Source organism: Cynocephalus volans, chromosome 1, assembly GCF_027409185.1.
Source record: "Cynocephalus volans isolate mCynVol1 chromosome 1, mCynVol1.pri, whole genome shotgun sequence".
Taxonomy (NCBI): Eukaryota; Metazoa; Chordata; class Mammalia; order Dermoptera; family Cynocephalidae; genus Cynocephalus; species Cynocephalus volans.
This window is the reverse complement of record NC_084460.1, coordinates 282,409,328-282,467,664: the sequence shown is the minus strand read 5'-3', so window position 1 is coordinate 282,467,664 and position 58,337 is coordinate 282,409,328. Positions and strand designations below refer to the sequence as shown.

At 42.1% G+C, this 58,337-nt stretch overlaps 1 protein-coding gene across 3 annotated transcripts; it reads right to left on the bottom strand.

The window, feature by feature from the left end:
* Positions 1-18,185: 18,185 nt before the first annotated feature.
* On the bottom strand, positions 18,186-57,748 carry TTLL4 (tubulin tyrosine ligase like 4). Of its 3 annotated transcripts, none has more exons than XM_063096590.1 (19): positions 57,646-57,748; positions 34,571-36,155; positions 33,597-33,706; positions 33,171-33,234; positions 28,610-28,734; positions 28,038-28,148; positions 27,591-27,667; positions 26,715-26,906; positions 26,530-26,612; positions 26,167-26,295; positions 25,687-25,809; positions 25,291-25,389; positions 24,831-24,965; positions 24,264-24,401; positions 22,802-22,904; positions 21,937-22,147; positions 21,722-21,792; positions 21,223-21,308; positions 18,186-20,662 (listed from the first exon to the last, which is right to left on the bottom strand). In XM_063096590.1, exons 2-19 carry the CDS (start codon positions 36,055-36,057, stop codon positions 20,500-20,502), a joined length of 3,507 nt encoding a protein of 1,168 aa, XP_062952660.1. In that variant the 5' UTR covers positions 36,058-36,155; positions 57,646-57,748; the 3' UTR covers positions 18,186-20,499. The 3 variants fall into 3 exon arrangements, with proteins under 3 accessions (XP_062952660.1, XP_062952665.1, XP_062952675.1); XM_063096595.1 differs by having other exon boundaries at positions 21,722-21,786; XM_063096605.1 differs by lacking the exon at positions 24,264-24,401.
* Between the last annotated feature and the right edge of the window lie 589 nt (positions 57,749-58,337).

The window sequence follows — 58,337 nt, the reverse complement described above, 5'->3', positions numbered from 1 at the left end:
CGGCCATCCGTATATGGGATCCGAACCCGGGGCCTTGGTGTTATCAGCACCGTACTCTCCCGAGTGAGCCACGGGCCGGCCCAGAATTATTTTTAATAAAATGAAAAAAATAAAATAGTATAGAAAACTTATTACAAGAAGAAAAAGTGTTGTCTAATGAATTCTTTGTTTCATGCATATTCAAAGTATAGTTTTCAAAAAGTTAAAAACATGACTCATACAAATATAAAATAAACACAGAGTAAAAGATTATTCAACCCATAAATGAAAGAACAAACTATCAGGATGGTAAAACTGGTTCTAAGAGCATTTGAAGAATTGGTTATAGGCAGCAAGAGGGGAAAAAAAGGCATATTAAGTTCAAACAATTAGACTGACAGCTGATGTGGCTAGGTGTGGATTTCTTTTTATTTACCCTAGGGTTCATAGTTTCTTGAATCTGTGACAGAATGTCTTTCATCAGTTTTGGGAGTTTTTTTTTTTAGCCCTTGTCTGTTCAAACATTGCTTCTCTCTGTTCTTTCTCCTCCCCTAGGACTTCAAATTATACATGTGTTACATCATCTCACTGTATCCTTCCTGTCTCTTATTCTGTCTTCTGTATTTTCTCTTCTCTCTTCTAGTTTAGTAATTCTCTATTCAACGGTGTCTAATCTGCTGTTAAATCTATCCATGAATTCTTAATTTGTATTATTGTATTTTTCAGTTTTCGATTTTGATTAGTTTTTCAAATCTATGAACTTTTTAATAGTTTCTAGTTTTATGCCAAAATTTCTAATTCATCTTTTTTTTTTTTTTTTTTTTTTAAAGAAGACCGGTAAGGGGATCTTAACCCCTGACTTGGTGTTGTCAGAACCACACTCTCCCGAGTGAGCTAACTGGCCATCCCTATATAGGAATCCGAACCTGTGGCCTTGGTGTTATCAGCACCACACTCTCCCAAGTGAGCCATGGGCTGGCCCCATCTAATTCATCTTTTATATCCCCTTTCACTTTGTAAGCATACTAGTTTTAAGGTTTATGACCAATAACTGCAATATCTGGAATCCATGTGGGACAATTTCTGTTGTCCATTGTTTCTGATAGTTATGGTACATGTTGCCACACTTCTTCCTGGGACTGGTTATTTTTCAATTGTATGCCAAAAAATGTATTAAGTTTCTGGTAGAACTAATTTGAAATTTAGGAAGATTTACTTTTGTTTCTGAGAGTTCCCTGAAGGCACTAGCAATCCAGGATCCCCTTAATCCAATTTCAAGAGAGATTTTTCGAAGCTGAGCTGCAGTTCTTTAGAGGGCTAATCTATAATTTATCTCTAGAATTCTGTCTTCTTCTGGTTCTTATCTTGTAATTTTTCATTGTCTCGATTGTTTTCTGATGCTGATGTCTTCAAATAAGTGTTTTTCAAAATTTATTCAGCTTTTCAAGTCATCCCTAGAAAGAGAGTTGATTCTAGTATCGACTAAAGTGAAAATCCAATTTCTGCTTTTATATTTATTGGCTCTTTCTTTTTTCCCCCTCTGGGTTCATTTTCTTGGTATTTTATATTTTTTTAAACTTTTTAAAAAAATGATTGCTTAATGAAGCTTTTTTATTTCCCAATAAATGCATTTAATGCTATGCATTTTCATGTGATACTATTTTGGTCATATCCAACAAGATTCAATACATTGTTTGTCTCATTATTATTCATTTCCAAACAGTTTGTGATTTTTTTTTTTTTTTTTTTCCTAAAGAAGACCGGTAAGGGGATCTTAACCCTTGACTTGGTGTTGTCAGCACCACGCTCTCCCAAGTGAGCTAACCAGCCATCCCTATATAGGTATCCAAACACTTGGCCTTGGTGTTATCAGCACCACATTCTCCCACGTGAGCCACAGGCTGGCCCTTTATTTGATTTTTAGACGGGGCTCTTTAGCTAAAAACTTATGGGACAAAAGTCCTTAGCTAGCTGGCAAGAGCCCAGAGCTAGTGGGGCAAAAGTGCATCTAATGAATTCTAATCAAGTATATGTTTATTCTCAGTTAATTTTTAGATAGGGGTTTTAGGTAATGCATGTATGGGACAAAAGTCCTCGGCTAGGAGGCAAAAGCCTACAGCTACATCTAATCAACTCTAATCACTGTTTAGATAAGGGATTGTATACACTGATTGTTAACTGGTTGTTAACATATTGATTTTATTAAAAGATGTTGAAAGAATTGCTGTAGGGAAAAATGTGAAAAAATGTTTGCTAAGGGCAAGCTGTTTGTTGGTGTAAACTTTAGAGACAATTATCTTAGATTTAATCATAAGAATATAATTTTTGCTTAAACCATTTAAGGAGAGGTTATATTTTAGATTAGATAATGATCACAGTTTGATCAACTTAGCTTTTCACAAATTGTACTTTGGAATGTCACGTTGTTAATTTAAATGATGTTACTAATTTCTATTGTTTAAGCTACACTTAGCTGTAGATAACTTTTGGCACATTGCCCATGTCTTTGTGTCCTTTTGAAATGATTGAATCAACTAATTTTTCTTGTGAAACTTCCTTGTCTTTACAATAAAAACAGAAGCTAACTTTGAATCAGGGCTGTACCCAGTTTTCTCTTTCTAACAGAGGAGTTGCTGAGGTGCAGTCCCTTCGGGCTTTTCATTGCATTCATGTTGCTTTGAGTCATCTTTTTTGCATCTCTGTTACACAGAGAGAAGTGTAACATATTTTGCTTTCCTTTTTAATCTGGGAGTCATGTAGAAAGGTGTTTTTATTTACATGTAAATAGTTGGGGTTTTTTGTTGTTTTGAAAGGGGTCATTCCTTTATTACCTTATCATGTTACTGCATTGTAGTGAGAGTGTATAGATTCTACTTTGTAGAATTATTGAAATGTTTTTGATGGTCTAGTTCTTGTTTATTTTTCTGAATGTTCCATGTGTATTTTTGAAAAATATGTAGCCTCTGTTTATTAATTTATTAGTTTTGCTTTTAAATTCTCTATAGCCTTACTCATTTTTGTCTACTTGATTTGTTAACTTCTGAGAGAGGTACATTGATGTATCCCCAAAATATTATGGATTTGTGGGTTTTTCAAATTTTCTTATATTTCCAACAGCTTTTGTTTTATATTTTAAGGGTCTGCTGTTAGATACATAAAGTTTCCTGACTATTATATATTCTTGATGAATAGCACCTTTTATAAATTTGAAATATTTAATTGCCCTGAATTTAGTTTGTTTGGTTTTAATATTTTACTCCTACTTTGTTTTTCATATATTTGTTTGATATATCTTTATTCATCCCTCTAGACACAAAGAAATGAAAGACATTCCATGTTAATGTGTTGGAAGAATTAGCATCATGAAAATGACCATACTACCAAAAGCAATCTACAGATTCAATGCAATCCTTATCAAAATACCTATGACATTCTCCACAGAAACAGAAAAACCAATTCTAAAATTTGTATGGAACCACAAAAGACCCCAAAGAGCCTAAGCAGTCCTGAGCAAAAAAACCAAAACAGCATGGTACTGGCATAAAAACAGACACACAGACCAATAGAACAGAATAGAGAACCTAGAAATAAAGCCATGTATTTACAACCAAATGATTTTTGATAAAGGCACCAAGAATATTCATTGGAGAAAGAAGAGTCTCTTCAATAAATGATGCTGGGAAAAGTAGATATCCATATACAGAAGAATGAAACTAGACCCCTATCTCTCACCATCTACAAAAATGAACTCAAAATGAATTAAAAAGTTAAACATAAAACCTGAAACCATGAAACTACTAGAAAAACATAAGGGAAATGCTTCAGGACATCAAGCTGGATAAAGACCATATGAAGAGGTCCTCAAAAGCACAGGCAAGAAGACCAAAAATAAGCAAATGGGATTATATCAAAAGAAAAAGCTTCTGCACAGCAAAGTAAACAATCAATGGAGTGAAGAGAGAACCTGCAGAATGGGAGAAAAAAATATTTACAAACTATGGATCTGACAAGGGATTAATATCCAGAAGGAACTCAACTCAATAGCAAAGAAACAATCCTATCAAAAGATGGGCAAATGAGCTCAATTAACATTTCTCAAAAGATGACATATAAATGGCCAATAGGTATATGAAAAATGTTCCCTCACTAATCATCAGAGAAATGAGAATCAAAACCACAATGAGGTATCATTTCACTCCAGTTAGAATGGCTATTATCAAAAAGACAGAAAATATTTCAGATCCCCATAATGGCCAGCTGCCAAAAAAGAAAAAAAAAAAAAAAAAAAAGACAGAAAATAACAAATGCTGGTGAGCATGTGGAGAAAGGGGAACTCTTATCTTTATTGATCCCTCTATTTTCAATCATTCTTAGTTATTTTGGCTTCAAAGTATCTTTCATAAAACCGTACCATGAAGCTGGATTTTTTTTCTTACCCAACAAGAGAAACTTTAAATTAGCAAATGCTATTTTTACCATTTGAACAAAATTTTTTTAAATGAGTGAAATGAAATAAAATGAAAACAATTGATGGAAAGTTCCTAGAAGAGAAATTATAAATGGCTCTTAAACATACAAAAATGTTCATCTTTACTTATAATAAGACAAAGCAAATCAAAACAACATTAAAAATCCATTCTTCACCTATAAGATTGGCAAACATCAAAAGTTTGATACCACTAAGTAGTTGAGAGCATAGGAAAACAAACTCTTAATCATGGTTCAAGGGAGAGCAAATTAGTACAGAACTTTCAAACTTTGAGATGCAGCTACCTTTTGAACCAGCAGTACTACTTCTAGGGATTTATTGAACACACATACTTGCAAAATCATGAATATAAAAAAATAGTTATTGCAACATTGTTTGTACAGATAAAGAAAATATTGAAAATAACATAAATGCCCAAGAGTAGGAGACTAATGAAATAAATTATGCCTAATCCATGCATTGGAATCATTTGCAGCTTTAAAAAAGGATGATGCAGGGCCGAGCCCGTGGCGCACTTGGTAGAGTGCTGCGCTGGGAGCGCGGCGACTCTCCCGCCGCGGGTTCGGATCCTATATAGGAATGACCAGTGCACTCACTGGCTGAGTGCCGGTCACGAAAAAACGACAAAAAAAAAAAAAAAAAAAAAAAAAAAAGGATGATGCAGCTCTATATATGCTGATATACAACAATTCCCAAGATATATATTTTAAATAAAAAATTCAAGATGCAGAATAATGTTGTGGTAGGCGACCATGTAATTATGCCAGACCTTGCATATGCGTTGAATATTTCTCAAAGGATACACAAGAAACTTGTGATAGTAGCTAGCTGCCTCTGGGACAAAGAGGTCAAGAACATATCTTCACAGCATGCTCTTTTGGACTCTTTGAATTTTGCAATATGCAGATGTAATGTTTGCTTTTATTAAGTGGCTTATTCAAAAGTCATGTGGTGAGGACATTTTCTTTTGAACTTTCTGAAAACTTGTTTCCCAAAACGATGTCTGGCTGTTAATTAACTTGGTCACTTGGGTCCTCACCAGAGCTAGGAAGAAATGGGAAAGAACAGACCCTCTGTCACTCCACCTCTTTAGTGTTTACAAGACCAACCCGCATATGTTCCTCTACCAAAAGGTTAGGACATTTTCAGAGGGGATCACTACAGGGGAGAATCTCACTTCCTCAAGTTGCACAAGAGCAGGTATCTGGTGGCCTAGACCTTCATGACCTTGTTCTTCAGATGCTTCCCCAACAGCTTTTCTACCTGGGTTCTCCAGCACTTTGGATTGTTCCTTGCCCCTCTTTCATCCTCTTCAAGTCTCTAGGTGGAGAAACTCGACCTGCCTTCTTTAGGAAAACCCTACTTCTTCCCCCAAGGAGCCTAGATGCTTTTCTTCAAATAAGATTGTCTTAGTTTGGTAGTCTCACTGCACCCTGAGTTTCAACCAATGGTCCCATGGCGCTGAGGGGATGGGCGCCTGGCTCCTGGAAGACATGAATGAGGAACCTCCAGTTCCTATTTTATTTACAGTATTCCCACCTGTGAGCCTGGTGGCAAGGTTGCTGGTATGGCTTCTCACCTGGCTGACCTATAAAAGTAAGCATCTCACCCTAGATAAATTACTTTTCTTTCCCTTAAAGACTGTGCAGTCTCAACCCACATCAAAGCAAGAATATTTCCTCCCCAAATGAACAGAATTATGAGTATCAATTATTTTGCTAAAGAGCAAGCAAAGCAGCTTGTTTCCTTCCTGATTTGCTTGGGGGTACAGGAGACATGCTGGAATCACAGAAGGTCTACAGTAGCTCTTGTTTTTTTTTTTTTTTTTTGTCGTTTTTTCGTGACCGGCACTCAGCCAGTGAGTGCACCGGTCAGTCCTATATAGGATCCGAACCCGCGGCGGGAGCGTCACCGCGCTGCCAGCGCAGCACTCTACCAAGTGCTCCACGGGCTCGGCCCTACAGTAGCTCTTAATGGCTGCACTCTGATACCCAGGGAATGGCACCTGCCTTAGTTAAACCCTTTCAGGCCAACAATTGTCCTCTGATTGGAGGTGGATGGCAAGGCCAATTCTTCTACACAGGGCTTCCCCATAGGTTGGAAATACCACCTAAACTGTTTCTTCAATTCTAATAGGTATTTGGATCTATTTCTGTACTCTCCATCAGAGGGGTCAAAAACCCAAATAGCTTTGAGTAAAGCAGACCAGGCCAGAGACCACAATAAGGGAGCAGCAGGAATTGGGGTGAACTGAAGGATGCAACCCCAGGGCAGCCATCACCTGGTTCTAGCCAATTGTTGCCACCTAGAACACTGGATTTTCAAAGAGAAGGAAAAAATCAGAATTTGTATGAGAAGACAGTTGACAATCCTTAAAAAAAAATTTGGGGGGTGCTGGCCCTGTGGCTCACTCGGGAGAGTGCGGCGCTTGTAGCGCTGAGGCCGCAGGTTCGGATCCTATATAGGGATGGCCGGTGCGCTCACTGGCTGAGTGTGGTGCAGACCACACTGTGCCAAGGGTTGCGATCCCCTTACTGGTCAAAAAAAAAAATTTTTTTTTAAACAAAAAGGAAATGTATTGATTGGTTTGCTTAACTGATAAGCCCACATATAAATAGTCAAGTTCTTAGTTTCTCTGAACAGAAAGGAAGGGGATTTGCATTAGTCATTCAACAGTTACACTATGCTAGAGTTTAAATACGTTAATTTTTACCCTTATCAGCAAGGAATATGTCACAAAATCTGTTTGGAATTGCATTCCCCCCAATTTAAAAAAATTTTTTTTAATCCTCCTTCCTGCACACTGATTTAAAAAATTTTAATCAGCCCAAACAAAACCTGTGGTGCCAGTTTTCACCCTCTGCTTTATTATGTTCCAATTTTCTCTCTGCCTGTTCCTGTACCAGGGCAACACTGTTTGAAATCCTGCCCTGTTATAGAAAGACTTTCTCCTTACATTAATTCACTTAAAAAACACAGTCTGCCTGAGTAGTTACAGGTCATTATTCTCCTCCAGATGATAAAATGAAGTTCAGAGAGGTAAGAGCAGTAAGTTGCAGAGGCAGATTTTGAACCCAGATCTTCAGGTACTGAGTTTAATGCTCTTTCCACTAGATTTGAGGTGAGAGGGGAAGGAGTAGACAGTATGAATATTTCTACAGCAGAAATGAGAGGTCAAGAGGAGCCCACTATGACCCTGATAACCAGAGACTGGGTGACGGTCCGTAAGAAGGTAGAACCCATTGCCTGAGCCTACATTATGGCATCTGCCTGGAGCAAAACTGTATTCTTCATCAGTATTCAAGCATCTCTGGGGATGGCAGCTCACTGTCATCCCAACCAGGGCTGCCATACCAAAGTCTCTAGAAATGACCTCATGGGTGTGTCCTGGCCTTCTGAGCCTGGCAGACTCTTATTTGGAATTCCATTTTGTGTCAGAAAGTCATTCTTGGTAAATTGAGGGATACCTGCTGCTATAAAGATTTGTCTTGTCTTTGTCTTGTATTCCTGCACCTTATTACTAACCACAGGACTATCAGGTCTAGCAATTTATCTCTTTCCCTCCCTCTTGTTCTCTGTCTGTCTCTCTTACTTTCACATCCTTCAAGGGTTCCTGGTGGAGAAACTTGAGGTCATCTCAGGCCTACCTGCCTAGATATCTCAGAAGTCCTCATACTGGGCATGAGGGAACCTCAGAGACTTCCCTCCCAGGAAGCAGGAAGAGTTCTTTTCTGTTCTCAGATCCTCAAAGTCATTGAGGGAAGAGAGGTGCAGGACACAGATCACTATCTCAGGGAAATACATCAGCCTAGAAGGAGGAGGAGGAGGAATAGAAGAGAAAGGGAAGAAGAGAAAGAACTAACATGTCAGGACCTACTAAGTGCCAGGTACCATTCTAGCACTTTCTTAATATTAACTCATTTGAGTCTTAGATCAACTTTACAGTTAATAATATTATTATCCTAATTTTTTAGAACAGAAAACAAAGGGGCAGAGATTAAAAATAACTGGCCCAAGTCATAAGCTAGTAAGAACTGAGCCAGAAATTGGAACCTGGGAGTCCTGATAATTACGAATGCTCTATTCTGACTTTCTTTCAATAGACCTCAGCTCCACTGCCTCCCCTTCCACTATGATAACTCTGCTCTTCAAAGCAGAGAAAACCGGCTCTCAGCAATCAAATTTTCTTTTCTAAATATTTCATATTTGACTTCCCACATGGCAGCTCAGGACTCCAAGCATGAATGTTCCAATGAATAAAGCCGAACGCACGTGACCTTTTGTAACTCAGCTTCAAAAGTGACACAGCATCACTTCTGCTATATACCCCATTGGTCAGAATAGTCACATGCCCTCCCAGATTCTAATGGAAGAATGGCAAGGTCAGTTGTGGAACTGCATGTATGTTGAAAGAAATTGTTGCAGCCACCTTTGGAAAACACAATCTCCCACATTAGTCATCGTGGAAATGCAATATAAAACCATAATGGAAATGCAATATAAAACCATAATGAGACAGCCCTAGGTTTCCACTAGAATGACTAAAATTACAAAGACAGATTAGTAAATTAGAAACATTAAAGTAATAAATAAATACCCAGGATGTGGAGTATACTATAAAGCAAATATATTTCACAGGGCCTAGTTTCTTGTACTTTCAGGTTTAGTCTAACTTCTTAAATGTACATATAAAATGTTGACCTTGCAAAAAAACAGGAAATTTTCCCCAGGCCATAGTCTCTGTTGTAAGATAGAGAATTGTAACACAGCAAGATTGCTGGTTCAAAGACAGACAAGTTACTGATTGATATGTAAAGATACTGGGAAGCTGTGTGGGAGAAGGAATGTTTGCTAAGATCAAGATTTTGTTGGTGGATCACTTAAATTGCCTTATGAAATGTCATCTGGCTTGTTTTACTGAATGGTACCAGCCTATATTGTTAAACTATAACCCCACCTATGTTCTCTTCCTGTAACTTCCTGGTCTGGAGAATAAATGTGGGAAGAGAACCCCAATTCATGGTTAATTTCCCAAATGGAAGGAATGCCTCGCTCTTGAGGGTTCCAGGAGATTAACCACTTCGGGGCTTCTCACTGATCAGAAGAGATGGGCTTTGAGTAATCCTTTGCAGCTCCATCACTCAGGGTAAGAGGGGTGACAAATCCGTGGGGGGCAAAGCAACACCAGAGGTTGCTCCACATCAGTTGAAACTTTCATATACACTGCTGGTAAAAATGTCAACAGCTACAAGTACTATGGAAATCTAGTCATATTTACAAAAGCTGGTCATATGCCTACTCTATGACATTGCAATTCCACTTCTAAGTCCAAATCTAACAGAAATGTGTACATATGCTTACTAAAAGATGTGCAGTATTATTTAAAATAACTAAAAACCACTCATATAACATCAAGGTTAAGGGTTTGGATCCCCATACTTACCAGTGGCCAAACAAATAAATAAAATAAAAACCCCTCAAATACTTATGACTGCAGAATGAATAAATTATGTTATACTCATACAATGGAATCACACAGTGATGAGATATACACAACTATACACAACATAAGTGAATCTCATAAGCATAATGTTGAGTGAAAAAAAACCCAGACACAAAAGATTACATACTGTATGATGCCATTTACCTAAAGTTTAAAAAGAGATGAAAGTAATGAATGTATGGTGCGCGCTATGGTTTGAATGTGTCTCCTCCAAAATTCAGGTGTTGCCAATGTGATAGTATTAAGAGGTGGGGCCTTTATAAGGTGATTAGACTATGAAGGCTCCTCCCTTGTGAATGGAATTAGGTGCCCTTATAAAAGGGTTTGACTGAGGGAGTTCATCTCTCTTGCCCTTCCATCTTCCACCATGTAAGGACACGGCATTCCTCTCCTCCAGAGGATGCAACCCTCATCAGATGGCCAAACCTCCTGGTGCCTTGATCTTGGACTTCCCAGCCTCCAGAACTGAAAGAAAATAAATTTCTTTTCTTTATAATTACTCGCTCTGTGGTGTTCTTTTTTTTTTTTTTTTTTTTTTATTTTATTTTATTTTATTTTTTGTCTTTTTCGTGACCAGCACTCAGCCAGTGAGCGCACTGGCCATTCCTATATGGGATCCGAACCCGCGGCAGGAGCGTCGCCGCGCTCCCAGCGCAGCACTCTACCAAGTGCGCCACAGGCTCGGCCCAAGGTCTGTGGTGTTCTGTTGTAGCAGTACAAATGGACTAAGAATTAGAGAAAATATTTGCAAATCATATATTTGGTAAGACTTTAATATCCAGAATATATAAAAAACTATTACAACACAGCAACATAAAACCACCAACTCAATTTAAAAATAGGCAAAAAACTCGAAGATATTTTTCCAAAGAAGGTATACAAACCATCAATAAGCACATGAAAAGATGTTCAACATCACTGGTCATTAAGGAAATGCATTCAAAACCACGATGAGATACCACCTCATACCCACTAGGATGGCTTTAATTTTTTTGAAAAATGGAAAATAAGTTTTGGTGAGGATGTGAAGATCTTGCAAGTTTCACACATTGCTGGTGGGAATGATGCAAAACAGCGCAGCTACTATTGAAAACAGTTTGGATTACTGATCATTATGAATTACCCAGTCTCAGGTATTCTGTTGTAACAGCACAAAATGGATTAAGACACCATGTGACCCAGCAATTCCAATCCTAGATGTACACTCAAAAGAATTCAAAACAGGGACTCAGATACTTGTATGCCAATGTTCGTAGCAGTATTGCTCACAATAGCCAAAAGGTGGAAATAACCTAAGCGTCTGTCAATGACAAACGGATAAACAATAATACAATGGAATATCATTCAGCCATAAAAAGGAATGATGTTTTAACACATGCCCCACCATAGATGAACCTTGAAAACATGTTAAATGAAATAAGCCAGATATAAAAGGACAAATATTGTGATTCCACTTATATAAATATCTAGAATAGGCAAATCCATACAGAGAGAAAGTAGATCAGAGGTTACTAGATGATGGGAGGGAAGGCATGGGGAGTTATTGCTTAATGGGTAGAGTTTCTGTTTGGAGTGACAAAAAATTTGGAGGTAGATAGTGGTAATGATTGTGAAACACTGAAAATATGATTAATGCCATTGACTTGTACACTTAAAATGGTCAGAATGGCAAATATTTTGTTTTTGTTTTTTACTACAATAAAAAATACAGTGAAAGAAAGTAAAAGAGAAAGAGAGAAAGAGACCAAGACTAGCCCAGGCCTGAAGTAGGTAGGACTTAGGTGGGAAATGGAGTTAGGCATTATACTGAGAAAAGTTGGATTCTGCGTCCATGCTTCTAACCCTGTACATAATTTGTACACCCAAGATTCCTCACTCTAGAAGTTGGTTTCATGGTAGAGTGTTGGCTGGATCCATGGTGAACCGTACTCACTGGAGCAAATGAAAGGTTAAGAATAAAACCAAGAGACCCACCCCCATTTCCAAGCTCACAATTTTGGGGTGTACAATAATTACTTGAATAATGGTGTTGAAAACTATATTTGAAAACTGGTAGAGGTTTTTATTTAGACATGTACTGTTTATTTCATCATTCCCAGTGAGGAAAAAATGTATAAAAATTAATTCATGGGAAAAACACTACTATTATGAACCATTAAGTTGTCCTTGATAATTCACTGTCACATTTTTCAGCCTCTTCGTTTTCTTTGCTTCTGTCTCAAGGCTTCATATTCCATCCTTCTTCAGCCCAGGTCTTCCCAATGATTTCTGAATTCAGTAACTTCTACAGAGTATAGACAGTCTCTTACGGTTTGACTTAACAATTTTTCAACTTTACAATTGGTTTATCAGGATGTAACCCCATTGTAAGTCAAGGAACATCTATACTAGGAAATAGGGTGGTACATGCATTCATCAATTCATTCAGTAACCCTGAACCAGTCATCTAACTTCTTTAAACCTTGTTTTTCTTATCTGAAAAATAGGGATAATAATATCAATATTGAAGGATATTTTTTAAGAATGAGTGTGTCTATACTGAGAACAGTGCCTGAATCATAGTAGAAACTCAATAAATGATAGCTATAATTTGTTTTGCTCAAGCACCCACTATAGAGAATTGCACTTATATTAATAAAATGTCCATAATACCTCTTCCATTGAATAGTTTCTCTTCTAAAATATATCATAATGAGATTCTTAATGCCAAAGATATTGATCTCTTTAGGATAGATATGGATTACAGAAAGAAGTTCTTTTATCTACAGGGATTTGGCCTTTTCCTTTCTGGTAGAGGCAAGTGGGAGAAGACACAGGCAAAACAAATTCCCAATGCTTAGTTCAGCTATAGTGTCAGGTATGATTATTGAAATACCTTACACTTACTGAGCCCATGGATCCTGATTTTGAGTCAGTTTCTCAGCAAGAGAGATGTGTGTTAAAATGTATTTTCCTCTGCCAGAGTATCCAGATTTGGGGTGTCAATCGAACAGTCTTTCAAATTCTAAGTACAAACTCCAATAGTTATCATGATTATTCGAGAGCTGCACACCAAGACTAATACCATTGCCACAGTATTATTAGTAGCTAATCTGACCCGGGAACTCCACTCCTAGGTGTATACTATGGGTTGAATTGTGTATACTTACCCCTCTCCCTACAAAACCATACACTGAAGTGCTGACCCCCGATATCTCAAAATGTTAATTTTTGTGTGTGAATAAGGTCATTGCAGATGTAATTAGTTAAGATGAGGGCATAGGGTGGCTCCCAATGCAATACGGCTACAGATGCTCCTCAACTTATGATGGGGTTACATCCCAATAAACCCATCCAAGTTGAAAAATCACAAGTCAAACCACTGCAAGTTAGGGACCATCTGTAGTGTCCTTATAAAAAGGGGAAATTGGTACAGAAATATATACACAGGGAGAAAGCTACATGAACATGAAAGCAGAGATCAGGGTGAAGTGTCAACAAGTCAAGGAATGCCAATGATTGCCAGCAAACCACTGGAAGCTTGGAGACAGACATGGAACAGATTCTTCCTCACAGCCTTCAGGAGGAACCAACCCTGCTGACACCTTAATTTCGGACTTCTAGCCTCCAGAACTGTGAGACAATACATTTTTATTGTTCTAAGTCATTCAGTTTGTGGTACTTTGTTATGGCAGCCCTAGCAAACTAATACCCAAAAGAATTGAACACTGATACTCAAACAAACACAGGTACGTGAATGTTCACAACAGCCCTATTCACAATAGCTAAAAGGTGGAAACTGTCCAAATCCCTATGAACGTATGAATGGATAAATAGTGGTATATACATACAATAGAATATTATTCAGCCATAAAAAGGAAGTACTGATAAATGCTACAAAGTGAATGAACCTCAAAAACATGCTAAGTGGGGGGAGAGGGAGGGGGCCAAGGAGGAATTGGTAAAGGGACACGAAAATCAACTACATTGTATGTTGATAAATTAAAAAATTAAAAAAAAATTTTTTTAAAGAATATGCTAAGTGAAAGAAAGCAGACATAAAAGGCCACATATAATTCCATTCATATGAAAATATTCAAAATAGGTAAATCTATAGAATCAGAAAGCAGACTGGCAGTTGCTAGGGGCTGGAGGGAGTAGGGAGAAAATGCTGGATGGGCATGGGGTTACCTTTTAGGTGATGAAAATGTTTTGGAACTAGATAGAGGTGGTAGTTGCACAACACTGTCAGCACCGCACTCGCCTGAGTGAGCCACGGGCCGGTCCGGTAGTTGCACAACATTGTGAATGTAATACGTACCACTGAATTGTTCACTTTAAAAAGGTTAATTTTATGTCAATTTCACCTTAATTTTAAAAAATGCTATCTTGAAAATGCTCAAGTCTTATACATTTGATTAGTTTTAACAAGTGTCTCATCCATGTAACCAGCACCCAAATCATGAACAGAGCACTGCCGTCACCCCAGAAAATTATCTTGTGCCCCTTTTCTTACTATATTTTTAACTCCTGTAGGCAACCATTGTTCTGATTTCAATTTCCATAGGTTAGTTTCCCCTGTTCTTAAACCTTATAAAATTATACAGTATGCACTCTTTTGTGTCTGGCTTCTTTCACTCAACTTAATGCTTTTGAGATTCCTCCATCTATGTTGTTGCATAAATTGGTAGTTCGTTTTTTTTAATGTTGTGGTATTCCATACCACAGTTTATCTGATCTCCCATTGAGAGGCATTTGGGTTGCTCCCATTGTTTTGTTATTATGAATAAAGCTACAGTAAACATTTTTGGTATACACAGACATGTGATCTCATTTTCTGAGGTGGGGTAGAATGCCTAGCAGTGGAATTGCTGAGTCATAAGTAGATATATGTTAACTTTATAAGAAACTGCTAGTGTTCTATAGTGGTTACACCATTTTTATACTCATACCAGTCATGTATGAAACCACCAATTGCTGTACATCCTCGCCAACATTTGGTCTTGTATGGCTTTTTAATCTTAACTATTCTAGTGTCATCTCATTGCAGTTTTAATTTGCATATGCCTCAAGAAATAGTATCTCCTTGTGGTTTTTTTTAAAAAATCAGCTTTATTTACTTACATACAACACTCACCCATTTTAAGTGTACAATCTGATGAGTTTCAACAACTGTATACAGTTGTATATAACTACCACCAGAGTCAAGATATAGAATATTTCCAGCATGCCCCCTTACAGTCAATCCCCTCCCTCATCTACAGTCCCTGGCAACCACTGATGTGATTACTTGACTATAGTTTGCCTTTTCTGCAATGTTATGAAATCATAAACTAGGGCTGGCCAGTTAGGTCAGTTGGTTAGAGCAAGAGTTCAGATCCCCCATACCAGCCAGCTGCCAGGAAAAAAAAAAAATCATAAAGTATGTAGTCTTCTATTTCTGGCTTCTTTCACTTAACATAGTGCTCTTGAGATTCACCCATGTTGTTGCATGGATCACTTTATTCCTTTTTTATACCTAAGTAACATTCCATTGAGCAGATATTTCACGACTTGTCCATTAATAGTTGGTACATGTGAGTTGTTTTCAAGTTTTTGCTACTATGAATAAAGCTGTTATGAACATTTGCACACAGGAGTGGAATTGCTAGATCATATGTTAAGAGTATGTTTCACAAAGAAACTACCAAGCTGTTTTCCAATGTATCATTTTGAATTCCCTCCAGCAATGTATGAGTCCCAGTTGTTCCACATTCTGACACTCAGCATTTTCAGTCTTTTAAATTTGAGCCATTTTAGTGTGTAAGTGGTATCTCATTGTAGTTTTAATTGCACTTCTCTGATGACTGATGATAATCTTTCTCTCATCTTTCAAAGCTAATTATCTCAATTAAAGACTCAGCTTTAATCTCCCATGGATAGAATCAAGTATATTTTACCACAGCTTTGTAATAGTAACATACTATTGTAACAGTATTGTAGTACTATTGCATATATATCACTATTACTTTAAGGAAAAAATGGTTTTGGTAGTAGCTTCTGGCCTATTTTAGAATCTATTTTAAACCTGTACCATATATGTACCAGGCACTGTTAGGTACTTTACATACTTTTTTTCCTATTTAATCCCCATAACTATCTATGAGGTAGGCTTTGGTATTCCCAGTTTACTAATTGAAATTTAGAGAGGTTAAATATCTTTTGGAAATTTTGTTAGCTTTTCCTGTGGCAGTCCTTGGCACTTGATGTGTTTCAATCCATTGTAATAATTAAGGCACAAATGGGTTTTAGAAAACAACTACCTTTGATCCTTCTTGTGTTCTTTCACCTATGTGAGAAATCGCCTAAGAACAGCATAAGGCTGCTTGCAGCTTTCATTTATCCAAAGTTGGTGAAGGGGCAAGTCAAATGAGCCTGGTATGGATCCCTGGTTATCAATGAGCATGCAAACCCTGCTACAAGGTGGGATCTTTTTTTTTTTTTTTTTTTTTTTTGTCGTTTTTTTTTTTTTTTTCGTGACCGGCACTCAGCCAGTGAGTACACCGGTCAGTCCTATATAGGATCCGAACCTGCGGCGGGAGCGTCGCCACGCTGCCAGCGCAGCACTCTACCAAGTGCGCCATGGGCTCGGCCCCCAAGGTGGGATCTTAACGGCTAAGGGCTGCCTGAGAGGCTGTATCAGAATCTCAAATGGCATGAAATGGAGCTCTCTGAGCCACACATCTCTGAAAACCATTAATGTTTCCAAGTCCCAAAGCACCTGGGGGATTCAATCATAGTCAGAGGTGAGCCTTAGTCTTAAAGGACAAATGAAGAGGAAGATAGGAAGGGAGATCCCCTGGCTGCCTTTAGTGATCACCTCATCTTCGGTAACTAATTTGACTGAGGGGGGAAGTGGAAAGGTCTTTGTATCCAGATGGACTGCCAACTACGTTGGCCCTCACCAGTGCTGGACTGTCCTAGAGGCCATCAGGTTATATCCTTCAGCTAGGGTGACGGGAGGGATAGTCGCCCTCAGCCAAATAGCCTGACACCCTAAGAATGTACCTGTAATGACAATTGTCTCCTGATGCAGCTGTTAGGTCCATGCATCTGTTATTTGGTTCCAGCTCCAGTCAAAGTCTTTATACTCTGCACCCTGCTCCTCCCCTTTCCAGCTACCAGGCACCCACTGCTCCCTTGCTCTCTCTTACCAAAACTTCTTTCGGGATAACTGAATAATCTATTCAATTCACATAATTCCACGGCTTACTGTGCTTCCTTTCCCAGGAAATTTGCATTCTTACAGTGAAGTATTTAACTAAAGAAATCCCCAGTACGGCAATAATGTAATAGTAGAACGAATGATCATTTCTGTGTACACTGGGGTGAAGGTGAGAGTGATGAGATATCTAGACCTTGTTCTGGCTTCTTCCCTTTTTTTTTTTTTTTTTTTTTTGTCTTTTTCGTGACCGGCACTCAGCCAGTGAGTGCACCGGCCAGTCCTATGTAGGATCCGAACCCGCGGCGGGAGCGTCGCTGCGCTCCCAGTGCGGCACTCTCCCGAGTGCGCCACGAGATCGGCCCTCTTTTTTTTTTTTTTTAAAAGATGACCGGTAAGGGGATCTTAACCCTTGGCTTGGTGTTGTCAGCACCACGCTCAGCCAGTGAGCTAACCGGCCATCCCTATATGGGATCCGAACCCGGGGCCTTGGTGTTATCAGCACTGCACTCTCCCGAGTGAGCCACGGGCCGGCCCGTGGCTTCTTCCCTTTAAAAATATCTCCGCAGCTGCTCTACTTCCCTCCAGGAACAGGTTTTACATTTCTTGTCTGCCTCTCCATACCCAAAGAGTAGGGCTTGGATGGTGAATCAAGAAAGGAGTAACCATGTGTTAAGTGTCCTCTATGTTCTAAGCACTTTTACAATATTTGGCTTCAATTTTCACAGCCCTGCAATGAATGTAGGTATTATATTCATACTATAAATAAAGGAAGACTTTTAGATAACATGTCCAAGTCACATAGTAAGTGACTACGAACTGGGATTTGAACCCAAGATCAGCCTCTGAGGCCCATGATCTTTTCCTGACACAATGCTACCTCTTCATTAATACTCATTCTAAGGAACTTAGATTCTGATCAATCCTGAGTGGATCTGAATTAAATGGGAATAGTGACCAGCCTTCTCCACCCACCCCCAGCCCCAATCCTTACTCTGCTGCTCCAGAAATAGCCTGTACTTCATTCCTTGTCTCAGGAGCACTCATTTCCCTTCCTCCAAATAGGGACTGGGTAAGTTATCAACTTAGGAAGACAACTGACATGTTCTGACAAATATTTATTCTACCATACTCCCAAATTAAAATTTTCCAAAAAAATCTCATTACCTCCAAAAAACTCCTTATTGGCTGAATACCTCATATTGTGGGTATTCAGTGCTGAAGTACGTATGCTGAATGCTTAATGAGCATGATTTAATTTTCCCTCAGGAGTGAAAGGTAAATGTGACACACAAGCCCCATTCCTTTCTCCCACCCAGCAAAACACATATACCTATCAGATACTCAAATGTGATGAGAATTAAGAAAGTGTATAACCATGTTTTAATCTACTAAGACCACTATATTTTCACTGCTCATTAACCTTCCTAAGTCCTCCTCCCACCATCATGCTGCAACACTGGTCCCCTCTCCAGTTATAGGGCTAGAAACAGACTGGTCGTGCCATATGGAGATTCTCAGAGGGCAGGCCCAAGAAGTGAAGTCAGTTACCAAGGAAGGAGTAAACTAGCTCAAACAGGTCTCCACACCTAAGCCCTGGCATCAGAGGACAAACCACAACAAAGCTGCTCTGCAGGTGGCTAGCTTTCTCTCAGGAAGGCTGTCTACTCCCCTGGTCACATCTGTGCTCAAAGAGTGCATCAAGGGAGTTCACTTTGATTACATCAAAAAAGACTTAACAGGACTGTCAAGGACCTCTCCCATTATGGCCAGACTTTAAAGTCCCTATAATTGAGCAGCAAGTGCTGCCCAGGACTTTACTACCAAGCAAAATGTCAACATGGCCTTAGGACTGGGCCAGCAATCCTACTCTGTGACCTTGAACCCAGTCAGGCCTCTCAGTGATCTTTCCAGGGATTCATCCCAACTCACCACAGAGCTCCAGGGGCTATGAAGCATTGGAGTCTCTATCTCTCCAAAGTTCAGAGGAAATGAGAACAACTAAAGGCCAGGATGAGATGGTGTAGCTGAGCTGCCTGCCTGATGTACAAAGGGGAAAACCTGTGAATCAAAGATGTGGGGCTTCTTAAGTGCACCTCTACAAGAAAAACTAAGTGAAGGGATTGTAGGGGCTGAGGAGGTGAGGAGCAATAAGCAGCAACTGGGAAGTGCTGGGTCAGGAAAGAGCATAATTAAAGTGAAAACAACCCTTCTGAATCCAAACTCTCCCACCTTGTGCTTCCCCAGGGTAACACTTTCCCTAAGTGAGGGAGAAGTAGAGCTTTCTGGTATAGGTGCTTCTGTCTTTGAAATCTCTGTATGTGCAGTGCACTCAGTCAACGTTTGCTGAACGCTCACTGTTTACTGAGTCTAAGGCAGGCAGGTAGATTTACGGAGTACAAGAGTGTAGCCAGAAGTCTGGCTGAAAGCCCATCCTACAATAGTGACTGCTCCTGAAACCCACCAGGCAAGCCACCAAACCCTGCTTGCCACAGAGCAGAACACAAGACTTCTTTTGTGTTTTGGGAAAACCACAGCTCCTTCCACCCTCCCCCTGGGTTGTGTTCTTTGATATATGGACATAGATAACGGCGACTGGGATTATCTGGCCTCTTTTACTGGGGCCATGGGGAATTCACTAAGTCCACAGAACCTCTCAACCTCAGAAAGCCAAAAGCTGAAGAGGTGACATCCATGACAGAGAAGTCTAGAAGGCTAACCAAGTAGTGATGTGAGGTCAGAACACGAAGACCTAGGGCTATTGGCTGGGTGGATACATGATAGAAGAGATGGTCTGCAGGGGGCGAAGCCCCCAAGACTAGGATGACAACCTCTCCTACCTGTCTACTGAGGAAGTCCGCAGATTTCTGAAAGTGGCTCCTCAGGTCAGAGTGGGGGAGGGGTGAGGAGAGACCTGAGGAAATGAGAACCTTCAGAAGAATCCCCTTAATTACAGAATAAAGGACTTAGAACCCAAATATGTTCAGTATGTTTTCTCCTCTTGAGCTACAACTCAACCACTGCACCAAGGCCTACAACAAACCACACATGGCTCTCTGAAGGTAGAAACCAAACCCTGCTTTATAAGGCTGCGTGGCCATGGTTGGTTTCTCTGCTGATTTATGAGGTGCCAGCCAGGCAGACAGGTGACAGGGGTAAACCTTCCTCACCTTCTCCCCAGCACCACAATCCCTCCAGCCCTCCATCTCTGCAATTCAACTACTTCAAAAAATACTCTGATGAGGGACAAGGTGGAGGAGGCAGGGGCTTCAGGCTGGTCAGCAGGTCGGTTCCCATGAGGTAGCTGATGCTGGTGCTCCCCGGCAGGGGCTTGTGGAGAGAGGCTAGTCATGGGCTCACAGAAGTCAGAAAAGAGTCACTGGTTGATTGGGAAGTAGAGGAAGCAGAAAGCCTTGAAGTCCGCCCAGAGTCCTTGATCACAGGTAACGTCTGGGTGGAGAGGCTGGGCTCTTTGCTGGTGTCCTCAGTGTCCTTTGAGAAACTGGGTTTCCTGGGGAAAGAGGAAAGACCAGCCTGAATCTTCTTGGGCTTGCATGTGGTCCTATCTTCAGAGAGTAGCAGGCTTTCCTCAGAAGAGCTGTGTTTTCTGCAAGGAAAAGGTGGGGAAAGAAATGGCTGATACACTGAGTAGCTGAGAATTTAACTTGTGATCTGCCTTCAGAGTCTGGAGCAGGTATTCACGACATTATGGTGTTGTAGACTATAATTATACGGCATATTAACAACCATAAAATATATTTTATTCACTTGAAGTCTTGAGAGCTGAATTAAAAGTGTGAATGTGGGTGAGGGTAGGTGGGCTAAGGAGTTCTTACAGCTAGTGGGTATGGTGAAAGTGGCCATTTCAGCAGATGATTCTGTGCTCCAGCTCAGCTTCACTGGGCATACCAAGAGCCACCGGGAAGATGATATTGTGGCTGCAAAGTCTGATACTTCCACCATCTCCCAGCTGGAGAATGCTGATCTTGTCACGGTGTGGGAAGAGAAAAAGGAAGAAAACTCCTCAAACTCACAGCCAACAGCCCTGCCCGTGCCCCAGGCCACACTCACCCCAGCTTGCTGGTCTCCAATTTGCTGAAGGCATTGCGCATCATGTCACCCTTTGGGACAGTCAGAAGTGATGTTGGGAGAGACCACTAAAAACAAAGGAAGCAATGAGGACAAAAGAGCTAAGCAGAGGTTAGACAGCAGTGCTTGGGGTGTTGGAACTCTTTCCAGCTCTACTTCTGAGTGATCATGGGCTCTCCCCTTCTCTACCCTTCAGGCATGGGCCCATATGGGTAAAAGTCTTGGTTTTTCTCCTGAATCAGACAACAAGTTGAGGCCTACAAAGCACTTTTTGATCCTTGAAAGAAAGGCACCCAGGGAATCCTGGAGGCAATCATTCCCTTGAAAGGAAAGGGTCGTGCAACACAGGCAGGGTCTAGGGGAGAAGTAACAGGGTCTGTACCTACACCCTAGCTCATGCTGCACTCATAAGGCAGAGGAGAGAGAGGCCTGAGAAAGAGCCATCTCTCCCCGCCCCCATCACCACACTGGCATCACTCACCAGCGGAGCAGAATCAGAGACAACGCCTGTGTGGAACCCTTTGTAGCACCAACTCCGAAGCAGATCTATTCCTAGAACAAGAGTAGCAGGGATTGGGACTTAAGAGGGTGGAATTAATAGGCCAATTCTTCTTTCCAGAGAGGCCCACTTCTTGGTCTACTGGGATTTAATCTCTCACTAAACATGGCCTCCCACAGACAGGGAGGGCACATCACCTTTGAGCTTGTTGCCATGGTACTTCTGCTCCCACTGGGTGGTGAGAATGTTGAAATATCGTGGCTGCTCAAAAAAGCGGAGATAGCGAGAAGAGATTCGAGATGGAAAAATTCGTTCAAATTGACCACGGCGAGAAAACTCATCCTCCACCTCAACCAGAATCCGGACGTCATCTGGTGTCAGAATATCCAGCACAGAGGCATAAAAATCCTGTGGCCCAAGGAACAGGGAGAAAGAAGACAGAGAATGTAACCCAGGGGCAGAGGATCAAGAAGCTGGGGGACAGAAAGCACAGCCCTAGGATACTGGAGCTCCGGGACACACATGGGACCACTATGGCAGCCTGGTGGGCCAGCTCTGTACCTCATCTGTTCCTAAGTCTACTGAACTTAGCTGGTAGAGGAAGACACTCTTGGTCAGGATTGGAGGCAGCACTGGAGCTCAGAGGTTAAATGGCTTACTGGATGGAGTCAAGATCAGGATCTAGCAACTTGGATTTGACCCTAGCCTTATGTCTGCCACTCTTACATCTGGCTCCCTTATCTGCTATGAGAAGGTCAAGCCTCCCAGGATTTCACTGCACCCCTCAGGGAAAGAAACCCAAAGGGTAAAGGTCTATGGTTCTGACAACAAGAGAGGGCCAGTACAGAATTTTGCTAAGAGCAGCAGTTCTTGAAAATGTGATAGACTATCAACTCTCTCCCAGAATGATGCACATGCCAACAAACTGTTAAGCATCAGGGGGATTACAGAACTGCGTTAAGATATCCTACTCTAGAGAGAAAAAAACTGGTTATCTTGGGGTCCCAAATGTTTGACCAGTGAAGCTTTCTGCTGGCACATGAGGGAAGACCAATCTCCTACCTGATCAGGAATTTTCTGGGTCAGATAATAGGCTTTCTTCATCTTCTGTGCATTGAAATGCTCCGGAGCCATTCGAAATTTGTCCCTAGGGGAGCTGGGTAGGCTAAGGCACAGAGTGGAAAGAAAGCAAAGGGTATGGTCAGCAGCTTCATATCCTGAGGAAATATGGAGAGAGGACCAGCTCAGGAAGGCACCCTTCTCAAGAGAAGACAAAGACATATGAATAGATGTTTGGTTACTTGAGAAGATCAAACTAAAATGCATACCACTAAAGTAACCTGTCTGAGAGTCGTCAAAGATAAAGTACATGCAAGAACTAAGAGTACAGAGCACAACCCTCTTTAGGTTGAATTTGAATGATTAAAAAAAAAGAGGGCCCCGGAATAAGCCTAATTGCTGTATACTTTCATTTGTTTTAATTTAGTGAACACTAACTACAAACCCAGCTCTGCTCTACTGGGTATGTGACCTGGGCAAGTGACTTAACCTCCCTGCACCTCAGTTTTATCATCAATGGTACCACAATTACTACAATCACTACTGAGAGAGACAAAAAGATGACTGAAAAGCAGCCCCTGCCTCCAAGAAGCTTATGGTATGGCAGGTGGAATAAGTCAAATGACAACTACAGGACAGAGCCAAACATGGGTCTACAAGGTACAACGGGGAAAGCAAGTTTTGTTACCAGGCAAATCAGGATGAACTCTAGTCCTACCACTCTCTATTTGAATGACCTTGGATGGGTCACATAATCCCAGTGATCTTCAGTTTCCTCATCTGTAAACTACAGATACTAATACTAAACTCACAGGCTTGTTGGGAGGATAAATTACAGGTTTTTCCTGGCACATCATAGGTACTGATTCAGTATTAGCTCCCTCTCCACAAAAGTGGTTCTAAATGCTTTGAAGAGATGGAGGAAAAAGCCCACACTGAGCTGGCTTCATGAAGATGTTGCCCTGAGCTAGGCTTTGAAGGATATGTGAGGTTACAATAAGTAGGTCTGGCTGAGGGGCATTTCAGGAGGAAGAAACCTCATGAGCAGAGGAGAGGACACTATAGAGGAACAGCAAGAGGCACTGAATATTTCAGACAGGAGACTGGAACTGATCCTTAAGGCTCCTTCCAGCCTTGAGGTTCTGTGAGTGATCCAGGTTGTCAGAGCACAAAAGCCAAGAAGAGGAGTAAAGAGAGATGCATCTAGGAAAAGGGAGCTGGAGTCACAAATGTCCAGATAAGGAGGTTAAATTTGATTCCTAGGCCCCATGGAGATTCCTGAGCAGGGAAGCAATATAACCAAACATGCTTTTAGGGATACTGACATAGCAGTGATGTGTGGGTGGATGGCAGGGGCAGATTGATCAGCAAGGGATGCCAAGCAGGAGGGAGTACCCTTCCCGGAATCACAATGGGACTGCTGGTCAAGCTGCCAGCTGAGCCTCTGGGAAGCAAGGAGGCTGACCTGGTGCTGGAGCTGTTAGAGCTGCTGGAGCTGGAATTGATATCCTCTGCGTTGGGCAGAACAAAACCCGCCAGGTTCAGAAGGTCACGGATCATCTGGCCTTTGATGCTGATGTCCAATGGAGAGTTGGAGTGGAGGCTTCAGGGAAAGGATGCAAAGAGTGGTCAAAGCAGCACTCCAAAATGGTTTCTGGCCTGGTTTCCCTAGGATGAAAGGGGCTCAGACATCCAAACGCATAAGCACCATCATGAGAGTCTCTTGCCCCAAAGATAGTGGATAACCTCACTTGGGGTAGTAAACCTGCCCACAACTTTGGTTTGCTAGAGGAAAGCAAACGGTAGGGACTCAACTGGAAAAGAACAACTTTTAACAACCTCTCTCCATTCTCAAAGAACCATGAGATCAGTGCAAAGTATGAGTGAAATGAGCAAACACAAAGACCACGAAGGGAAACCACAAATTCCAGAGAAGGAAAGATCTTCCCAAAGTCAGCAAGAATAGAGTAGCAATGGGATCATGATGTTCTAGGAAGAATTTTGCTGTGAGTGTCCTGAGAATACCACCTACCTTGGGGAAATGTTAACTTCCAGGACCCAGGGCTTGAGGTTCTCATCCAGCATGATGTCAAAACCGAAGAGCTCATGGCAGCTATAGGGCCGCCTCACATACATCTTGAGCAGGTTGGTCACGTAAGGCTCTGACCTAGTCACAGGGATGAGGAAGTACTCAGCTCAGATTCTCTCAGAGTGCTCTACCCAGAGCTGCCCTGCCAATGGAGTGGCCCAGAGATAGGTAGGCAGAAGCAACCCAGGAAATACGACTCCACAGACGCCTCTGATCTGGGACGAGCTCCTGGGATGTAGTTTGGTAGATGCGCAGAATTTAACTTCATCCACTCCTTCTTATTCCCTGTCCTCAAAACTGAACCACAACACAATCAAAGTCTGGAGCACAGCAGTGTGGAGGACAATGAGAAAAGAGGGGATTCAGTGGCAAGCCCCACCCCCAGAGTGGCAGTGTGACTCACGAGATGATGGTTTTGACAACAACATCCTTTATCTTCTCCCAGATGGCATCACTATTGACTCCCTTCTGGCTCAAGTAGTTCCACAAAGCCTTCAGAGCCCTGAGCAGGGAGGAAGAGGGAGTACCTAGGGTTATGTTCTAGGAATGAGTAACAAAGAAAAGAGAAAGACAAAGCAACAAGAGACCTAAAGGTATTTTCTTCATATCTCTTCCTTTGATATTTTGAATTAAGAGATGAATGTGGAGGCAAATAGATTAATTCTGAATTGAGAAGTGTTTATATAATCTTCAGGTCTTATATTAATCCTCTACTCACCATCCCCATGAACCTCCCAAAACCCCAGAACCCTACACTCCTCTAAGCCTTCACTTGACTGAGACATTCTGCCCTCGGTACCATTTGTGGCCCTGGCAGGCTGTTTCATCCGCATTGGCCTGGTACTCGGCATTCTTTTTGTTGACACTATAGTTGGTCAGGTGCATGAACTTGTTGCCAAGGCTCTTCATGGAAGGGGAATACCTGGAAGCAAGAAGAAAGGCAAGATAAGATGGTAAGAAAGCAGATGAAGAATAGGCCAAATATTTCCCCAAATCCTGAGGAGGTAAAGGACAAGCGCATAGATCTTTTCAGATCCATAAGGGCCTGAGAAGTATGTCTGCTGGCAAGATTCTAGAAAATTACAGCTGAACTCATCTCCTTTATCCCACCTTACTCCCACAGGAACACCCTACTCCCACAGGAACACCTTACTGGATTCAGTGCAGTAAAGAACCTTCTACATTTTTATTTTTCTGTTTGGTATCCTCTAGCTTCCCTCCCTCTGGGGAGTATAAATATCCGAAAATGTTAGGGTGATACCTCACCACAATCACATACTTGCAACTGGCAAAGCGGACGAGTCCATCTGAAAAGAGGTAAATCCGCAGAGGATCATAGGAAGTGACGTAAACATAGATCCGCAGATCAAACTTGCTGCCACTGATGAGGTAGGGTTTATGTAGATACCTACATAGGTGAAAGGCCAGCTTCTCATCCAGCCAGATGAGAGAAGGCTCAGTGGGAAACTGAGCCATGGTGAAAGCCAGCTAACAGTCCCTGAGATAAAGACCCTAAGAAAGTTGGCTAAGGAAGGTCTTTGGCTGAGAGGACAAAGAGCAGAAGAACATTGTAAGAAGGGAACCTTGATGCCAAGAAGGTGGGAAGATGGGGAGGGAGATGTGAGATAGAGAGCAGGCTCACCTCTGTACCAGGAGGGGCCTTCGCTTGGGGAGCTGACTCCACTTGTGAATGACCTGGATACCAATGCCTCGAGCTGATGCTGGCTAGAAGTCAAGTGGAAAGGAGACAAGATTTGCTTCAGGCCCAAACCTCAATGTTGTTCTCACTCTCAGACAATAGTCTACTGCCCACTGCAATCCACTCACTGGCTTCACAATCCACTTTTGGCGGCCACTGCTCTCCCAGGCTTTGCGCAAGAGCTTGGCATCCTGGGGCAGGATAAAGGACTGAGGGAAGAAACTGAACTCCTTCTTGCCAAAGCGGCTCTGCATGCGGGACAGATTCCGCCACAGCCGGTCCTTCCTCCCAATTTGGAATGAGCCTGGGAAGTGGTTTAGCTACAGAACGGACACAAGGTGAAAGCAGGGAGAGGGCAAAGATGAGACCAGGAGGAAAATGACAAGATTCTCCATACCATTCCAACTTCTTTAGCAATATTTCAAGCTCCTATTCCACCTTCCTATCACATCTTAATGATCCATAGGTATCCAACAACTGTTGAGCACTCATCAAAAGATGATTAAAACACAAAAGACACACTATAGGGATTAAGACAGAAATGCTATTCATATTCAGTGTGAAGAAAAAGCTATTAAATCTTTTTCTATGATAGCCTATGGGACAAAAACAGGAAAGCACCTGGCCTTTAGGAAGTCTGGGGGCAAGGGACTCATTTGTTCCAACATGAGACCAGAAGTCTTCACACATAATCCGCTTGGGGGAATGGATGTTACAGAGGAAGAACAATAACTGAAAAGAGACAATGCATCTCAAGACACTTTAGAGGAAAATGTGTCTTTGAGAGGCTGTGACTGCCCAAGACACTACAGCTGAACTGGAGATGTGCATTATCTGCCAGGGTCTCATACTGCACTCCCCTCCTGTAGTTTCTCCTCCATAAGCCTTCCTGACTTCTCTGTGGTCATCCTCTTCTTCTCATACCCCTCCCCTGCCCCCAATACCACCTCACTCCTGGCCTAGTTCAAAGTCCAGGGGAACAGCTCCTCAGTAAGGGCCCCTACCTTCTGATGCTCTCGAATGGACCGGAAACTAGGAGACTTCATGTGGTGACCCCAGCAGCCCAGCCAGTCATCATTTCCTGCAGAAGGCACAACAGGGAGTCAGTCCTGCTAGCAGCTCAGGCCCTGGGACAGACAGAGGCCCAGAGGCCCCAGAAATACCACTGGGCCTGGGCACAGCTCCCAGACTCAGCTGGAAGAGTTGCCATGGAGCTGTCCTACATGAGGCTCTGGGGACAGGGATAAAACAATGGCCCTCTGTCTCCCAATTCTGAGCAACAGGCTCAGCCCAGAGGTCTTTCAGAGTTATGCCTTCCTATGAGGTTGAAAACTTTAGAAGAGAGTTCCCAATTGCCCCCACATAGCAGGAAGTATCTAGGGCTCTTCTCCCACCCAAAGCCTGTCTGTTGGGGCGAAGAGGACAGGCTCGCAAGAAGGCAAGTGACTCACTCTTGCTGATTTTGAAGTGCGACCGTCCAATGGTCTGTTTGACAATGTTGGGGGTCACCGTGCTCATCTTCCACCGCAGCAGTTTCCTCTGCTCCCAGGGAAGTTTCTCAACTGAGAATAGAGGGGATGGGAAGGGAGGTTGGGGGGTGGAGAAGAGCAGGAGAGTCATGGCAAAAAGATGAAAAAGATGGCACAGTTGCTCATCCTTCCCTGGGTAGGCAAGTCACTAAATACTGTTCCAGATCAGGGTATCAGAGGAGCACACTTTGGGGAAAAAAGGGGGACTGTGCAGGAATGAGGAACAAAGAAATGGGAAGTTGAAAGGGGGAAGAAACAAGGTTAGAGGGCACGAACTAAGCATGAGATTAATAAGGCTGGGAAGGGTCAGCTAAAGGCCAAACAAGAAAAAGGTCCCCATATCAGACATATAACCAGGTGGGAAAACTGAGCACAGGGCAATAGCAGCCATAGCAGCCATTCTGGAAACCCTCTCCCACCCTCTGGCACCTCTTCCCAACTTAGCATCCTTCTCTTGGGGGCTCTTCTGGGCTTCAACATTTGGCCAGGTTTACCTCTCTCATCCCGAGTGCCAAAATAGATGGTAGGGGGCACATTGGGGAAGAGACTATAGATGAGGGCTGGTCGGACAACTTTCTCATGATTGGAAAGGGGTTTGGTCAGAATCTCCACACAGCTCCTAAGATGAAAAATAAACATGTGGTAGAGAAAGGGAAAACAACAGCCATGAAGTGTCCTTACTATCATATATAATTCTTTCCAAGCGCTGCCTTAAAAGACAAGCAGTCAATAATTATTTTGCAAACATTAATCCCTAAGGTGCTAGGGCTAACCTACATACAGCCACAGCATTAAATGTCACCTAAAGACAAGGTTTTCCAATACTTCCTTCTGTAATGCAGCTCCAAAATTTCCTGTGACAAGCCATGAGCTGGGGAAGTCCCTGAAAAGCATGGCTCTGAGAGGGGGAAATGAGTTCGGGTGGATATTAGTAGAAGAAAATGCTACACTAAAAGAAATAAATGAGGAAAGACAAAGAATGATATGGATAATTAAAAAGGAGGAAAAGTTACAAAAGATCTAAGAAGAAGTATAGAGATTTTTTAAAAGAAAAAAAAGAAAAGAAACAGAAATAAAAGAAATAGTGATACTTCTGACTCATTTTCTATTTAGGTTTACCTTAGGATACATGGATGGTTAATGTTCTTTATCCTGGAAATAATTTCTGACACTGGATTTTTAAGTAACAGTGTGGTAACACAGGTCTGGATCTGACAAATGGATGTCTGGGAATCTGGGGCAGTGGGCCATGTGGGTCCCTCCTGTTGTTCCAACAATGGGTTGGCCAAGACTATCTCAAGGGGTCTCAAAATAGTGAATACCTCAACCATCTGTCAGGTACAAGCTGACAGACCCAGACCATTTCTTTAAACTGTACTGAAAAATGTAGAGAATAGTTATTACCCTCTACACTAATCTGATATGATGCACAAATAGTATTATAAGATTAACTTTTAGCTTATAAAAAATCACTTTACCTGTAATTCTTTCTAGCACAACAGAAATAGGCATTGCATGTAAAACACTTCAGTGTTTTATTTTTTATTTTATTTTATTTTTTTAAAAGATGACCGGTAAGGGGATCTTAACCCTTGACATGGTGTTGTCAGCACCATGCTCACCCAGTGAGCTAACTGGCCATCCCTTTATGGGATCCGAACCCGTGGCCTTGGTGTTATCAGCACCACACTCTCCCGAGTGAGCCACGGGCCGGCCCACACTTCAGTGTTTTAAATCTTAGAAATTTTTAATCAATTTTATTGGGTCAAGTTAAATTATAATTCTCAATTAATTCCAATTAATTCAACTCTACTTCTCATTACCAAAAATTTTTTCTTCAAAGGCTTTTAATTTATTGAGTATCAGAATTTAAGATTGTTGAAAATCAAGGAGAATGAGTTAAGATTTTAAAACAACGACCAGATAAGAGTGTAAAGTGGTGCAGCTACTCTGGAAAACAGTTTTGGCAGTTTCTTAAAAAATTAAACATGCAACTACCATATGACCCAGCAATGGCACTCCTGGGCACTTATTCCAGAGTGACGAAGACTTATGGTTCACACAAAAATACATACATGATTGTTTACAGCAGCTTTACTCATAATAGCCAAAAGATGGAAAACAACCCAAATATCCTTAAACAGGTGAAGAGTTAAACTGTGGTACATTCGTACCATGGAATACTACTCAGCAATACAAAGGAATAAAATATTAATACCTGCAACAACCTGGATCAATATCCAGAGAACATGGCTGAGTAAAAAAAAAAAGCCAATTCCAAAAGGTTACATACTGCTATCATTTCATTTGTATAACATTCTTGAACTGACAAAATTATAAAAAGAGAACAAACTAGTGGTTGCTAGGGGCTTAAGGAGTAGGAGGGAAGTAGCTGTGGTATAAGGGCAACAGAAGGGATTCTTGCAGTGATGGAATGCTCTGTATCCTGATTCTATCAACCTTAACATCTTGGTTGTACTATATTGTACTGTAGTTTTGCAAGATGTTACTAGTGGGGGAAACTGGGTAAAGAGTACAGAGGATCTCTCTGTATTATTTATGACAACTGCATGTGAATCAACCATTATCTCAAAATCAAAAATTTAGTTAAATAAAAAAAGACAGAAAACCCTTGATAGCTGCCTCTCAAGAGGACTGGACTTATGCTCAAGAGACCTGGCTCCTAGTCTAGCAGTGCTAGAAACTATGAAGTTGGAACGGCTATCAAACTTCTCTGGTCCTTAATTTTTTACATTGGACTTGATGTCTTCCATCTCTAAAATGACATGATACTTAGAAAAAGAACCTGGCAGCAGGAAATGCAATAAAACTATTGCTGGGTAGAGAAACAGAGGTAGTATTTTTCAATGATCTTTCTGTTTTTCTGTGTTTGCCAAATTTTCTATAATAAACATATAAATCTTTCACAATAGGAAAAAAATAAGATTTTAGCAATCCACAAATACTTCTGATTTTAGATGCAAAAAACTTCTGATCTTTAAAATGCAAAGTGAGGGGCTAGCAGGTTAGCTCAGCTGGTTAGAGTGTGGTGCTGATAACACCAAGGTCTGGGGTTGGATCCTTGTACTGGCCAGCTGCCAATAAATAAATAAATAAATTGCAAAGTGTTTGGAATTCATCAATCTCCATCTTGAAAACTGTGTTTTAAGCCTCACATAGATAAGGTGTGCAGAATTTGTAGGAGTTAATTAATGAGCAAATGATTAAAAAACATCTTTTGATTAACAAAAACCTTATATATCAAGAAGGCTAGGTAAAGGGCTGTGTAGCTGTCATGAGGCAGGCCTAAATATATACACAGATCACCTTAAGGGTAGGAAAGGTAGAACTACAAGTCAATTACATGTTAAGTATCATTTTCTTATGGAGAGTTGAGGTATTTAGTTAACATCCAATACGTACAACCAGAAGTAGCTCTGCTTTTCTGAAGGGAGGATAAGTCGGGCTTAAAGTAAGAATTCATGCACCAGACTCAGGGCACAGATTTCTAACCACCTTTACAGAGAGTCCCAATTCTCTCTCCCCTACTTTCCGAACAGCTCTGCCTCCACCTTGCTGGTTTGGAGCTCTAAAATTGGTATAGCTGCTGCCACATCATCATATTCAGAGAGATGCATTTGCCTTGTCCATACTAACCAGGACGTGGAAAGCCCCTTTTCCTCTTAGCTTCATCTAAGGCAGGGCTGACGCAAAGGAAAGCAACCAGAGTCTGGGTGCTCCATATGTTGAGCAAACCTTGACATATATGACTAGATTTTAATTAGAATAGAAATTTTGCACTAAAAACAAAACTCCAATTTTCTATACTTGTATTTTGTTTCTTTTACATTTTTGATAGAAATTATCTTCTAAAAGAAAAAAAATCTTTAACGCTTTGGGAGTTTTTTTTTTAATACTTAATAACAATATGATTACTTAAAGACAGAGCCTCATACTGAGGCAAGGTTGGAAGTAGTAAGGGGAACAAAAAAGATTATGCTGAAGAACGTTAAAGGTGGTTTAAATGATCCTTTAGCAAGTTCTAAAACTCTTTAGTACAATGACATGCCATCATTTACAATCCAACATTCTTTCTCTTCCCCCCCTCCGCATCTGAGCTATGCAGCATCCTACAACTACCTGTTTTACACGTTAAGAGATTGACTTCAGTGGTTTTCTGGTTATAGATGAGCATCACTCAGACCATCAAAAACAGTCAACACAATAATTTGGATTAAAGCTAAAGAATTTTATTTTTAATTTTTTATAAAGACGACAGGTAACAAGATCTTAACCCTTGACTTGGTGTTCTCAGCACCACGCTCTCCAAAGTGAGCCAACCGGCCATCCCTATATAGGGATCCGAACCCGTGGCCTTGGTGTTATCAGCACCACACTCTCCCAAGTGAGCCATGGGCCAGGCCTGAAGCTAAAGAATTTTTAATTTAATTTATTACTAAGGTTAATGTCAGTCTTATTTCTCAATGTAAAACTAACCTCAGAAAGGAAAAAAGAGCATTTTTTTTTTTCTGGCCAGTACAGGAATCAAACCCTGGACCTTAGCGTTATCAGCACCATGCTCTAACCAACTAGGCTAACCAGACAGCTCAAAAGAATATTTTCAAAAGCTCCAGTTAGTGGTATATCTATCTATCTCAGAACTGTTTCTGATAGTGGGACACATTTTATAGTGCAAGGTGGCAACTACCTGTATGTAGGTGGTCTAAAGGACTAAGAATTTACCTCAAACATCACGTTTGTTCATTAGCTGATTATTAATTTTCTAAACACTTCTTGAAATTATTTCCCTCTCAAACAATTTCTTGGAGCCTAAAAACCAATCTGCAGTCTAAGAAACATGGTACTAAGAAACCAACTGCTGAGATGTGCTTCTGGTTCCCCACTGCTCCCTGTTCAAAAACTAAAGTTGCAAACAAAACCTTGGTGGAAATGAGTGAGGGTTCTCAGGCCATTAATGGCTTGGGTAATTAATCTCTTTATAATCTTGAGACAGAAAATGAGCATCTACCAATGATCTCCACAGCCCACACTCACCGAGAGATCACTGCCACTGACTCGCTGCGGGAGACAGCACTAAATGAGGAGCACTCTGAGTCTCCTAGAGGGAGGAAGAGCAGAGAACACAACTGGAAGAGGCTGCCAACACAACCTCACCAAGTCTACCTAGCTCTTCCTTGAACATCCTGGGCTCAGCCCTTCCTGGAGAGCCCCGAACACCATCTGCAACCTTGCACTGCCTTCCTTGAGCTCAACAGAAGTAGGGACAATGCAAGACCAGTGGGACAGGGAGACTGGAGACCAAAGTCCCCTAGAAGCCACTACCCTCTTTATTTAGACCCCCAAAGCAAATGATTAATATAGATGATAATGTGAGTCAAGGACCTGCTATACAATTATTAGCCCCCTTCCCTAGCAGGTCATGACCACCCCCAGGTGAAGGTGAAAAGGTTCCCTACTCACCCTCCTCCTCTTCATTCTCATCATGACTGCAGCAGTCTTCCAAACCATCTACTAGTTCTTCTTCTATATCTTCAGCCTCAGTCTGGTCTGGCTGGATGTCAGTAGTTGAACTAAAAGAAAGAATCATGCCCCCAGTCCATCCAACTCCATAAGAGAGTCACAGTGAGATTCTCATTCCTTCATCACCTCCCAATATTTGTCTCTTCCCCATCACCAATCTGCTATCTCTAGCCTGAACCTCACAACCCAATTCTCTTGCCCTCAAAGCTTAGGTCTAGCCATAGTTCCTCAACTTTACATCTTCTATTCTGCATAGAGGCATTCTGTCTTCCACTTTCTTTGAAGTTCCACATAGCAGGTAAGTACAAAATTTTACATACAAAAAAAATCAGTGAAGATCTGGTAATTGACTTAGAATTTTTCTAGGCCACTCTCTGGAAACTCAGAACAAGGCCTTGGTGGGACCAAGCATGCAGAAAAGTAACAAAGCACAAGAGAAGGAATCAACTACGTTTATGGACTAACTCTGGATGGCTGTCATACCAGGAATGACTGGGAACCTGATTTGGTTTGGAACAAGTAGAAAACTCACAGGCCCCAACACTTGGTGTTCAGAATTTTTGTTTCTCCCATGGGTATAACCTAAAACAGGGGTCAATAAACTCCTTCTCTATAGGACAAGTTAGTAAATATTTTCAGTTTGCAGGCCATTCAGTCTGTCACAACTACTCAACTTTACCATAGTAACAAGGAAGCAGCCACAGACAATGGTAAATGAATGGGCAAGGCGGCATTCTCATAAAACTTTATCTGATTTTGCCAGCAAGCTACAGTTTTCTAAACTCTGTCCTAACCGAAAATCGTAGGGCAGCTAAAAAATAAAACCAACCTTCAGAGGTATAGGGTCAGTGTCACCAAATTATGGTGTATACATTCTACTGCTCTAACTTAACCAAAAACTTTCCCCAACTTACTCAATATCCTTAGAAGGTAAGCCCAGCTCCCTGGCTTCCTCAGGCCCGTCCTTCCCAGGCTGGCCCAGATGGATCGAAGAGAGGCGGGTGGCCATGTCAACTACGCCTACGCGCTGAGGGGCAGAAGGGGTAACCGGAGCTTTGTCTTCTCCAAGTGGTGGGGGGTCAATTAGTGACCCACAGGCAGGGCTGTGGTTCAACCCATTGGCATGTGAGGCAAGGAGGTGAATGCTGATACGTTTGGTGCAGAAGACTGGACTGTCCAACCCCAAGGTGTCTGAGGCACCAGGGAGGATCCTACCCTCTGATCCAGCATCCTTCCAATGAAACTGCTGGCCTACCACAGGAGGTTTCCACCGCTTGTTCCTGTTGAGGTTCCACTGGAAGCTGGGGTTCACGAAATGAGACTGTTCAAATTGGTAGGCTTGCCTCGGCATCTCCTCAAAGCCTCTTGCAGTCAACTGCCTCACAGCCTCAGTGAACCGAACCGCTTTAGTCGGAGCCTGGGAATTAGAGTTGTCATCCAGGCCACAGGGACGTGGCTCTGCCCTCGTGGCTAAGTTATTCCAGTTGTACTGGGAAGAGGCAACACTGGTGGTGAATGTGTCAAGGGAGCTAGGGGTAGACAGGGTGATATGGGCAGTGGTATCATCTAGGACAGTCCCAGTGCTTTGGGGCATCTTACGGTCAAGAGGTGGGGGGGCACAGTCTCCAATAGCCCCCAAATGATGCCAGGAGACAGGTTGGATCTTGGGTGAGGATACTGGCTTTAGGCCCTCCGTGGCCTGTGATAAAGGCACTTTAGTGCTATTTGGCTGCATGAAGGAGTTGTTATTCAGCATGGGCTTGTAGGGGGAGGACAGTGGAGATGGGATCTTCCCTGAGACAGCAGCGGCCAGGCTGTTCCCTGAAGAGCTTTCTCCAGCTGCTGCCAGTGAGAGGTATGGGTCTGCAGATGAAGACGCCAGAGACTGGGCCATGGGGAAGACTGTGGAGGAAGTGGCCTTACTGGCAGTGAGATTGACAGGGAGGCTCTTTTGAAGGAGAGAAAAATGTCTTCTTTCTGGTGGGCTTGAACGCAAGCAGAAAGACTCCAGCTGCTGGTATGGTTTGTGCTTATAGTTGGAGCGGCGGTACAGCAAGGTACTGCTGAATGAGTCCGGGAAAGAATGCAGGAAACAAGAGTTGCTGTGGCCTGCAATGACAGCTGTGGTCCCAGAGCTACATAAAGTGCTGGGACAAAAGAAATATGCTGGCTGCGGTGGGACACCCAAGAGGCCTGGGCCCAACCTTGCTGACAGTGACCCCACGTGCTTCTTCTCCAGCTTCCAGACTGGCTTCACCTGCTGATGGGCCTGAGACCAGACTTTGCCCTCAGAGGGTTTCTCTGGTGGCAGGGCAGGCACTGTGCCTGAGGGACCACTCTGCTTGAAGCTGTTGCCCCGGCAGAGGCCAATACTGTAGTGCTCTGTTCCTGCTGAGGCCATGAGGGGCCCACATCACGGCCACACGGCTTCGTGGCCTGGCTCAGGTAAGATGCCACACGCCTCCAGTAGTAGCAGCTGCATCCTTGAAGTCAGTTAGCCTGAAGGGGAGAGAAATGATTGGGAACATTTACAGACCTAGGAGGACAGACACCATGTTACAGTGGTCCTCAGGTAAGCAATAGAGTCTTCTTCAGCATTTCTTGGGCAACCAGTGTTGGTCGCCACTAGAGCCCTGGGGGAAGAATACCAGATTTTCAGGGAGTTTTCAGTGATTTTCCTGCTGCCCTCACATGGTCAAAGCTGGCTTCAACAAGGACTAAGACTTTAAGGCCCCACCAGTGTTAGGCTTCTCATGTGTCCTTACTCTCTCACTCAGAAAGCTTTCCTCTCTGTCCAAAAAAAAGTACATCTTTCTGTTTCACCATCCATGACTTTACATGAGTGGCTACCTTCTCTCTCCTAAAACCAGTGTGGCTAGGAATAAGGCAAGTCTGGAAGTGGCAGAGAAATTAGCCAATATCTCCTCACCAACCAATTCTGAAAGATCAAAAATGATCTGTGAAATGCATTTTACATCTACTGCTCCCTAAACCAACTCTCTCAGCTGCCTCTGGTTTGGTCTGCTTTTCATGGTTAAGTATAACAAATTCAAACAGGAGGACAGAATTCCCCTGCTGACCCTGGAGTTCACAGCAATTTCATCTCTTTAAGAATTTTGCCAACTACACGGATTTAAATCCTATCCCATGTTGGTAGGAAAAAGAAGAAAGAAAATGGAACTAAACACCAACATTATTTTTACTCAAAGTGACTTTATTTCCAGTAGCCACAATGGGACAGGAGATTTCAGGGAGTAGAATTTAGAGGCAAGAAGAAGAGAGAAACTTTCTTAACTCCAAAGAACGGGCTTCAATTCTGGCTGATCTCAGGGAGAGAGAATCGGTCTCATTCATCTTCTCATTCAGTGTTTCCTTTTATGCAAAACCTCTAAACCAGGTTTGTAGTTCTGGGTCTCAAACAGTCTGTTCAGCACTGTTCACTTACTTTCTAAACTGAATTCACAAAATATTCTCCAATTTTCACAACTGCAGGAAAGGGTAGGTCTGCTTTCATGGCTGCATCCAGGGGAAAATACCTGTCCATAAGAAGTCATTCATCTGGGATAATTCTGAATGGAATTCTGACATCCTCATCATGTGTTTTTAAAGTAGCTACTAGGAAGGAATTAGCAGAGAGGTTCTTTTTTGCTCAGATTATATTCAAGACACAAAAACAGGGAGAGGACCTTGTATTTTGATAAGAAAATAGCCAAAGGTTTGGATCCTTGTACAGGCCACACACCAAAAAAAAAAAAAAAAAAAAAAAAAAGATAAGTGAATAATGGCCAAGAAAGATCCAAGATTCCTGTCTACAGCTACGGAAATGGTGACACAACAAATAGCCTACAGAAGCCACGTGACATCGCCCTTTTTTCCTGCAAAGGCCATGAGCTCTTTTTCAAGGAAAGTCCAAAAAAAATCACAAAGCATCACTGCCAATATTCAAAACGATGGTGGACTAAGAACAACATAAATACTAAAACTAGATTTTTGATGCCAGTAACCTCAAAATGAGGTCACAGAAAATGGACCTCCACGCAAGACCCAAACTATGGAAATACTGTGCCAGGGACAATTACACTATGCACTTATGGTAGAAAAGCATATACAAAGGAAAGAATCAAATCCTGCAATGGCTTTACAAGACTAAGCATGTGCATGTGTGTGTATATGTGTGTTATGTACACTCAGCAGATTCACAGTCCCAACTCACTTAGTCCTGTTTCAGAAATCTACATCTTGCCCCACCAAAGCAACACAACAGACATACCAAAGTGATGGAAGAGGGACTGGCTGGTTGCTCACTTGGTTAGAGCACGGTGCTGATAACACCAAGGTCAAAGGTTCAGATCCCCATAAAGGCAAGCCACCCCCCCCCCCGCAAAAAAAAAAAGTAATTGGAGAAAAGGGCTAAGGAAATGAAAACTCAGGCTCGTATCCCTTGAAAAACAACCCCACTAGTGACTCCCCATGTGCTTCATGCTATCTCAGACCATCATGCCTTTACAAGTGAGGGTCCCTGAAGCCCTTTCCTTCTCCCTCACCTGACTTTAAAAAATCAGCTCAAACATTTACCTACTCCAGGTAACCTTCCCTGACTCTCCAGTTTGGATAGGGTGCCTCATCTCTGTGCAGGCCACCATCATTGTTCATAATATACTAGCTTTAATAATGAACTAATTCATCTGACTAGAAGCAAAAAGCACATTTTCCTCCAGCTGATATCCCCAGTACAGTACCCAACACATAGTAAGTGCTCAATATTCTGTTGGATAAGCACAATAAATGAAGGGAAAACAAACTAGCATTTGTGACTGTCACTTTGGGTTCTTAATGAATATCAGGTACCTGCTAGGCACTTTACCCATATTATCTCATTTAATCCTAACAAAAACCTTATATTCAGTTTACTGACGATGAATTCAAGACTCAGCAAACTTAACTTTTAATTTTTCTGCAATTAAACAACCAAAAAGTAGTGGTGCCTAGATTAAAACTCAAGTTTGTCTGATTCCACACTGCCTCTTAAACAGGCGTGAAACACACATTTAGTCTCTGTCCCCTCCGTTATCCCTAACCTTCAGGTATAAGACAAAACACAGGGTGGAAACTCCCTTCCATTGCTAAAGGCCCTTCGTGGGTAAAGTGCCCGAGAGCATACCACTGCCTTCTCATCAACACCGCATCCAATCCCATTCTCCCTTGTAGCCATAGGCCACCCATCGTACAGTACCTCAGGGCTAAGTGAAGAGAACCCTCCTTCTGCACACACTGCTCAATGTTTGCCTCTCTGCATCCCACCATATTAATCCTCAGTGCCAGAAACAATGAATACAAGTGGCCTGACACCCAGCTGGCTTGACTTTTAATTCAAATAAGGAAGAGAGAAGCTAAATATACACTCCCACCATCCTCAGAAGGTGTGGGTAGCCTGTGCCTAGACAGAGTGTGAGACAAGTCAGCTGCGCAAGCATCAGAGTAGAGTGGATTCTCCTCTCTGACTAATGGAATTCCAAACCTCTTATGTCTCTGCAACAGTCATTTCTCACTCTTTGTCTCCTCTCATAGTCTCCATGATGTGTAGGATGGCAACTTGAAGAAGGACCAGGTGTCTTAAGAAAGAAACACGTCTGGGGGCTGGCTGGTTAGTGAGGCTGGATAGAGCGTGGTGTTATAACATCAAGGTCAAGTGTTCAGATACCATACCCGCCAGTTGCAAAAAATCCAACAAACAAACAAACAAAAGAAGAAACATGTCTGGGTACAAGGGACAAGCAGGTAAGATGTTTCCCTAACCCTTTCTGGGAAATAGCTTCAGAGCTAGTAAAAGACATTCAGGATTGGCTATGATGGCTGGGTCAGGAACGGTAAAGCAAAGACAAATTTGTCATGTCATATACTCTACAAAGAGTAGCTTCAAGAACTCGAAGTAAACAGTATCGCATACAAGTGTTCCAACTTGGTTTTAGTGTTATTGGTTCAATAGTAGTGTCTAGTGTGGTGCTAATAACACCAAGGTAGGGGTTTCGATCCTCTTACTGGCCAGCCACTAAAACCAAAAAAAAAAGTATCTTTCTACCTTAGACATGGAAATGATGGTTTGCAAAAGCAACTTCCTTCTTTCTCTTTATAGAGATTCCTGACAAAATCAAAACCTCACAAGAACGGAAGCAGAGACCTATCTGGAACATTCAGTGGTTCCCTGACCACTGCCACAGGAATGTGAGCAACAAACTTAAAAAAAAAACTTTAGAAGATCCAAATTCTAAGAAGTGGAGAAAGCAAGAAAATAGTGTCAATAGCTAACACACTGAGAATAGTGAGTTATTCCATAAAGTCAAAGTCCAGACAGACAAATAATGTCTGGCACCTAGACCCCACAGATAGCACACACTCAGAAGGCAGTCTTCAGCAAGGTCATCAAACCTGTCCCTTGTGGTACACTCTGGGCTCTTGAGACAACATCTGGGAGACCTTTCTCTCAGTCTCCCTTAAATTTCTAAGTGCACTGTGATAAAACACTATACATATCTGTATGTATGTGCCTTTAGGATCCAAGCGATAGGTTGCCTAGTAAATATCTCCCAGGAAATATTTTAGGATGAGACATCAAAGGAAAGAGGAACAGGGAGAAAATATATTTATATATGTACAAGGCCACGCACAGGCTACTTAATGGGAGCCTTGTATCAAAAGAGCCCAACTTCAGCAAATCTAAACTCATGAAGAGTAATTAGTGATTACATAAATCACGAGAATTCACCATCAAGTTCCAGTATTTTCATCCAGTTTACAGACATTTTTTTAGCCACATATACACAGTACTTAAAGATAGGCAAAAGCATTCATACTTACTCTCTTTGACTAAGTTCAACGGATCTACCATTAGCTGACCCTCCAATCAGCAGCTTGCAAGGAACTTACTTTAGGAGCCAATAAACAGACCTCACCTGGAAAATAATATTTTGAGTAATCTAATATTTTACAGAACCAGTGATCTAACATGTTTCTTGTTCCTATACATGATCCCTGGGGAACAGGAAGGCTTAAGGGACAAACAGGGCACAAACATTAAGCTATAGTTTGCAGAGTCAAAGTTTAAAAGAAAACAAGCCTGAGTTCTTCAATCTAGGTCCAAACAGGAAAATGCCCAGCTGAAAAATAAAGATTAGTTGAGAGCAGAGTAACTGAGGAGAGAGTTCCTGGGAAGAAAAGTCCCTATGGACAGCTCTCAGGACATCTGAATGTGTTTGTGCAAAAACAAAGGTCTGTAAGAATACATTCTCACCTGCTAATGGTCATTATCTTGGGGAGAGGGATGGGATGAAGGATTGGGCAGGAGAAGGATGGGGAATATTGTCCAGTTTACTTCAAGACATCTATACTGTTTGATCTTTAAGACAAAAACATGTATGACTTGTATAAAGTTTTCCAAGCGTCTCAGGGTGCTACTATACCTCACAGCCATGCTGCAGCAGCAGCTACCACTTCCTGGTGACTCAGCCAGGCAAAGTGCTGATAGTAGGAATCATCTTCAATGCTGAAACCACACAAACTGGAATGTTTGGGTAAAGACTGGAGAGAGGAAGTACCATAACCCCCACTGAATAGTTGTGAGAGATCAAGTTTGAAAATTCAGATAAAGCACATAAAACACAGTGCGTAGCCCCTAGTAAACATGACTGGCATGGTAGTTACCACTTTCATTCCTACTGGTACCAAATGATCTGATATCCCCTCAGCCCTTTCACAAGTGAAGGGGGAAAGAATACAAGGAGTGGGCAACAATTATTCCACACACATTTCAGGTAGGACAAGCAATTAAGATAATACGGCACTGGCATAAGAACATACAAACCAATGAAACACAATAGAGTCCAGAAATAAACTCTTACTTTTATGGTCAATTAATTTTTGACAAAAAGATGCGTAGGCAATTTAATAAGGAAAAGGATTGTCTTTTTAACAAATGATGTTGAAACTGGATATCCATGTGCAAAAAAAATGAATTTAGACTCTTACCTTATACCATAAATTAACTCAAATGAGATCAGAGAGCTAAAGGTAAGAATTAAAACTAGGGGCCAGCCCATGGCTCACTTGGGAGAGTGTGGTGCTGATAACACCAAGGCCATGGGTTCAGATCCCTATATAGGGATGGCCGGTTAGCTCACTTGGGAGAGTGTGGGGCTGACACCACCAAGTCAAGGGTTAAGATCCCCTTACCGGTCATCTTTTTTTTTTTTTTTTTTTTAAGAATTAAAACTAAAAACTTCTAGAAGAAAACACAGAAAAATTTTATGACCTTGGACTAGGCGAAGATTTATTAGATATGACACCAAAAGCATGATCAATAAAAACTTGATAACAGCTGGACTTCATTACAATGAAGAACTTAGAAAAACACTACAGAGGACGAAAAGAAAAACCCACAACTGGGAGAAAATATTTGCAAATATAAATAAGGGACATGTATCCAGAATATACAAAGAACTCCTACAACTATTGAGAAGAAAACCAACCCAATTTTTAAAATAGGTAAAATATTTGAATAAACATTTCACCAAAGAAGACATGCGATGGCTAACAAACACATGAAAAGATGCTCAATACCATTAGTCATTAGAGAAATGAAAATTAAAACCATAGTAAGATATTACTACATACCCACTGGAATGACTAGCATCAAATAGATTAATAAAACCTAGTGCTGGCCAGGATGTGGAGAAACTGGAACTTTCACACACGTTGGTGGAAATGTAAAATGGCTTTTGAAAAACTGTAAAAAATAGATTGGTACTTTCTTTAAAAGTTTAATATATAAGACCCAGCAATTCCACTCCTATGTATATACCCAAGAGAAATGAAAACACATGTCCACACAGAGATTTACACAAGAATGTTCATAGCAGCATTTTCATAAGAGCCCCAAATTGGAAACAATCCAAATGTCCATCAACTAACTGGTAAGGGAATAAACAAAATAGCATATATCCATATCATGGAGCTACTCAGCAATGAAAATGAATGAACTACTAATATAATAACATGGATTAACCTCAAAAACACTATGCTAAGTAAAAGAAGCCAGACACAAAAACTATATATTATATAATTCCATTTTTGTAAAATTTCTAGAAAAGACAAAATTATACACAGAAAGTAGATCAGTGGTTACCTCGGGCTGAGATTGTGAACCAGAAATGAGTACAAATGGGCACAAAGGAATTTTTTGTTTTGGTGGCTGGCTGTTAGGGGGAACCAAACCCTTGACCCTGGAATTAAAATACCTTGTTCTAACCAAATGATCTAATCAGCCAGCCACAAGGGAATTTTGGGGGTAACAAAAGTGCTCTAAAACTGAGTTGCAGCAATGTTGCACAAATGTACAAATTTACTAAAAGCCATCAAACTATACTTTTATGGTGGATGAAGCAATCATGTGGTATGTAAATTATACCCCCAATAAAGCTGTTAAAAGTGAAGAGGGGAAAAAAGGGGACAGAGGAACCAGCTTAAAGAAGTTAAATAAAATAATCCAAACTGATATAAGTAAATAGAAGATTGAATGAATAAATGAGGGAGATAGGACAACTCTTCCTTACAGCAGGATTCCAATTAATAATAGTAGAAAACACTGTTAGCAACCACCACAGTAATAATTGCTTCAGATAAGATTCATCGGTGGATCCTAAAACTAGTGGGTCAAACATTACCGAGAAATTGAATAATTACATTCTGAAAATATCTCTTCACAAGATATTAATTACAAAAGAAAAAAGCATAACTTTACAATGGAGAAATCTGGCAGACACCACTTTAAATCAAGAGATCAAAGTAGTTCTCATCACTAGTAATAGTACATACAGAGTGACACTATGTGCCTCATGATATGATGCTCTGAAGGGCACATCATCATTTCTGCAATTTCCAGGCAAAAATGCATCATCTTGAATGCATGTGGAAATATCAGACAAAGTCAAATTGAAGGTCATTCTACAGAATAACTGGTCTGTACTCTTCTAAAATGCCAAATTCATTAAAGACAAAGAAAGGCTGAGAAACTATTCCAGATTAAAGAAGACTAAAAAGATATGACAAGTGAATACAACATGTGATACTGGGCCAGGTAAAGGACATTAATGGGACAATTGACAGTATTTGAATAAGGTCTCTAGATTAGATAACAGTAATATAGTATAAGATATTATATTAATGTTAATTTCCTGATTTTGATCATTACACTGTGGCAAGAGAATATCCTGGTTTTAGCAAACATTTAGGAAGTTTTTAGGAAGTATTCAGATGTAAAGGGGCATCATGTCTACAAACTATTCTCAAACATTTCAAAAACAAACATACATATATAAGAAAATATGAATAAATAATAAAACAAGTGTGGCAAAATACTAACATTTAATGAATCTGGGTAAAGGGTAAACAAGAATTCTCTGTATTATTTTTGCAACTTTTTTGCAAGTCTAAAATCATTTCAAAATAAAAATGTTTTTTTGTTTTGTTTTTAAATTATTATTACTTAAAGGGAAGTCTGGTTTTCCTCAGACCAGAAGGCAGGTAGCACACAATCAACTTCAACTTTTCCTTGAAATTACACTGGCAGAAATGGATTTTACCAGTGAACAACTCAAGCCAATGGACTTACTCCTTGCTCCATTACTTGAAGCAGGCTTGACTGGCAGATCCTTCTGTCATCCCTAAGGTGCAAGAACTGAGGTCACATCTCCCATAACCCAAGTCTTTTAAATGTAGCCACCTTACTATGAACTAGTCATTCAGCACACAACACTCCAACCTGACAGTGAACCTGAAAACTCCGGCTCAAGGGGAGTTCAAGAGAGAAGATAAACACCTTTTGGCTGGTTACCTAGCTCATAGAAGGGCAGATGAAGTTTAACAGAATCACTTTCCCTGGGGCCCATCAACACACAAATGGAGTGGGGGAGGGGAAGAAATCTTCAATACTGAGAGGAGAAATGCTATTTAAACCTGCTGCTACTGAAAACCTCACTGTCCAACAAAACATAAGTCCCTGTCTTGCCCTCAACTGAGAAAGCAGCTGCTGTCAGCGTCCAGCTGAGAAACAGGAACCTAGAGGCTGAGATAAGGACATTACCACTGGAGTCAAGGAAACAAGGAGGCACTGTGGGAAGCTCAAGGGTTTCTATAACCACTGTTATTTAAGAGGGAACATGTTATCTTTTAATTCCCTTGAAATTTGATGGGAACGTTAGATTTCAGTAAAGTCACGTTAGGAGAAGTGGGAGGAGGACTAATGAGACAAGAACAGGTCAATCACATTCCTCCCTTGCCCAAGTAATCTTTTAGAGTCAGGGGTAACAACTGCACAAAGACTTTGGTAAAAAAAAAAAATATCCAGGCAGAAGAGGCTCAGTCTCTGGGACAGGCGTCCATGAAACATAGAAACTCCCAACATGCCTGTGGTAACAATTTTACCCTGACCTCAGCAGATCTTTACTTCCACTCAATCCACAAAGTCTTCCCAGCTTCAAACATACATCCTTGAATCTGTCTACCCCACCTCCACTGTCATTACCTTAGTCAAGCCACCATCATCTCTCACCTGTTGAGTTCCCTGTTGCTACTCTTACTCCTTCTTATAATCTATTTTCAAGACAGTGGCCACAGTGCTCTTTTTAAAATTTAGCTTAAAGCCATCTGATGGATCCAAGGCCTGTGTGATCTGACTCCTCACTATCTCTCTGACCTTATCCAGAGCCACTCCACCCCTCACCAGGAGTGTTCTCATCTTCGGGTCTCTGCTGTTTCTTCTGAAACACTCAGATCTCTGAATGGCCAGCTCAGTTCCCTCACTAGGTATTCAGTTAAAACGCCCTCTCTGTCAACAGCCTTATCTATTATTGTTCTACCTCAATCATTCCCTATTACTTTACCTTGTTTTATTCCCTGTTTCATTCCTCTACAATCTAAAATTATACATCAATATTTCCTCAAATTTACCTAAAGAAATAATGGAAGGATAAACAAAGAACTGATTTCTAAAAAAAGGTTACCAATGGGGTTGGAAACAGACTCAGACAAGACTTATCTGTGTGTATCTTTTTCTATAATTTAAATTTCTGAGCTATATAAATGAATCACCTAGTCAAAAACATATTACATTTTAAATAAAAACTTCAATTAGTTATGCATTTCTTTGCTATTTGCCTATCTGCTTTTCCAGAATGAAAACTCTGAGAACAGGAACACTGTTCGAAAAGTTTATGCCTAGCCCCTGAATTGTAATCAGGGCTCATTAAATATTTGCTGAAAAAGCAAATGCATCTACAACAGCTATGATCAGTTGAAGAAAATGTTTTTCTACATTCTTACACAGTCACTCACAACACAGCACAGAATACTGCACCTCTGGTCAACAAAATGTGTGTATAGGGCTACACACCAAGGAATTCTCCAGAGGCCACCAGCTGGGTATCCTATAATTCAATTCAATTCTGACACTACATACCTAAAGATAGAGAGTCAGAGGGAGAGAGAGAGAGAGAAGTTTAGTGAAGCAGGCGGGCAGGTGTTGGCCTTGGGCGTCCACCCAGCGCAGCCATGCTTTCCAACCTGCAGCTTCCAAGGACATTTTTGGCTGGTTACCTAGCTCATAGACCTGCATGTAAGGGGTCTGGGGACCCAGCCTGGCATGTGAAGGGTTTGTGACCCGGTTTGTGAACGGGCTTGAGGGGTCTGTGGGCTCCAGACCCAGCCTTAGCTCGACAATCAGCCCATCTGATGCAGGATTACCAGCAGGTAAAAGAGCCTGACAACTGGCGTGGTCATCTAGCATCATGAACAGGATTAAGAGCGATACAGCTGGCGATGTCGACAGGATTCCAAGCCACAGCAGACCCCAACGAATTGGCGTAGTCAGGCAGGATTACACCACAATTGGCATAGTCTGTGACAGGATTCTGAGCAGACACAGGAGCTGAAAGCCCTTGGAAGAAAAAGGAAATGTGGCTACTTGTATATATGCTGTGCCTTGTGGCCACCTTCCTGTCGACCGGGATCTGGCTGCTGCACAGTGTACTTGCAAGGCAGCACAGAACAGGTACTACAACACAAAACCCCTTGGGAAGGGGAGGAATGTGGCTGTCCTTGAGCATGTGGTGCCTGGTGGCCACTTTTCTGCTGACCGGAGCCTGGCTGCTGATCACTATGCTGCAAAGTGATCGAGATTTGCAGCAGAAGGCAGAGTTGTTGGAAGCACAGATAAATGTCCTGGAGGCGACGTGCAGCAACTGGCCACTCCTGCTTCTCACAGCAGGGAAGACGACCAACCCAGTGGTGAGTTGGAGAAAACCCTGCGGCTCCAGGCATGACCTGTTGTGCACAAGAAATTGAGACAGTAAAGCAGCAGAAACAGGGAGAGCCCCTGGCTACTCCAACTATGAGATCTAGGGGTGGATAGTGTAATGTGCTTTAGAGACTATGTAGTAAATGCATGTTGCGTTTGTCTGAAGGCAAATGGCTTGGAGGGTGACACTTAAACCCGATGGCTGGACGGGTGCCGTAAAACCCAATAAAAGAGTGCTACATGCAGATGGGCAGATGACCCGAGGATGGGTGCCCCTGCAGAATTTCAAGTATGTTTTCACCTGGTGAAAAGATGGAAAAGTTAGTTTCCGTTACTACGCACCTGTCTCTGAGGCAGCAGTTACAAAAGAGCCGCAGATATGCATAAAGGCGAGGCAGCCACTCCTTCATGGACTGGGCAAATGCAGCTGTTTGAAGTGTGTAGGCAAATGCTGCAAAAAACTGCCTGAAACTGAGTAGCCGGTGTACTGAGCTGATTGAAGTCATTCAAAAGCCAGAATGTAAAAGCGAAGAGCAGGAGAAAAACGAAGCAGATAAACTGTTTGCTAAAGACATCACCTTGGCAGTGAGGCAGCCAGATGCTAAGAGCCAAGACAATGGGGAAAAAAATGCCCTAAAGGAGTTTGAGAAATTTGGGAGAGCGCCCCTCCCATCCTAGGAGAACTGAGTTTGTCCTGGAGGGCAGACCTGAGGTGTCATTGCCCTCGGCAAACTGCTCCCTGCATCCCAGCCGCTCTGGCTGGAGCAATCCTGCCTCAGCACCTCCAAAGACAAAAAGCCAAAAACCCTGGTGGTATTCACATTGTGTTAAGTTTGCAGGCCAACAGTATGTGAGAGCAGTGGAGGCGTGGCAGCCTCCTCCTAGATTTCAGAAGATGTATGAATAAGCTGGGGGACTCAGGCAGAGGCCTGCTGCAGGGGTGGAGCCACTGCGGAGGTCATTTATGGAGCAATGTGAAGCAGAAAAGTGGGGTCGGAGCCCCCACAGAGAACCCCAACTGAGGAAATGTCTAGTGGAGCCAGGATGGCGGGACTGCCGCCAGGAGCCCAGAACTGTGGGGCTGCTGGCAGTGTGCAGCACCAGCCTGGAAAAGCCGCAGGCACCAGGGCAGCTCAATGGGCTTCACTTGGCAGAGCTGTAGGAGTGAGGTTGCCAAACGCTTTAGGGGTCCAGGTGTCCCAGTATGTTTAACGTTTGCCCCGTTTGGGTTTTGGATTTGTTTGGGGACTGTGTTCCCTTTCTATTCCTCCCTTCTAGCACGGTAATGTGTATCCAATGTCTGTCCCACCGTATCTTGGAAGTAGATAAACTTGTTTTTGACTCTTTACAAGTTCACAACTGGAAGGACTTTTGCTTTTGGTCTCAGAGGAGACTTTGGACTTTTGAGTTGGTGCTGCAACAAGCTAAAGACTTTTGGGACTGGGATGGAATGTGCAATGTGTGAAAGTAAGGTTAATTTATCCTCACTAAGGGAATGTTGAGGAAGATTCTGAACTCGTAGATTGAGGACCCTGAAGGGGTGGATTGTTGGGAAAATAGAATAGATTGGTCAGGGCCCTTGCCTCGGGTCGAGTTGGGTGTGGTTCAGCACGTCTATTGTAAGCAAGTTGTGTGTGCGTGTGGAGTTAGTGCGCAGTGCGCCAATGTGTCATTTAGTTTTGTTGCTATTCATGTTTTGTTGCTCTTTGTGTGTTCTTGAGAGAGAGAGAGAGGAACTGAGAGAGACAGAAAGTTTGGTGAAGCAGGCGGGCGGGCGTTGGCCTCAGGAGTCCGCCCAGCGCAGCCATGCTTTTACAAACCTACGGTTTCCAAGCACCTTTTTGGCCGGTTACCTAGCTCATAGACCTGAGTGAAGGGGTCTGGTGGCCCAGTCTGGTGTATGAAGGGTTTGTGACCCAGTCTGTGAGTGGGCTTGAGGGGTCTAGGAGCCCAAGACCCAGCCTTAGCTCAACAATCGGCCCAGCTGGGGCAGGATTACCGGCAGGTAAAAGAGCCCGACAACTAGCATGGCCGAGTAGCTTTACAACTGGCATCATGAACAGGATTAAGAGCTAGACAACTGGTGCTGTGAGGATTCCAGGCCTTAGACATTAGCCAGACAGGTGCCAATTGAAAGCCTCAGGTTGTGACCTGTACTTCTGAGTGACTGGTTATACGAAGTATTTTTTTGTTTTTTTGTCTTTTGTCTTTTTGTGACCGGCCGCACCGCGCTCAGCCAGTGAGCGCACCGGCCATCCCTATATAGGAACCGAACCCGCGGCGTGAGCACTGCTGCACTCCCAGCGCAGCACTCTCCCGAGTGCGCCACGGGGTTGGCCCCTGAGTGACTGGTTATAAACAGAGGTTCCCATGATCCCCTCCTAGGGTTCAATTAATTTGCTAGAGAGGCTCATAGAACTCAGGGAAACACTTTACTTACTTTTATCATTTATTATAAAGGCTATTACAAAGGAAATCGATGAACGACCAGATGGAAGAGATACACAGGGCAAGGTGTGTGGAAAGAGGCAACCAAGCTTCCATGCCTTCCCCAGGGATGCCATCCTCCAGGTACCTCCCCTCATTCAGCAATCAGAAGCTCCCCAAGCCTTGTCCTTTTAGGATTTTATGGAGGTTTCATTACATAGGCATGATCTATTAAATCACTGGCCATTGGTGATCAACTCAACCTTCAGCCCCACTTCCTCCCCACACGTTGGGGGGTGAGAATAAAATTTCCAACCCCCTAATGACAGAGTTGGTTCCCCTGACAACCAGCTCCCCCCCCCATCCAGGAGCCCCAGCCATCAGTCATCTCATTAGCATATAAAAAGACATTTACCACTTAGGAGATTCCAAGGGTTTTAGGAGCTGCATACCAGGAACCAGGAGCAGAAACCAAATATATATTTCTTATTGTATCACAATATCACACCGCACGCCACAAGTTGGACTTCTTCATATTAAATAGGTGTTCCCCTCTTACCACCACCATCTTCTTTGTTGCTACTTCTTTACTCAGTGCATGAGCTCTACCACAGCTATACCCAACTCCTTCAGTAGTACTTTTTCCTCCTCCTGTGGCCCCTTCCAAAATCCTCCACAGTTCCTCTGTTCCATCCTCTCTGGTATCAACCCAATCCGCTCTCACAATTTCAACTATTATCTGCAGAACAGTCATTTTGCAAACTTGACCTCTCTCAAGGCTCATGTCTGCATCACCAAATGCCTGCTCTGTCTTTTCTAAATGCATGTCTGACCGCTTTAGTCCAGTTTATCAAACTAGCTCTCCACTCCTGACCTTTCAATTTCTTTCAGTGGAACCTTCTTTCGCCTAGTCAAGCTAAAAACTTAAGTCACTTCTCACTTCTTCCTTTCCTTAATTTCCCCAAAGCCAAACCAGTCATGAAACTTAAGAGTCTTTGTTAACATTCGCCCTCCTTTCATTATTTCTACCACCACCCCAGATCTGGACTTACTGCAACAGCATCCAGACTGAAGCTTGTGTCTCCAGGGTCCATCCTTTCTAATTCCATCCTGTGAACAACCTCCAAATTAACTTTGCTCAAATATTGCTTGATCAGATCACTTCCTTTTCAAAAATTGTCCATGAACCTTCACCAAACATCATAGTGGCACACCAATCACTTGCATCAGAATAACCTGGGGTGCAGATTCCTAAGCCCCACCTTCAGAGAGGAGTCAGTCTGCAGTGGGGCCAGGAATCTGCATTTTTAACATGCATTCCAGATGACTGTCATGTCAGTCCATAAGTAAAATCCAGATTTCTCAGCTTGGGTTCAAAGACCCCCAATCTTTTAAGGTTTATTTCGAATTTCTCCCATCTTGAACTCTGCTATATGAACTGCTGGTCTTACACCAAATTCCCAGAATAAACCTTTCAAATGCCTGTCTGCAGGCTTTACTCTACTATGCCTCTTCCTTCTGAATCCTTACCATATGTCATTTACCTCTTCCAGATCCAGCTGAAGCCCCACCCTCTCCTCAAATACTTGTTGTGTATTCCTCTCGCTTGATATTTTGCCAAGGCTGATAGCACTGTTCACTTTCCACATGGATATGCCTCCTAAGTTCCATGATGGTTTTTATAGGAAATCCCTGTGTATCTATAACAGACAAATGCAGAGTATTCTGGTAGAAGAGGGGTGGGAAGAGCCATGCCCCAGTTTGGCCTCCTCTTCAGCAGTACTGTCCAACTCTCCTCCCCCAACAACTTCATGGGGCACTAAGGATTCCTAGAACTAAGTTTAAAAATTTGACTCAGGATGATGATTATGTTCAATGTCAATTAAACCTCCACAAAATTGTTAAACATAAAACAAACAACTGACTAACGAGATAAGAGTGGTGAGTAAAGAACTGCGGATAGTTCTACAGATACACAAACTGGCCTCAAACATCCCTTTCTTTCTGTTTGCATGGCTAGCTCAGCCCAGTCCCTAACAGCCCCCCCTCACCACCACCAAAACGAAGTGCAGGACTGTTACTGTAGCATCCCAACTATGTCCCTGGCTCCAGATTCTCCCATTTCTAAAGAATCCAGTCTCAGAACTCAGAACATCCTACTTTGTCATCTTTATACAGCATTCAGAAACTGCCTATCTAGTTCTGTCCTCCAATCTTTGTGAGGTAATTTTGCTTCAAGTTTCCTCATTAAGTGAGTGTGAATGATTAGTAACCTATGCTAGAAAATCTATTGCTGTTGTCTCAAACAATCAAATCTCCAGAGGCCAGGCCTAGACCAACTTGGACAAGGTATCTATTTCTACATAAAGCAATTTATTCATTACCCACTGATTAAATCACTGTCCTATATTAAAGGAGAGTGTGGCTCTTGGGATCTGCAGTTTCCTTTTCCTCCTCCATCCAGGTGTTTCCCTCAGTCACCAGGGGAACTCAGGACATCAGAAATGATTCAGATTCTACAATCCACAAGATCTCTGATGAGATTATTTCAATTGCTCAATAGTAATGTTAGAAGATAGAATTGACTTGAGCCGGCCCTTGGCTCACTCTGGAGAGTGTGGTGCTGATAACACCAGGGCCACAGGCTCAGATCCCATACAGGGATGGCCGGTTAGCTCACTGGGTGAGGCGTGGTGCTGACAACACCAAATCAAGGGTTAAGATCCCCTTACCAGTCATCTTTAAAAAATAAATAAATAGGGCCGAGCCCGTGGTGCACTCGGGAGAGTGCAGCTCTGGGAGCGCGGCACGCTCCCGCCGCGGGTTCGGATCCTATATAGGAATGGCCGGTGCATTCACTGCCTGAGTACCGGTCACAAAAAAGACAAAAAAATAAAAAATAAAAAATAAATAAATAAATAAATAAATAAATAAATAAATAAATAAATAAAAATAAAAGAAGAATTGACTTACCTGAAACCAAATAGAAAGGGGGAATAGGAATAGTATAGGAATCAGACCCATTTTCTCTTATGAGATAAATTCCAAGCTATGTCTCTCTAAAGAAAGTTGGAAGAGCAATCAACTTCTTATGGCTCTACTGAGAGAGGAAGGTCAATACCCCAGCCCTAATGAGAAGTTAAGACAAATGAAGTCATAGGTACCTCTTGTAGAACACAGTTCAGTAACACAAAACGAGCGAGCAAACCTGAGGTCAAGATACAGTATATACCAGCTAGAGCTGAAGGAGGTAAATCTACAAATTACTGAAAAGTGAAACCAGTTGAAGGCTTCATATATTGGGTGATTAGCTTTCCTGAAGGCTTGACCTTTATGAGCTTTGGAAAGGAACCTCTTTCCTCTTCCTCAAGTGAGCTCTGGAGCAACAATTTTCAAAGCATAGTTCAAAGACCCTGAGACCCTTTTTAGGTGTTCTTCTAGGTCGAAACTGTTTTCATAACAAAACTAAAATGTTATTTGCCTTTTTTTTTACTGTGCTGACCTTTCTACTGATGGTGCAAAAGCAATGGTGAGTAAAACTGCTCATGCCTTGGCATGACTAAGACAATGGCACCAACTTAGATTCTTCACTACTACACATTTTCACCACACAGTGAATATTCTACTTTGTCACCTTTATAAAGCATTCAGAAACTGCCTATCCAGTTCTGTCCTCCAATCTTTGTGGGGGTAATTTTGCCTCAAATTTCCTCTTTAAGTGTGAAAGATTACTAACTAGCCTGTGTTAGAAAGTCTATTGCTCTTGTTTCAAAACATCAAGTCTCCACGGGGCAGGCACAGACCAACTTGGAATAGATGCCTGTTTTACTTGATGACACAGTAAAAATTATATTAAATCTTGCTTGGGTACATACCTTTTAAAATATTTTGTGTGATAAAATGAGAAATACATATAAAACACTTAAGCTGCATACAGAAGATGATGGTTGTCTCTAATAAGGCACTTGTGTTATTGTTCGAATTGCAGGCTTTTTCTGTGGAGCGCCATGTTTACTTAAAAGAATGAATGACACATAAGGGATAGATATTCAGACTTTAGTATTTGGCAGATATGTTCTGGAAAATGAACAAAGTAAGCCTGTCAATTCAAGGAAAACAACTGGCAATATTTGTTGCCAATGATAAAATATAAGTTTCTAAGAGAAAATCAGAATTTTGGCAAAACTGTATCTGCCACCATGAGTGTACAGCTTCCCCATGCTTAACCGCTTTTGAAGAGATTGTGGTGATAAAATGAAGGTGAGTTTTTGATATTGTATAATCAAATGTGACAACAACATAGAGAAACAGTATTTTCCAAATATCTATCACATGATGTTACATTATCATGCATGTGTATAAGATCCAGTCAAATGAGAGATAGATCAATGGATTTTAATATAACAGAGCATGAAAAGTTCAATGGTATCATTTTAGATTTCACACTGCAACTAAACCTGACAAAAATCACTGCTTGTTTTGTGTAGTACCAAAGAAGAATACTCACAATTATCTGAGAAGGCTATTGAAATACTCCTCTCTTTTCCAACTAAATATCTGTGTGAAGCTTAATTTTCTTCATAATTCAACCAAAACAACATAGCACAATAGACTGAATGAAGAAACAGATATGAAAATCCCCAGCTGTCTTCTATTAAGCAAGACATTAAAGAGATTTGCAAAAACAATGCCATTTTCTCACTAATCTTTTTTGAAACAATAGCATTTTTCCTTAAAAAACTTATGTTACTCTAACTTATGTTTAAAATGCTACTTATTTTGTTCCCTGTACTGGCCAGCAAAAAAAAATTTTTAAAGCCACTTATGTTAAAAAATGTTACTTATGTTAATAATGGCCTTATTATTTCTAAATGAATTAATATTTCAGTTTCTAATATGGTAAATATTGAGATATACATGCCACATTACAAAAAAGGAAAAGAAAAGAAGATCCCGAAGAGCCTTTTGAAGTGCATAAAGGAGTCTTGAGTCCAAAAAGTCGGAGAATCGCTGGTCTACAAGAGCACTGCCTGTCCAGGATATCCATGAGGGCTCCACAGGACAGGGTCTTCAGTATTTTAGGACTTAAGGGAAATTAACAATCTCAGTATTTGTTCCAATTCTGTCAGAAGGGAACATGAGAAATTCAGGGCATTAAAGAAAAATCTTTTCTCTGCATTTCACTGACAGGCCAAAGCACCTGATCCCATGTTAAAATCCAGGGAGGCTATGACCAGACAATTCCTGGTGGGAATTGTCTTTCATAGAAAGAACCTGGTGGAAAAGCTAAACCCAACTCTAGATCACGAGTTATCAGATAGATTCTTAAGCTAAGGCTTCATCTAGATAGTCTTTCAGCAAGAGACAACTTTCCATTCACATATTCATTTATGTATTTGGTTAAGCACTCTGTCCCCTTCTTCCTTCACTTTTCTTCTGCCCACCTTTTCAATGTTGGTGTTCCTCTGAGATCAGCACTCTCACTTTGCCTGGCACATGATAAGCATTCAATAAATGGCAGCTGCAATTATTACCACACATTCTCCTGGAGCAACGTCTTCCATTCCATGACTTCAACTCTACATTCTCAACTCTATCATCACACAGACCTGTTGTTAGCTCCAGACCTACAGAATGACCTCCTGGGCCCTTTTACCTGGTTGTGCTGCAGGGACCTCAACTCGGCATGTCCAAAATGTAATTCCTTAATCTTTCTGCTCAAAGATGCCCCTCCTTCAAACAGTTCCTCCCACATCACCACCCACATGGTAACTGAAGTCAGAAACCTAGGATCATTCTCTACTGCTCCACTCTCCCTGCATCACTCTGCCACCAGGTTTTGTCTCATTCTACCATCTTCAACATCTCTCTAAACCTTCCCTACTCCCACTTGCAGCAGCCATTAAGCCTTCTTCATCTCTAGCCTGGACCATATGTTAGTTTTCTCATTGGCTCCCTGCCTCTGGACTAAAATCCTTCCTATTCAACCCACACCCTGACACTTTGGTAATCTCAAACACAAATCAGATGTTATTTTCCTGCTAATTATCTTTGTGGTTTTCCTGGAATATACTCTTCAAATGATTTTACTAAGAAGAATTTTTTTTTTTTTTTTTGTCATTTTTTCGTGACCGGCACTCAGCCAGTGAGTGCACTGGTCATTCCTATGTAGGATCCGAACCCGCGGCGGGGAGCATCGCTGCGCTCCCAGCGCAGCACTCTACCGAGTGCGCCACGGGCTTGGCCCTAAGAAGAATTTTTAAAAGCATGTATTCCTCACACATCTTAAAGTTGACCTAAATTTTTCATCAGAAGTTTAAACAAGTTTTTTTCAAGAGGAGGTAGAAAATATTAAACATTTCATAAAAAGAAATGTTAAGGATTAACTGTAGTTAAACATTTCATAAGTTGATTTGATAAAATAGGTTTTAACTATTTTCTTGGATAACACACATCTAAACTAAAAGAGATCTCTTAAAAATTTTTTTTATGCAAGTTTTATTCAATATAGCTCAAAAAACCCGTGGTTGCAAAAAAAATTTCCAATTATATTTAATTTTTGTGTTCTTCTGAATTCAGAATATCTCAAAAAGAAACAGGCTTCACTCTAACCAGCAATATGTATAACACTGGGAAAGATGGGACGCCTTCTGGGTTTGGTAGGTGACTTAATCACTAAAAGGAGGCTTCCTTGAAATCAATATCTCCAAAGTATTCCCCGTATTAGCATTTGAGAAGGTTTTTACACTCAGGTCAATACACCCTAGTAAAATTTGGTTAGTGTGAAGGATATGCCACCGATCCCCCCCCCTTTTTTTTAAGGGCAGTTTTAGAAAAGAGTTCATTTGGAAGCTAAGGATCTGGAAATTCATTCATGTAAAGCTACATGTGCAGGTGTAATCCCTTGAAGTCTTGGGCCCTGATTACCCCAGCTTGAAAAACCACTGCTCTGGAGGATAAAGTTCTAACTCAGCAAAACATTCAAGGCCCTTTGTAATCCAACCCCTATTAACTTCTTGTCGCTGGATGTCTTGTCACTGGATGGCTCCCTTCAAATCCAGCTCAGGTCTGTCAAACTGTTTCCAAGTTCTCTTTTCAAGCCTTGCTGTATTTTTTCTAACGCCACTTTGTATCTGGAATGTCCTCCCGCCTCTTTAGTTCCAGAAAACTTGATAATTATTCAAGGCTGGGTTCAAAAGTAGCTGATAACTTTCTGGGCACTAAGAGGGATGGCCTTTAATCAAAACAGCGTCACAGTAGTTACTGCAAGAAATGGAAGGACGGGATGGAACACTGTCCCAGAAGATCCTCCAGATGCTTGTTGATCGGCTAAATCAACAGGTGCAGAAGTTAAGGGTGATGTGGTTTGGAATATCTGAGAAAGCAGGGATGACTCCATAAAGAAAGGATTAAAACATTTCCTAGATCCAGAATGGGATGTGAAGGCCACAGGGAATAGGGATAATGTAGTTTTCCAAGTAAGTCTGGGTTAAGAGTCTCTCTTCTATTCTATCACAGCACACATTACAGAATGGTAAATGCTTGTTTACTTTATTAAAAATCTTCCCTGCACTATAAGCTCCGTGAAAACACGCTTGTCTTGTTGGCCACTCTATCTCACTAGGGCTCTCCATAGTTCCCTGGCTCATTAAATATTTGCCTATATATTAAATATTGTCTAGTGAATGATGAAATGAAGGGATGGATGGATGAGTGAAGACTTAAGTTCCACGGGATCTCAGATCCTGTTTGAAAGCGTACAGCTTAGGAAAGTATTTCTCTACAGATACCGAGGGTGGGGAAGTAAAAAAAAGTAGATATCGGTGTTAAATTCGGCCGTGAAGCCTGACAGGAGCTTGGGCCCAAAACCAGGTGAGGAGAATTTAAACCGCAGCGCGGCGGGAAAGAAGAGGCACGGAGACCAGGATGAGGGGATGCTGCAGGGTTCGGGCACCCACAGGCGAGGCCGACTAAGTTCACAGGGCGTGGCGGAGGGGGAGACGGGTTCCGAGAGGGCACGAAGTCCCGGGCGGGCAGGAGTCGGCGGACCCCTTGCCTCCAGGGAGATGGAAAGGTTGCGGGCCGGAAGCGCCGATGGGGCGGAAGCGGCCGGAGGGCTGGGGACTGGCGCGAAAGGACCCGGGCAGGGGGAGGGGCGGGAGTGTCGGGCCGGCGGAGGGTCCGGGTCGGTTCCCCCGGCTCCGCAGTCACACTCACCCAGAGGACCCAGCTTCGCCCGGCTCGGCGCCAGCTCCGCGCTGCTTCCTCTTCCGGCCTGCTAGGCAAGCGGGCGGTCCAGGTGCCCCTAGCAACCACTCACGCGACCCAGCCTCCGGGGGCGCTGCCGCCTGCCACGCACTGCACGCTCCCCCAGCGGGTAGACAGGGGCCTGGGAGGAACGGGCGGGGGCGGGCGGGAGTCAAGCGCGCGGAATCTCAGGGGTTGTGGGGTCTGGGAGGGCGGGCCGTCAGCTACCTCGCGCGCGCGCAGTCCCTTCAGTACGGGTGGAACACGGCGAGCGGAATTCTGGGAGATGTAGTCCCGAGGTTAAAATGTGCAATGAAAGGCACTATTCTGGGAATCCAGAATCTTTCTACCCTGATTTCACCGAATCCCTATGGACTCTTTCTTTGGCCGTACCTCAGTTCGCTCTTCTGAAATCTAAGAGCCCAGGCTCTATTAAAGAATTTCCAGTAAAAGCCTTCGACTTTGGCCCCAGAAAAGGGAAGATCGCCCTTTCCATTCCACATCATCCCAACCCACCCAGCAGGACAAAACTACAACCACTTGCTTTATGAGCTTCAAGTGTGAACTTTAGGAAATACTGACTCAATTAACTATCTCATTATCTCTCCAGGCAAGAAAGATCGGGCCCCCTGTCTCAGATATCCCTAGACCTGATGGATTTG

Bases quoted from the DNA above. Each gene is read 5' to 3' on its own strand.
- TTLL4 (XM_063096590.1), bottom strand. From the start codon at position 36,057: ATGGCCTCAGCAGGAACAGAGCACTACAGTATTGGCCTCTGCCGGGGC. The intron at 24,402-24,830 runs GTAGGTGGTATT...CTTTCCCTGAAG, and splicing joins GAAGTTAACATTTCCCCAAG to CCTCCACTCCAACTCTCCAT. The intron at 21,793-21,936 runs GTGATGTGCCCT...CTCTTGTTCTAG, and splicing joins CCATGGCAACAAGCTCAAAG to GAATAGATCTGCTTCGGAGT.